This window comes from Thalia democratica, chromosome 2 (assembly GCF_965202585.1).
Source record: "Thalia democratica chromosome 2, ktThaDemo2.hap1.1, whole genome shotgun sequence".
NCBI lineage: Eukaryota > Metazoa > Chordata > Thaliacea > Salpida > Salpidae > Thalia > Thalia democratica.
In genome coordinates, this window is record NC_139166.1 from 48,799,759 (window position 1) to 48,871,847 (window position 72,089).

The 72,089-nt window shown below is 26.1% G+C and overlaps 3 protein-coding genes across 4 annotated transcripts; 2 read left to right on the forward strand and 1 right to left on the reverse strand.

Moving 5' to 3' along the window:
- Nucleotides 1-16,617: 16,617 nt before the first annotated feature.
- LOC145849958 (gem-associated protein 5-like) lies at nt 16,618-34,537 on the reverse strand. Its single transcript, XM_082955085.1, has 17 exons — nt 34,406-34,537; nt 31,857-32,051; nt 30,581-30,786; nt 29,522-29,742; nt 29,217-29,347; nt 28,193-28,338; nt 27,525-27,720; nt 26,505-27,201; nt 25,451-26,347; nt 25,031-25,149; nt 21,028-21,197; nt 19,355-19,484; nt 18,542-18,677; nt 18,196-18,369; nt 17,966-18,087; nt 17,607-17,770; nt 16,618-17,293 (listed from the first exon to the last, which is right to left on the reverse strand). Coding segments are annotated over exons 1-17 (4,248 nt in total). The 5' UTR covers nt 34,407-34,537; the 3' UTR covers nt 16,618-16,750.
- Nucleotides 34,538-55,751: 21,214 nt separating this feature from the next.
- On the forward strand, nt 55,752-61,124 carry LOC145830020 (nuclear cap-binding protein subunit 1-like). The gene is made up of 2 exons (XM_082937912.1): nt 55,752-57,823; nt 60,266-61,124. The coding sequence occupies exons 1-2, from the start codon at nt 55,784-55,786 to the stop codon at nt 60,584-60,586; spliced, it is 2,361 nt and encodes a 786-aa protein (XP_082794038.1). The 5' UTR covers nt 55,752-55,783; the 3' UTR covers nt 60,587-61,124.
- On the forward strand, nt 60,557-64,179 carry LOC145830021 (oligoribonuclease, mitochondrial-like). 2 transcript variants are annotated; one of them, XM_082937916.1, is made up of 7 exons: nt 60,557-60,582; nt 61,172-61,281; nt 61,918-62,001; nt 62,569-62,646; nt 63,368-63,448; nt 63,546-63,685; nt 63,807-64,179. In XM_082937916.1, exons 2-7 carry the CDS (start codon nt 61,213-61,215, stop codon nt 63,943-63,945), a joined length of 591 nt encoding a protein of 196 aa, XP_082794042.1. In that variant the 5' UTR covers nt 60,557-60,582; nt 61,172-61,212; the 3' UTR covers nt 63,946-64,179. The 2 variants fall into 2 exon arrangements, with proteins under 2 accessions (XP_082794042.1, XP_082794041.1); XM_082937915.1 differs by lacking the exon at nt 60,557-60,582 and having other exon boundaries at nt 61,142-61,281.
- The last annotated feature ends 7,910 nt before the right edge of the window (nt 64,180-72,089 follow it).

Below are 72,089 nucleotides of genomic sequence, written 5' to 3' on the forward strand. Positions count from 1 at the left end.
TCTTATAAGCAAATTAAAAATTATAAATACAATCAATTTTTTGCCTTATATGGCTCTTCAGTTTAAAAACATTTCAAAGTTTTAGAGCTTTCAAAGAATTAATCTTACTTTTCAAGAGCTCTATATCATATCTAAGAAAAAAAATCAATATAGTTTTTATTTATCATAAAAAAACCTTGGTAAAAGTTTACAAAGCCCAATCCTAAACTACGAGGGTTACTTTGGCTCGAAAAGCTTTTATTGCAATTTTTATCAAATATCCAAACTTTAGATGCATTTATTTTCCTTATCTTTAAGCTAACTTAGAAACTTTTTTTTCTATAGAATGTTTTTTTGCGTTTAGTTAAAAAAAATCAATTTGATTGGGGTTTGAATTTTTGAGTGAGGCCCCTTTAAAAAATTTATGTTTTTTCAGTTTTTTACTTATTTTAACTTTTCTCCAAAAATAAAATAATATTATTTTTCAACTTACTTATTAAACTAGGTTTATTATTAAAGAAATATTTTTTACCTTTAAATTTTTCTTTTATAAGATATGACATTTTTCCTTTAAATGTTTTGTTATCAAAATGTTCAAATATATCATGGCTTTACTGCAAATATAGATAATTTTTGTAAAAAAAAATTCAATATGCTTAGTTAATAATTTTATATTAAGGATATAGTAATTATTCCAATTATTTTTTTTATTATGTGACCTATGAAAGTTTTACATAAATTTATAGCATAGTTTACATTAATCGAGAGACTTATTGCTCAAGTACTATGAATTTATGTAAAACTTGCATAAAACATATAACAAAAAAATTTAAAAATTAATATTTCCTTAATATAAAACTTAAATAATTAAGCATATTGAAAATACTTTTTGTTCGAAAGTTATATATATTTGCAGTAAAACCATGATAAATTTGAACATTTTGGAAACAAAAAGTTTTAAGGAAAAATGTCATATCATATTAAAAAAAAAATTTTTTTTAAATCTTTAATAACAAACCTAGTTTAATAAGTAAGTAAAAAAAAAGTTTTTATTTTATTTTTAAGAAAAGCTAAAATAAGTAAAAAACTGAAAAAACATAATTTTTTTAAATGGTCCTCACTCAAAAATTCAAACCCCAATCAGATGGATGAATTTTTGATTGAAGGCAAATAAATGTTTTTTAATATAAAAAAAGAGTTTCAAGTTAGCTTAAAGATAAAGAAAATAATTGGATCTAAATTTTGGACATTTTGTAAAAATTGCAAAAAAGTTATTCGAGCCAAAGTAACCCTCGTGTCTAGACTTAAGTATGAAGTGATTAAAATTCAAATTTCATAAAGGTTGATCATACCAATTTTGTCGTCAGACCACAAGCCGTCAGTAGACTGAGACACCGGTTTAGCTCTTATTGAAACTTGTCAGTCAGTTTTAATGAAAAATTTGCAGCAATTTTATTTTTAGCGGATAAAATGTATTTCAAAAAGTTAACGTTGATTTTTTGTTTTATTACCTTTTATAGCTATTCCATTAGCTCAAGCTATTTTATTTCTAAACTCAAAGTTTAGTACCATACTGGTATTATGTATATTTTTTTATTTTCTAATAACTCACGCTAATTGTAAATGGTTTTTAAATATTTAGACTTGCTAGTTTTATATATTAAAATTTACCGTTTTATATTAAACCTTTAAGACCTTGCGATTATAAAATTCCTTAACTAAAATTTACTTTCTAACTATAAACTCAAGTTTTAACTTTTTGTACAAATGTACCCTTTTGAAAACCTGTTATAAAAATAGTTTTCAAATAAAAATACCAGTAAAGATACTATCAATGAAATAGGTTTAAAAGTAACGCAATTTAAACTTTTTTTTTTCAATTAAGTTATTTAAAAAGGTTGTGTGGTTTGAAGTAAATAGCAAGTTCTTGATTATCTTAGCATGGATGAATATGAGATACTTGGTTTTTATACTAACAGTTACCAAATCTAGACATTGTAACCAGTTTAAATTTTACTTTCAGAAGTAGGCTATGAAAATATTTCATAACTAAAAGATGAATAAATCTCGTTATTATTTTATTGAACGACAAAAATAACGCTCAAAGTATTTGGTTCTAGGACCTGGTGCACGAAGAACCTTTCGGTATTGACCACGGATACCTTTTAACTTCTTGTCTCAGAAAGACATTAAATAAATGATGTTAAATAAACGTTATAAATTTAAAAGAATCGTTATTGAGTTAAGTTTGTTTAAAAAACAGCTTATAAGTTTTTAAAGACATTCTTCTGGTTTGCCACTTTATTTTGAGATAGGTCAATCATTTGATGATATATTTTTATTCGTTCATGTAGCTATAGTTTGAATTTTAGATCTATGACAACAATGATCAGATAAGTTTTTGTATAGCATAACATTTTTATAACTAAAAAGGTATCATGTCTAGTTTATCTAAAATAATCTCATAATGCATAACATTAGATAACATGATGTTTATATGCTGTTTTAAAACTTACGAACTAAAGTAAGGTTTTAAGTGTTTTTTTTATTAAATAGTAATACATTGGTCAAAGTTTTTGATGACATGTTACGTCTAATTTATTGTCAGAAAAACATTTTTTATGCTTTTAAACTTGAATGAAACGTTTTAATAAAGCAAGTTAGTTGTTTAAATGAAATACAAATAACAACGATTAACTAGTAAAGTAACGATCCGTATTAGCTAAAAAATATTGATATGATTACCGTGCTATTTAATAAACATAAATACTGTTAGGTTAATTTTGTATAATTTTTTTTTTCAATATAGTATAGTACAAACAATAACAAAAATTTTTAACCCACAAGTTTACAAAATAATAGGATAAATATAAGTAAACCAGTTTGTATTTTTATATTATTAATTTTTTTTTTGTAAAGTTTTCATAAGTACTATCTGACAAAATATTATTAAAAAAAATTTGTTTGTCATTTATCTGATACCAACTTTAAAACTTTTCTCTTTTGTTTCTTAAGTAATTTTTTAGATTTTTTTAACTTTATCTTCAAATCCAGTTTCTTAAATGTTTACAAATAACTTTTTAACGATGTAATTTACACACTTCTTTTAAAGTTGGGAAACACTGGGGTAAAGAAAAACTTTTGTGGTTTATGACAAAATTTTAATACTTAAATAAATTATACAGTAAAAGTATTTCTTATAAATTCATTTTACATGTCTTTTTTTTTCTTCCTGGATAAGACGTTAAAAAGAATACGTGTTGTGCAACTCGATAACCAATTCTGACACCAGGTCCTAGGATCAAATATTTTGAGCGCTTTTTTGTCGTTCAATAAACAATACTATCTACGTTTTTTTTTTATAAAATAATTAAAATACTTTTATCAAAGATTAGTAATCGTTTACTTATAAAAAATAAAAATTAAGGTGTACGGTTTGTTCTGACCGGGTTATCTTTTTCGGGAGTACACCCAGGTCCTTAACTCAAAAGCTTTTGAGAGTTTTCGTATTTTATTCAATTTTATTCAATAAACTTATTAATAAATAATTTTTCGTTTTACAATTTTTTGAACTTAGGTTTTTAAGTAGTAATCTTTTATGGTTTCAATTTTTTTTAAAGAATGCTACTGTATTGCAAATTAAAGATCTTCATACATTTTTAGCTGTTTAAGTTATAAATAATTACAAAGTACTAAAATGCGCTTCATTTTGAGTTTTGTTACCTAAATCAAACATCAAAAATGCTTTATTTATGTTTAATTTGTACTAGACTTTGTTAAGAAGCATACTTATTTGAAAGCGTAAAAGGATTTAATGAAGAGATATTTTAGCATTACAATTTTATTAACTAGATTATATGATGAAATTAAAGATACCTCAGGTTTTATTTTGTTACTATTAAAAATTAAAATCGTGTCGTACAAAATGGTATATTTAATCACTTGGAGCATTTTGCAACGAAAATAATGATTAAGTCAGTTTTAAGTAAATATTTATCAAGTACTTTTTATAGTTTTATCGTTCAGTATTAATTAAACAGTTTTTTAATTTGTTTTTGTAAAAAATTTTTTTTTTTTAATTTTACATAAAAATAATAATTGTAAGTTTAATGCAAAAAATCTAGTTTAAGTGACAAAAACTATTTTAAGTAACTTTTAATAATTTATAGTAACATTAAGCGATCAATATTATTTTTGCTATATAATTTAGACTAAATTTCTTACAAATTTTAATTAGATCTTCTAAAAAATAAGTTTTTGCAATTATAAAAGCTTAAAGTAGAAGTATGAATTAAATTAAACATTGATGTTTGCTTCATTTAACTATATTACACTTTGAAATACATTGTGTAGTACCGGCTACCGCTTAATTAAAAATAATTCTTAACAAACTAAGCGCCTCTTTTAAACTGATTTTTTTTTTCTCAAGCCTAAAAATATTCTATTTGATTGATTTTACATAGCTGTATAAAACAATGGTCGGAAGCCTTCTATTAGTTTACTAAATTTAATTCTGAAAATCGAATATATCTAGGAGCACATTAATAAACTGAAAAAAATACAAAAGAGTACAATATTAAACCTAAAAACTTCTTAGATGTTTCAGTTATTAAACTAAGAAATAAATATTAAGACGTTGTTACTCAAGTTTTAAATTCCGTCTGTTTACTTGATAAACTCAAAAATCTTTACTTAGATTTATGCAAACTGGATAAAATTTTAACAATTTAAAATTTGTAAGAGAAAAGAAATATTATTATAATTTTTTTGTTTTTACTCATAAAATAAAATAATTTATAAAAAAAACAATTTTTTTTATAAGGGGCCCCTCTCAAAAAACAAAACCCCAATCCAATGGATTTTTTTTTAGTTTTTAGACAAAGGACCGTTCTCTAGAAAAAAAAAATTGATTAGCTATTAAGATAAGGAAAATAACTAAATCCAAAGTTTGGACATTTAAAAAAAATTTATTCAAGCTAACTTCACACTTGTACATTAGTTATAGCATACAAAAGTTGTTACAATTCAGATATGATTCAAATAAACAAAATTATTTAGACTATATACAAAAAAAGTTATTATAAAAAACACGTTTTCTTTAGTTTAATAAAATTTATTTCGACTAATGAAACGAATTTAAAATATTTAAAAATCTCTGGCAGCACAACTTAAGTATTTTGTTTCTAATAAAACCTAAAAAGATAAAACTAAACAACCTTAAAAAAAACCTTTAAAAACCCAGTTTCACAACATGTTGATAACACTTACACATAATAAATTATTATAACAAAAAATTCTAATTATCACAAAAAAGCTTGTTCTGAATTTTAGACGTTTTTAAGAAAGTTTAATGGACAGAGTTTCCACCAGTTTTTGATAAATTAATTTCAAGTTTTTGAAAGTACACGTTTTTGGGTCAACTTTTAACCTTATTAAAGTTAAATCTAACGTTAAAAACTGTGTTTAGCAGTATAACAATATCGAAAAGATACTGTAATACTACTTTAAATGGGTTTTTGTAAATAAATAGAAATTTTGATGATGACAAAAAAAATTATCTACATGATAGATTTTTCGTCTCAAAACAAAGTTTTACTTTTAACATATAAAAACTGTTTAAAATTCTAGGCTTTTTTTTCTCAAATTCCAGGTTTTTCCAGGATTCAAGGTTTGTGGCTAACATTTATGAAGACACTTCTTGATTAAAAAAAAAAAATTATTCAACAAAATTACAAAAAGTAATAAAAATTACATAAAATCAAGAAGTTCCTCAATAAAACTTTCTTTGAATCGTCCAAAATTCTGCACAAAATATTTTTGTAATAATTACCACATGTAAAAAATTTCACTTGAAAAATAAAAGGTCGCATTTTAATTTTGAAGACTTACATTTTAGGTATACAGTATTTGAATTTATGTTGTCCACAAAGGCTTTTCTCGAATAGATTAGTCCATAAAAAAGTTTTTAAGTACATCAGGGCAATCGGCTAGAAAAGTTTCTTAGCCCACCTACACTCTAATACAAAGGTCGGCTAGCATTTGGTGGTTGCAAGGTTAATTTTGAAAACAAAATCTTCGCGGGCCGCACTTTTAAGTTCTATTTGATTTTTTTTACTATCATTGTAAACCAAATAAAAACTAAGGTAATTTCATTACTTCTAGACCCCAGAGTATCTAGTAAAAGTTTTATATCACCTACCAATTATGCTAAAAACCTTTTGCTACTCTTCATTACCAATCCCTTAATTTTTATTGTAAGTTTTGGTTTAGCAGGACAGATTTGCGGGCATCAGTTTTACTTTTCGCGGGCCGCATCTAATTGAAAATTGAAAAAAGTTTTCGCGTGTTCTAGTCTACTGACCTCTGCTCTAACACTTAAATTTATTTATTTTAAGGTATAAAAAACGCGTTATAAATTGAACTAAGTTTATAGAAGCATTTAATTTAAGTCTATTTTACCAATACGTTACATTACGAAACCTGAAACCATACAAGTACTTTAAAAACAAGAGAAAAATATTTAATTCACATTTGTGTACTGAGGTGTTTCTCAAAGTAAGAGTAATTAATTTTTGTGCAGTAAAAGTTTACAAATTTTTAAAAAAAGGTGAGGTATTTTTTATTTTGTAAAGTTATTTATAAATTGAATTGAGTTTACATATTTTTGATTATGAAGTTGCAGTTTATTTTTTTGTAATTAAGGGTCTATACATTATAAAATTATTTATTTACTGTTTGCCAGTATGTATTTAAAGCTTAATAATTTCAGTTTTATTTTTCATAAAGTAATCATAAATCTAGTAACATGATTTCCCTGATATTTATGTATCAATACCTAAATGCATACTAGTTCTAAAACTATACGTTTTTATAATTAAAAATAAGTTTTTACTAATGGTTTTACTTAAATTATTTTTATTAAATTTGATTATGTTAAAGATTCTTTGTCTCTTTTGATACTAAATGTTTCTAATGTCAGAAATTATCTGAAGAAAAAGAATAATACAAGCAGTATATTTTATTACTTAACTTTTTATGCACAAAAGAACGGTTTCTTAAAAGCGACTAACTTTTGGAGTCAATTCATTTATAAGCATTACGGTATTAGTTTGTTTTGCAAAGGTTATTGAATTCTTTGGAATAAGCCGAAAAGGATACAATTATTGTTTAAACTATATAAATCAGGTGTCGGCAGGCACTTGATGGTCGCATTCTAAATTTCGAAAACAAAAGTTTGCGATTTGTAGTATCAGTTTCTACTCGTCATAGCAGACCTAAATATATAGTGTAAGTTTCGAATTTCCCGCAAATTTTACTTAAGTCCTTTTATTTTTGCTTTGTAGTTAACACCACTCAAAATCCATTGTAAGTTTTAAAAATTTCTTTTGCTTGTTAAATGTGCATGCTTTTGTGGGGCGCATCCCATTTAAACAAAAAAAGCTCGCGAGCTGCAGTTTGCTGACTCCAGGCCTAGTGCATGAAACGTTGTGTATTTAATTAAATTCAGTCATAAATGTAAATCTTTATCTATTAGCTTCTATCAGTAGACATCTTGCTTAATTTTTTTTAGCAATATAGAAAAAGCGGTCTGCAAAAGTCTACGTCAAACTAATCCGGCCTGCTGAGTACTTAATGCTAGCGCTGATTACAAAAACTTACTAATCTTGTTTAATATTAAAATTTGTATATTGTATATATACAGAGACGAAATTGCTTGAAAATAAAAAAATATTTAAATTTAAATAGTTGACAAAAGAAACAAAAAGCAAAGTCTGACATTTTTATGTAAAGAAGGTAACCTAAATTAGATAAGTCAACGTGCTTTTTTATTTAAGTTTCATAAGCTAAACATATGCCAATAAACTGCAAGTAAAATATTAATATTTGGATTTAAAAAAATGTATCTTCTACAGCAATTGAAAGTGTATTTATAAATGTTAATAAACCCGCAGTAAATACTGTTACAATTTAAAAAAATACTACTTTGTGGATTTGTTTATGTTTAATAGTTTAGTTGTGATTTATAGGGTTTATTTAAAACATAGACGTGTTGCTTATAAGTCTTTTTAAGCAACAATTAAAAAAAAAAACTCTAAAACTTTGAGTTAAAAAAATATATTTGAAAAATAGCAATACTACAAGTTTGATCTACAAATCCAAGCCAACCGGAATAACATATAAAACAAAAAATGAGTACAACATGTATTTATGTATAAACAACATATATCAAATATACAATATACAGCTATGATAATTCACATCTATTTAATAAAATAACAATTAAAACATATAAAAATTAAAACGTTACCAAGCATAATTTAGTTTCCATAAATACCTATAGTCCAGATAGTTATTTACATTTAATTTTTGTGTGTAAATTTTTTATACATCAAAAATAAAACTAGTTTTCTGTTGTGAATGTCTGACGTATTTTTTTAAATATTAGTAATTTATGATAAATTAAAAAAAAAACAGCAATCTAGTATTTATTATGCTTAAACTTGAATAATAGTTAACAAATAATGTTAGCACATTTTAAGTTCCGTAATAAATTAAAAATAATATTTGTTTAACTTAATCTATTAGTGAATATAATATTTTTGAGTAAAATTTCTGTACGTAAAATATTAATAAAAGTGTACGTTAAACAAGTTTATAAAAGCTTAAAACTAAAAATAATAAAATAAGGTACCATATTTCAAAAGTACAACAAATATTGTTTTGGTTATCGACAGTTTTTTTTAGATCATAAAACAGGATCAACAAAATGCAGCACGAGGGCCAAATATAACCCGTGAAAGAAAGATGTGCGGTCCGTGAGCATGTAAATTTGGTACGCTCAAACAGTGATCAAATAAACTTGAAAAAAAATAAAAACTCTAAAACTTAACATGTTAGTTTAGTTATTAGAAAACTTGAACATTGAATATAAAGTAAGTAATCTTCATGTTGTGTAATTAAAATAAAGCTTAAACTTCAGTAAAAAATGGATATACACTAACTTTTTAGTTCAAAAAGCATACGAGTTTAAGTTTAGAATTACTGAAAACTTTTTTTTTTTTGTTTTTGCTTTTTACAAAGGCAGTTGCTTTTATTTACTTACACTAATAAGTTTACCCAGATAATAGTTGGTACAAAAACTTGTTTAATAACTTTAGTATCAAATTACACTTTTAAAACATAGTTGTTATACATTTATTAGACTTTTTTGTTTAATAAAACTTAAAACAAGTATAAATTACTATATTAAGAAACGAAGTCTACTTAAATTATCGTTTCGATTTGTACTAATTAAACTAATAGCTATTGTTTTTATCCACAAGAATTTTGTAAGATTCGTTGATCTAAATAGTAGACTTGCTAGTTTTTAGATAAAAACAAGTTTAATATAGTTATTTTATATAAGAAACTGTTAAAAAATAAGCAGTTTACATATTTTTCATGTTGTTTATGACTGTACTGTGCTAACTTTAGACTTATTTTTAATAAAATTGAACAAAACTAAAACTATTTGTGCTATTAAGACATATATAAAAAAAAATTAAGAAATATGTAGTTACACAAATGTTTGAGTTAGAGAAAAAAATCATTGCTTAAATCAGTAAAAATCTAAACTAAAGCATATTTCATTGAAAAATAAAACGACTAGCATCAAAATAACGTGGCTGTTGTAACACTAATAAGTAGGCGTTTCCGATTGAAAGAAATAAAAATTAGTTCTCCAGCGCAGAGTTGTCTTACACAAAACACGATGAGAGGTACACTTGTCGCATTTGCTGTCATGGTTGCTTTCTTTTAGAAATAAAGTAAAATAGACAAGGTCATTAGTATATAATCAAGTATAGCCTATTTAGAGAGTACGTTTAGAATTCAAGTATTTAAAAAAATACAGGTTTGAAATAACTTCTATATACATAATATAATTTTTTTAAACCTGCATTCATAATAAAACTTAATTACGCTGTATCGTTAAGTATCTATGAGATGAGAGTCATAGACAATTTTGAAAACTACAAAACATATGTAAAAATTAATATTGAATCAATGGTAAATAAGTCTTGTAATCTCTTTTTTTAATGACAAAAAACTGATGTAAACAACTTTTTTAAATTTTAGATTTTGCTAGCAACTTCAAGATACAAGATACAACCTACATGAATTCGGTTTTATATCGAGTTTTTTTATCTGTTTATGACATAATATCGCCACAAGTTAAAAAAATGGTCGCGGAAAACATCCGCAACTATGAAGAGAAAAAAGAATACATCAGCGACGAGAAGGCTATGAATTTCCTAGCAATTTATGAAGAACCGGTTGGAAACGTTTTAAATCAAGTTTATTCTCTTCTAGAGTGCACTGGTAACCTTTCAGATAAAAATACAACGCTCTTTTTTGATAAATTTCGTGATAGTTTCTTAAGACTTAAAAATAATGAAATTTGTGATATACACTCTGAAGCTTGTGTAAGAAAATTTATTAAATTAAGAATAACATCAGTTTTTCTTCAAACTTTTTATTCTCTTGATTGTCAACCTGAAATAATTTTAAAAGCGTTTGAAACTTTAAAATGGGTTGGCCACTGATTTTCTTAACTTTTTCTTAAAAAATTGTAATATATGTGTAACATATTTTATTGAACATTTAAAATGTTTTTATTGTGCTTTATGTTTCTAAATTCTATTAAAAGCTCATGGAGCTATAAATTCAAAATGTTATTGAAAAAACGACGTATCTTTATGATATAATATAATGGTATAATATATATCTCTTATGATATAATGTATAAATATGATATAAATGTGGTGTACGACTCGATAACCGAAAGGTTTCTTTGTACACCAGGTCTATAGACCAAACTTTTTGAGAGCTTGTTTTATCGTTCAATACACGATAAGTAGCACAGTTCCACAGAAATCTAAAATAAATGTAAAAACTTCAACGTATACAAGACAAACATGAGTATTTATTATTCCTTTTTTTTTTATTAAAAAAATGTTAACCAAAAAACTAAAAAAGTAGAACAAATCATTGACTTTAAGACAATTAAAATTTCAAATAAAAAGCAGTTTTTTTTTAATTAAGCAAGTAATAACACTAAACTAATAAATCTATTTATTGATAAAAGTAGTTTGTTTAACTGATAAAGACTTAAGCAAAGCTTTATAGTCATAATGTTAATTAAGCTTTTAAAATTAGATAGAGCTGTTTTTCGCTTTTGTTATAAAAGTCAGTTGTCTCTCTTTTTTTTTTTTATAATTCATGTGATAAATCTAAAAAGTTAAAACAACTTCATTTAAAAAACTAAAACTGATTATCACCGCTTTTTTACACCTACGCCTAAGTCTACAGGAAGTTAAAGTATAAGAAGTTATATACTGAACTTTAAGATACAAGCAATATATAAAAAGATTATTTTAGTTTAGTAATAAATAATGAACTTCATACGACCAACAACGAAATAGATACTAATTTAGTAAGAAATTAATTTGAGTATTGTTGTTTTTTTTCTGTTGTATGTAAAACGTATAAAATAGATTTTATGCTTAACAATACTGAACAAAAGTATTTTTTCATATGAAACATCAACAATATTTATGATACTTGTTTGACTACAAAAATAAAACAGTTTTTTTTTATCCAAAGTTATAATATTTCTTTCAGTTTGAAAAAAAGTATAAAAATAATTAACGCTTCGATTTAAATCACTAAAATGTCTGACTAATTATTAAGAAACTCGTAGTAAACTTATTATACACTTTTAATTACACAGTTTAATGAATAAAATAACAGTCAATAAGAATAATCACTAGCTGGGAAATAGTTTTATTTTAAACTTCCTCAACTTAAAAGACAATGTTTTTTAAACGTAAAAAGTACTTACATAACTTTATCAGTTTTCAGTTAACAAGATTGGTTTGTGAAACTAAACGAAGAAAAAAAATATCACGTGACACTCTAAACTTTAAACTGTTGTATATACTAAAAACTACTACTTTAAAACTAAATTGAGTAAAATAACTTAATTTTTTTATCTACCAAACTATGCCTTATACTTTATTAAAGTTAAGTTTAATATTTTGCATAGGCATTTAAAAATCAAAACTTTCATCAATAAACAATTATATTTTGCATGGTTTAACATTCTAAAAAAAAAAATAATAAAATTCGAAATATTGATAAAACAATCGTATCAAATATAGTTTAAGTTAACACAAAAAGACTTTAACTAGTAATATTGCAAAACTATACTATTTTGTGAAGCTTTTTTTTTTTTTAAATAGGTTAGACTTGCCTTAATCTATTTTAAATAGAAATTGTTTGAAAGTTGTTTCAAAATTTTTAAATCTTATATTTACCTGCACTACTATGATTTTTAGATATATTTTCTATTTAGGAAAATTATTTTATAAATTTTCTTACTGCTGTATTCATTAAGTATTAAAAAAAACATGGATTTTCGATTTATTTGAAAACACTTTTTTAAAGAACATTTTTTAAGTTACTTTTTAAAAGCAAAACCATATTTTGAAAATAACAATAGTTAAAATGAAATATCTGAGTATTAAAACAAAACAAAGATTAAACTTAATGATTAAATATTTTATAAAAGTTACTTACTACTGATCAAAAGTATACTTCTTCAGTAGCTTTTCGTTTTTATTCATTAAACTGTGTAATTAAAAGTGTATAATAAGTTTACTACGAGTTTTTTAATAATTCGTTTTGGTAAATTCAGTTTTCATTAACAATATTTATATAATGTGACAGTATTTTAGACTATATATATGTAATATTTTGATGTATTTTTCAGCAAAGGTTAGCTCATAGCAATGTTAAAGTAAATAACCTATACTTAGCTTTACTTAAAGATGCCGAGTGAAAATAATTAAAATTCAGTGTAAACTTCAAAAATATAAAATACAAATGGTTTTTTAATTGTCCTGGACAAGACGTTCAAAGGTATCCATATGGTGTGCCACTCGATAACCGGAAATTTCTTGGTGCACCAGGTCCTATGACCAAATATTTTGAGAGTTTTTTGTCATTCAATAAACACTATTAATATTTATTATGACATTACTAGTAATATACCATATCTATAACCCGACTTTTTTTTTACCAAGATCCGGATCTGGCTGTATGTAAATTTTCTAAACAGACCCGGATATTGTTATCAAAAATAGATCCGTATCAATTAATTGAAAAGTCTCAGATTTTTACAGAAATTATAAGTTTTCAATAAAAAAGAAAAACTACTAAATTTATAACAAAAAGTTACCTAAATAGACAAAAGAAAACGACCAAGTATAAGCAAATCACAGATAGTCTCTATTAATTAAAACTATTTTATTTTTGAACTCATCTTACTTTTTGATGAAAATAAGATAAGAATATGGCAGCAAAGTGCAAGTAAAGTTTTCCTTAGAATTTTCTTCAACTTTTTTTGTAAGTTGTGTACGATATAAATGTTTGTATAATATAACTACACACACCGAAAATTCTCATAAATTGTTTAACTATTTTGTTTTAACGTCATCAAATAGTATTTCTGTTCTTTAAAAGTTATATAAGGTATATATCCTATATGTATTTTAACAATGTCATATAGGATCTCCAATTAGTATGAAAAATTAGAAAAAGCGTTTGCTAACGTTAGAAAACCACTTAATTTGAGATCATAATTAATCAGTTGATGCAGACACATCAAACTTTTCTGAAAATGTACTCATAATTTGTTTTAATCTTTTACTTTATATGTCGTTTGAATCTTACGGCTACTTTTTGCGCTACTTTTATTTCGTTATAAAAATTATTATTTTAGTATACAGTTATATTTTGTTTTTAATGTTGTACACTAACATAAATTTAATCTCACAAATGAATAAATGATAATCATAGTAACATACTTGCACTAATCATGGTTTCGTTTTTATTAATAATCCTATTACAACGAACTTTTTGCCCATTTTGTCCTCTAGACTTTATTATTTTTAATTGTATTCTAGTATATGAAACATTGTGAACTTAAAAAACTTTACGTGTAAAATATAATTTGGTTATTTTAATGTAAAACTATACTGCAAAAGAGTTTTAACTTGTCGTTGCGTCAAGTTTATTACAATTTAACAATGAAGTTATATAAACATTTTGTTCTCAACTTTACTTGTATTATACTTCTAAAACGTTGTTCGAACATTTTTTGCATATCTTTGTTTTTTACAAACTATAATCATTAAAAATTTATTTGCAAGCTGGATTCAACTAGCCGGCTGTATGTTGTTTAACCCTGTCCTAAGAAAAAGTTGGTCGGAGTAACTAATAAGCCAGAAGTTGATTTTTTTTTATGCTAGAACGTAATCACAGATTAGAGGTCTGTAAAATACAGCCTGTTCCAAAAAGTAGAAACCTATCCCGTGCAAAAAAGTTTGTTTCAAAACAACTTATGCAGACGACAAAAATTATTCTTGATTATAATAATTCTGCACTTGATAAATGCGCTGTTAACTTTATATTCTGTTAATAGAAGTACATACAAAATGGTTATTTTAAGTTTAACAATAGGGTTGATCATACCTATTTCGATCATCAGACCAGAACCCTTCGGTAAAGTAGATCAGTTTCGTCACTAGCAAATACAATGTAATTAATTTACCCTTTGTTATTGATTGTATAATAGTTTTCGGTCTTTTACGTTATGTGTTGGCGGTTAATGTTTTTTTTTGTTTATAGTTGTTGTTGGTGTAAGCAGTAATTTTTTACAAATTCTTATAAACTGCTCTTTCATTGCTGTTAATAATTAAAAATAAAAGAGTAAAAATAAAAACTACTTGTCACTTGTATTTAATTCTATAAAAAATAACTAAGCTTTTTTATATAAATGTAATCCCTTATACATGCCTAGGGTTACAACAATACTAAACTTCATAAACCACGATTATTAATGACAACTTAACTTATATTTTTAAACAAAAAATAATAATCTTTTAGAACGGGGGTCGTCAAACTGCGGCACGTAGGCCAACTACAGCCCACAAAGGGAAACTCTGTGGCCCGCGAGCATTAACAATGGAATATGGCCTGTAAAATAACAACCTGCATCCAGAAAAAAATAATCTTCTCGAACTTTTATTAATCAAATAAATTTGTTCTAAATAATGTTTTTTATTCCAAAAAAAACTAAATTCAATGATTTTAATTTAACGTTTCCCGAAATGTTTTATTTCGTTCATTCTAGTTCAAATGGCTACCCTGCTTCACTTTCTTCTGATTATTATCATTAATCGTTCTATGGAAATATTCCTTGAAAACGTTTAAGTATTCAGAGATTTGCTCAACGTAAGTATTTGCACAGTAGTTGTATTTGTATACAACAAACTTTTTTCTTGAGATACCAAATGATATTTTAAAACTTTTAAAGGAAAATTAGATTGGAACATAAATTTAGGGTTTTATGAAATTATGTCAGTTTCGTGAGTTTTTTTTTATAATTACTTTGATGCAAAAGTATAAGAGTTTTAATGGTGAGATTATAAAGTTTTATTTTATCAGTTTTAAAGACTAACTCGATCTTTAAGTTCTTTAGAAAATTCAACAGTTAATTAACTTAGTTTTTTTTTTCATTTAGTCTGACCTAGGAGCTTATTTATTTATTAAATTAATCTTTAATAAGATTATGTTTCGTAATTATGGTTAATTTGAACCTAAATATATTAAATCTCAACTTTTAAATCATTGGTTCAACTTCCACATTTAAGTTATTCTTTTTATATAAAAATTCAAGGCTTAAATACAGATCAACTATCAAAAATTATTTTCTGATATAATGTAAAAAAAAAGTTAACTAGGCACTAAATAAAAAGTTTAGCTGACTCAGCGCAGTTATGTCAAAAATTTGATTGTAAGGTTTTTCTTAATTTCTTCATTAACAAAACTAATTTGTAAGATTTATTTCAGATTTTAATCTTTTCATTTCTTTATTGCCCCAGTTTTGTAAGTTATGAATAATAACATTTAATTAATTTTATTTCCACTATATTTAGGTTTTCTTTGATACTTACTTATTTTTTGTACATTACTTTTTGGAAAACATTCAAATATTGCAAAATTGTTTAGATTTAAGCCGAAAAAAGCTTATGAGTAATGATTTGTAAAGAATTAGTCAAGAACTTTTCAGTTAAAAAAAATTATCAAACAGGTGAAAACCGTCTGTGTTTAAAAATAAATTTATTTGATAAACTAACTGTACTTAGTATCTGCAACCAGTCAGAGATCTTTAAAACAGATAGAAAATTACATTAATATTTAAAATAGTAGTGTGTATACATTGCATTGTATGCTCTAAAACGACATTTAAAACCTACTCAAGTATACGGTTTAGTTATTTTTGTAAGATGATTGAGTAATTTTTATCATAAAGACTAATTACATAATTTAAAACGTTTACAACAATTAAAATATTGACTTATGCAATAACAAAAATCATAAAGTTGTTAATTAGATTGACAAAAAACTTCAAATTAAACAAAAAATGAATTTCTAAAACATGTGTAAAGAGTTTCAAAAAGTTAAACTAATGAAATAAAATGAAACTGGACTTCAGTTTTCATAAGTAACATGATAAGTATTCAACTAAAATATGTTAACCTAAATTTTATTTTCTATGTTAAACTAAAACTTAATACTTTTCATTTACCGAGCCATGATTAAATGCAAAGCTCAAAAAAATAAAAGTTCTACTTTTGGAAACTCTCTGATTTATAAAAATACTCATTTAGGTGTCGCTAATCTGCTTTGATGATTGTGAAGGTTCAGTTTGATCTTTGAAGTTACCATGATTTTCGTTCACAATTAAACTACCACTACAACCATTTACATTACGAACATCATTGTTCTCAGTTTTGTTGTCAATGTTTTTTATATTTTTACTTTCACAACGTTCATTTTCAATAATTTCAAGTTCTTGCTTCACACAATTTTCATTTGAGTCTGATTCTACATTAGAAACCGCTTCTGCATTACTGCCATCTTTAATTTTTTCAGTGTCAATAACTTCTTCTTTTTGAGTTAGTTTATTTACAATATGGGAATCACCTTGTGCGTCCATAGAACTGTCAATTGGGTTCGAATAGTATTTCACACCACTCTCACTTTTTTCTTTACCTTCTAAGATGTCTAGCAAGTTGTCTTTTAGATGTGCAGATAAACTTGATTGGTTGTTAACCAAGTGTTTACTTGCACTTTCTACTTTACTTAAAAATTCATCGTCAAAGTTCAAATGTTCCCTTAATTGCATCGCAGCTAAGCAAGCTGACATCTGAAAGAAAACTGGTGAATAAAAATGTGGAAATAGATACAAATATATCTTCCAACTGATAGTAAATATTTAAAGCAGTAGCAGTATTGAAATGCTTTTTTTTTTTTTACTTTTTCCAGTCTTATATTTAGTATTATACATTTTTAATAATAAGGTAGCATTATAAATTTAAACCAGAAAAAATTTAGAACTGTCGATAAGTTTGTTCAAATGACGTGATTGGAGTTAGCATATAATGCAAAAGAAAATATTTTATCACAAAAATTTTGACAAAACTATACAATCATACTTTTTTTTAACAAGTTAAACTAACGTGCATGACACAACTACTGGTAGTAAGACTTGTTTGACCTTCGAGAACGTGTTCTAGGTACAATTTGAAATCCTCGCATACCGATTTTGGCAACAAAGTACCAACCAGATAACTAGCAGCCGCATCAGCAGTTATCTTTTTGCACTGCTCCAAAAACGTGAGATCTGCAAATTTCAAAATGAATAAATGCAAAAAATAGTGAAAAGGTTAAAAATTTAATTAATAATCACAATATTCTTTAAAACTTAAAACAATTTTATAAAAAACAAATAAAAATATTCATTAATTATTAATAATATAGGTTTAGTTTAAGTTTTTAAACCCAAAATAAAACAGGTTAAGATAGAACTAGGAGAAACTTGAATCGTTTATTGCTTTGACATCCATCGATGGGTACAGGTTAAAGTCGCTACCAAATTGCTTTTTCTTGTCTGATATCTTCAGGTTATGTATCAAAAGCTCGAAAACCGAAATAGTCATCCTGAAATAAATAAATTTTAAAATATCTTCAAGCAAATTTTTCATTTTTGTTGGTAGTTTATAAGTTTTATTCTAGACACTTTTAAAGTAAAACTACTGCTGCACAAACTTGTAAAACAAAGCGTGTTTTCCTATGTAATCATAAGCGTGTTTAGCGTCGACAAAGTTCGGATCGTAATTTTCACTGATTCCTCTGAACAGATTCTTCATGTGTTTCAACTCCTCCTTGCTGCCTCCTTCCTTCAACTTGCACATGATGCTGCTTATCATACCGAAGTAATATCTGCAAATATAAATAATAGAAACAGTTTGTGAACACTTTTTGTTTGTACTCCTTACATCTGTTCTAATTCTTATCAGTTAAAAAGATTAAAACTATGAAGTTTAAACATAAAACAAATAATGTTATTTTATTATAACAAAATGTAAATGTATTTGTGGAAAAACATAAATACTTTGAAGATTTCTGCTTGTCTTCATTACTAGTTATTTTATGGAACTTTTCAGAGCAGTGATTCGCAGCTTCCGATATATTGCCCATCAACAGACTGAGAAGACTTTTAAGTTCCACGTTGTTCAGTCCTGTTTTTACTGTTAGAAAGATATGAATTAGCTGATATTAAAATAAACCTATAATTGAGTTCTAGTTAAAAAAATCCGTAGATGTAGATTCGTTTTTATAGGTTTGTACTTTTAGATATAAAACTTTTTTTTGCAACAAAACTTGTAAAGCTAGAGTTAATTCGCTAACACATTATTGGTTTTAATAATATACAATTCACTTAAATATGCCAATTCATAAATATAAGAGTATTAAAATTATTTACGGAAGATTCACTGCAATGTTAACAAAAAGTGCTAATGTACTTTAAACACATTGTTTTTTTTTTTACTCAGAAAACTTTCAAAATAACAGAAGTATTTGTAAAACAGACAAATGCTGTATACCATGTTTATTTGTATTTATAGTAACCTTATTAGTCCCAATAAATAACAATACTTTTTATCATTAAAAATAGTTAAACTACTACAAATATTTTCTATAACTAAACATATAATTAACAGGACAGTGTAATATTGTAACAATCTTAAAGTAATAAGTAAAACTATGAATACTTTCTTTAAACATCCACTGAATGTTTTTTTTATTTTAAATAGTTAACAAACATCTCTAGTACTGGTTCTGATTCCTTTAATTTTAATTTATTAAAAGATTATCATATTATTATAAAATAAAACATCCTAGTACAAAATAAAACTTAACTTACCAAACCAATTCTTAAAAACTTTGATTTGACCATGAGTTTTTTCACAATCATCACCGTAGGCGTAACGAGCAAAAACGTAAGCTTCTCTGTGGTAATTACCTTCAACTAATGACTTTATTGCAAGCTCGACCTAACAAAAACTTCACTTGGTTACTAAAACTTTTATATGTTTACATTTACTTATAAATTGTTTTTTTACAATAAAGATATAAAAAGTTACGTAAAAAATTTATTAAATTAAAGAACTGTAACGATTAAGCGATGCTAGTTCTTTAAATTGAAAAGTATTTTATTTTAGGCAGTAGTAAAATTATGTGTTTCGTTTATGTCAGGTTTGCCAAATGTTTTTGGCAAACTTTCTCCAGTTTTTTTAAAATTACACCTTTTAGGGTTATTTTTTAGTTTGAAATTAAGTTTAAAATAAAAAACTATGACATGTTTAATAATATAACAACATTAAAAATATACTGTAAAAGTGTAAAGCTATTTGATAAAAATTTTTTTGATGATGACTAAAAATTTTCATCTATACTATATAATACATTTTTTGTTTCAAATCGAAATTTTAAAATTTAACATGTAAAAGTTGTTTAGAATTCCAGATCTTTCCAGGGTTTTTGTTCAAAATTTCAGGTTTTTCCAAAATTTCTCAAATTCCAAGTTTTCCTGTTTTTTTTGCCTTAATTGTCAAATTCCAGGTTTTTTGGCAACCCTGCAACTTATTTGCTTTAAACTTTCGTAAAAGGAATATAAGCTACTGTTAAAAAAATAAACATATTTGAAAGGAAGAAAAAAAAAATCTATATAAAATAGACAACATTTTGAAAGCTTTGACATTCGGTATTCAGATAGTGAGCTTACAATTTTGAAATAACAATTAACAATTTTGAAATACTTCAAAACGTTTATTTATAAGATAAAGTCCGTTTGTTCTTAAGGTTTAAATATGTGCTTTATTGAACTGTATATCTGTGTTCATTTATGCTGTTATTAGTTTTTAGTCTAGCTTCTGTTGTGTGCATTTATCTTTCCGTGTTGTTTAGTTTGTAAATAAAAAACGATGAGTCTTCGACTTGTATGTAAATCTAATTTTTTATAACCAATACCCATAAAAATCCCCATTTATTTAACCCGTAAGTACTAGTATACGTTATAGATTAATGATTTAAGGGATGTCATGTTCACAAAAAATCTTTGCTGTATAAAAATACTACAGTTCTCAACAAATGTTCTTACACATTACTAGACAAATGTGAAAAAAATTATACTTACAAAACGCTTGTATTAAACAAGTTATTAAAAATGAATTTATTTAAATTTTTTAGTTTACTTTTTATTAAAAACTGTTGATAACTCAGTCTATACAGATATAAATTAGAAATTACTCTACCTAACTTATCGAAAACCCTGCATCTCTTAACTAAAAAAAAAACGTACTTTTTCACCATTAAAAATAGGACTACTGTTACATTTACATAGAATCTGTTGAATAAAAACTGTAGGCCTTTATAATTCTAAATTAGATGAATGCAAACATAAAAGGTAAGGTTTATAACCTTTATAGGTAATTCTAAAATATTTTCAAATTAACAGCTAAAACAGGCATAGTTAAAGAAAGTTAAATTTATAAAAAAAAAATGAATTCTGTTTAAAGCAATCAGTATAAAAAAAACCTCGCCACAACTGTTATAATACGTGAATGCCTTCAGATGGTTTTTATCTTGGAAACACTGATCAGCATACAGCTTGCATGTCTTCATCCAGAATCTGCTGGAAACTCCCGCGGACATTGCAACTATGTGGTCGTTTAAAATTCCGGCGTCCGCGCTTTCTCGCACTAAACCTGAAATAATTTGTACGTACTTGTATTACACTACGTTTTGATAGTTGTTAAAAAATATTAATAAAATATAGAGGAACAAATATTCTTGTTTAGTGTAAGAAGATATTTTCAATAAAGTTTGTGCCTTTAAAATTTCTAGGCTTATACTAAAAGTTTAATTTATTTTCGAAAAATAACTAGTTACACTAGTATTAATGACTTATGTTTTTAATGTAAATGGCCTTAAAATTTATTTTTTATACACTTTTCTTAAATAAAAATACTATAATCAGAATAACTATAGACAAAGCTAAATTTAGGCCATACAGGGTTCATCCTTTTTTTACAAACATTAATAAAATCCCTTATATGAAAGCTATAACTATATACTATGATCTACTTTTCAAATAATAAAAATAATAATTAACTTTTAAGATATAGTTAGTTGAGTAAAAAGTTTCCGATACAAACATATGAATGAAAAATTTTATAGCTGATTTCCTCAAAATTTGGAAAAATCTACTAAAAATCTATCTTCTTCTTAATTTTTTGGTCAATCAACCTTAAATTTTTAGTAAATGTTCCTGGTATTGATAAAATGTTGTAAGAATTTTGTTAAAGAAATTTATAAGAAAAAAAATTAAGAATTTATGACTATTGTAATGATATTAACCTTTCATTTTCTTATTTTAAAGCGGATGTTGTAAACTGATTTACGCAATTTTTGTGACGTTCTTCCAGTATTAAAAACAAACAATTTTAAGGAGTTAATTTCATTTCAATGCGCATATATTTGCGTTTGTCTTTCAAATACGCGTTAGTCGCTTAGTAAATGAATTAGTTATTCCGCGTTACGATCAAGTTACGATTAAAGTCAACGTTTTACTTCTAGTTTCGAGAATAAAGAAAACGTCTACATCGCGGAGTTAATTTAGTATTTATATAACTTTACGATTGTTGATACTTTTTATAGACTTTATTTGTGTCGTGATTTAATAGTTTCTTGGCTCAGAACTAAGAATTTTTATTGAAAATAAAGTAAATTTCATTTGTTCAAAGTGTGTTTTATTCATAACTTAGGAAATATTTTTGTAACTTATACTGTTAGTATATTATTTACTTCTCGTAAGTATATCAGTCAGTAAGTTACTGGAGACCACGTAGTTAAAACATAAACACCATTAATAAGTCCTATTTGGTTAAACTATCATTGAAAAAAAGTTTTTTTAATTAAAACATTCTCGTACTTAAAATAAAAAAATCTGCAGTTGTATTGTTTATTATTTAGTTAAGATTAAATTGAGAAGTTTCAGAATGATTGCTTAAAAACTGTAGAAAATATATTTTCAATGAAATAGTCTTTTTTGCCTTTTTACTTTGGTCCTTCCATTGGAACCTATGGAACGCTCCGACTTTGTGCCCTCATATCTTAAAAACTAATTTGAATTTTACAAAACAGTAAAAAGAAATGCTAACAAAGTTAAAGATCTTTAAAATAAGATCAACATGTAAAAAAATTGTCTTATCCCCTTTACAGCCTTAACTTTTAAGTCAGATATGAGAATTTCAACTATATAAACTTCAAAATAAAATATACTGCACAGATTTAAAAAAATTATAATAATTTGCTTACTAAGTTATTTTCAAAGCCAAGTTCAAAAATTAGAAATAAAATTTTCTCCCTTGATCAAATATACTTATAGTTGAACACTTCAAACGCAATTATATTTTGTACAGATTTCAATTATAAATGGCATTAGTAGTTTTGTAAAGAAATGCAAAGTTTTTATTAATACAGGGTTGCCACAGATCAAGCTGAGAAAAATTTCTTGACTTTTTCCTGACTTTTCTTAATTAAATTGTTAACCTAAACTTATTCTAAAATACATAATCAAACACTTATAACTTTGTAAAGTATTCAATCTTATATTTCCGCTTATCATTTAGTATAAAACTTGTAAGAATCATATATACTCTTATTTAATTAAAAATTTCAGTTATTCTATAAAAATATACAAATAAGTAAACTCAACCATGGCATATACATCTCTTACAACTTATTTTTCAAATTTAAACAGCTTTAAAAAAAACTATAAAGAGGTTAAGTATACACATAAATTTGCTGTTACATAAAATACTTAACTTAGTGCCTGATTAAAAAGAACTTAATTATTTACTTAAACAAAAAACACTTTGATTCAAAAATTCTGCGAGATATTCTTTTTCTTTTGCCACAGATCATCAATACTAAAAAGCATAGAAAAAGTGCTTGTTCAAGTAGGGTATCCGTTCATTGGGTAGGAGGACTTTTCCACGTGTTGATTTTTTTTTATTGTTTACTAATTTTAACTTTTAAATTTGTATAATTTTTTATTTTTACTAGCACGGTTAACCCTAACCCTTACCCTCGGTCGATCACTTTTTTTTTTTTTTAACTAATTTTATTTAATTTTTTCTATATCTTTATTAGTAATTTTAATTAGTTATTACTTGTTTTTTAATTTTACTGTCACTGTTACTCGTTACCCTTATTACCCTTTGAAGATATTTATGTTTTCTTTAATTTTTTTTTTAAGTGTTTTTATACTTTAATTTTTACTCTTGTGCAAGAATGACCCTTTGTGCAAAAGTGTCTTTTCGTACATATTTGACCGTTCCTCTGATCAATACATTAATAGAAAACCTTAACAGTTTTATCAAGGATACTTTACTAATTTTTAACAGATGAAGGCATTGGAAAATTTGCAATTTTAGTCTGACTTTAGAGGATTTTTAATTATTTTTTTACCATTTGAAAGCTTTAAAAAATAAGGAATTTTGTAAGTTTTATATAAAGAGACAAAATCTGACTTTTTTTTTTTAATTTAGTCAAATTTACTGACTTATGTCATTTTTATAGTTTTTCCTGATATTTCATGATTCTCCTGACCTTGTAGCAACCCTGTTAACAGGCTAATGTAAAACAGTACATTTTTGAAATAAAATAGTATACTAAAAATGATTGAAAAAACAAACTTTGAGACAAAAAATAGACATACTTTTATTTTGTTATGAATATTTTTTTGAGCACAGAAAAATAATAGTTTATGCAAAATAGTTTCTACATTAGGCTGTTTGGTCAGCATACCAGAGTGGCAAAATAAACAAATATTTTATTGGTTAGATAAGTAATATTTTAACATTTTAATTACTATTAAAAAAAACACACATTTAATTGTAACTTTATTTAAATAGATTACAATAATCGACTCTTCAAAAGTCATCTCAAATTCAAATTAGTAAACATATAATTATTTATAGTAAATAATAGCCTTTCAGTATCAATTAACATAACTATGTACTATGCTAACAAACTTAAAATATTGATTAAACCACATTACTTTGGTTTTTTTATCGTACTGGATACTTTTTTACCTCGGAATTAAAATCGAATATAAAGCTTTATCTCTTACAACATAAAACCCAAAACATAAACTTCCCACTAATTTTATATCATTCATTTTCTGACCACTTACAGTTTACTGATTTTACAAAATTGCTCACTTTAAAGCATTAATAATAAATATGATTTACAAGCTAAACTTGTCTTACTATTTCGTTTTTTACCTACCACATTTGAAAATATAAAAATTGACAACTATAACCTCAGTTATCATTATTGAAAGCGTTTCCAATTGAATCTTAGGTTTTTACAACAGTTTTTTAAAGTGAAAGCTCTTTTAGATGTAAAATTTTACACCAACAAGTACAAAAACTAAGTAATTGGTACAAAAGAAACTTACTTAAAAATTCTACGTTTACTGACTATTCTAAATCTAATTCTATCTTGACTTTAAACAGTATGTTTAACAAACCTGAAATATCTCCATTCATACTTTTTATGGCGGAAAACCCAAGCATCACCATACTTTTACTGTAACCTCCAGATTCCAACTCAGTTTCCATTAGATGATTCGTCTCACGTAACAAAGATCTAAAAAATACTATTAGTTCTACAAATAATAAATACAACACTTTATCTTTTTTTAGCAGGTGTTTTGCAAAGTTCATGAGATAAAAACATACTGATACTTTAAGAAATGTTTTCTCACTAGATTCTTAAGCTCTTTAATGTGGACAAAAAGTATTTAATTAGTCGTTGAGAATACCTTCTGCCAACGTGGTCTTTAAAAAAAAATATTTTTAGAAGCCGTATAAAAAAATTATGGACAAAATGGTTTTTCACAAATACAAACAGAACGTACAAATAAAACATAATAAATAAAGTAACTTACTTATTCAGTTGATCTCTGCTTCCGTAAAGAGTCGTAAAACCTTCCTTATTCATGTCATGATCAGAAAACTGCTTTGATCTGATATTTGAGTTACACTCTTTTTGATCGATTTTAAAAAGCACATCATCGACTAAAGTACGCCTACGTGCTTCGATCTTACTACATTCATTGCTTGCTTTTCTAAATATAGTTTTCATGCTTTTGGTTTCTTTCTGCTTGGGTTGATCACAAGAAGGCTTTGGCGAAAGTTCCTTTTTGTCTTTTTTATCTTGATACAGAGAATTTATATAGCATCGATAAATTTTATTTTTTAGAACTTCAAAGCTTTCGTCACTGTTTTGTGTCATTAATTCGCTAGCAACTTCTTCTGCAGCTTTATAAATTTGAGGGTCGTGAGTTGCATTTTCAAAACGCTTATTTATTTTTCTGTTTTTGTTCGACTTAACAATATTTTTCTCCCAAAACGGTTTCGTGGTCGGAGGCGACACGTTTTCCACTTTGCTGGGTCGCCACGAATGAATAGAGTAGTCCTCGCCGCCCGAGTAAACCTGCTCCTCCTTACGACCCTTGATCGCGCAGCTCGACCAGCAAACGGACAGCACTCGGCTTATGTGGCCCTGGTAGTTTTTCAGCGGCGCGCTGTTGACCACGTCCCAGATTTGCACCGAGCCGTCGTAGCTGCTCGAGGCGAGAAGTCCGAACTTGCTCTTGCTCCAAGACAGCCCGGTGACTCGGTTGGTGTGACCGGACAGCGTCCTCGTGCTCTCGTTGACCGTCACAGGCTCTGCTGGTTTGATTTCAGCCGTCAAGTGGTCTTTCAGATCGAAAACGGGCACAAAAGAAACGTTGCCTCCGATGGCCAGCCAAAATGAAGGCTTATTGTCGATTGTTGGCGACCTTTGTAAAAATGTTTACTTTAGTTATATTGTAAGTACGAAAAAAAAGTGAGTTGGTACTAAATTAAAAATAATTGAAATAGTATGAGTTTTCACATTAAAATATAAATAATTATTTCTTACAAACACTACAACTCTAAATCAATTTAAAAACATACCAAGCAAGCGTGTTGATGGAATCAGCTGAAGCTTGTAACGTTAGCAACAAGTTCATGTGAGGCACAGCAAAAATATGTATGTCTCCCTTGTAAACCCCAACGGCCAAATACTTCATGTCCGAACTCCACCTCATATCGGTAGCGTTGCGCAGCTCGAAACCTTCAGCCTCGGTAAGCGTTCCCACATCATCACCCGGCACGGAATTCACAAACGTCCTTCCCCTGACGTTTTCCAGCTTGCAAGCCATCTTGTAGCTGTGCATCAGTATCTTGCGCTTCATTCCGTCCGTCGAACCCAAGCTGTACAAGTAAAACTTATCTTTATCAGCCATAACTTCGCTTGCGTCTTCGGAATCCTCCTCTGCTTCCTCCTCTGCTACCTCATTCTCAGCGCTCTCGCCTCTTCTGTAGCATCTGGGTCCCCACGCTAGCGAGTAAACCGCCTTGGTGTGCTTTTTCGACGAGACTATTGCCCATCCGCCTCGCTCGTCGTTGAAAACGCCCACGTCACCGTTCTCCGTTCCGAACGCGATGACCCCGGGGAGGGTCGGGTGCCACGATATGGAGGTTATTTTGTCTTTGAAGTTGAAGATGTGCTGCTGAATGTCGTAGTTGTCGTGGGGGTTGCAAGGGCGCCACACCTTGATGGTGCCGTCGCCGCAGCTCAGCGCGATCAAGCTGCAGTCGATCGGCGACTCTGAAACAATTTTTTTTTGTATTATCACGTGAACAGTTTACACAAAAGTTTTTCATAAAATCTTTTCAATAAATAAGACTTTAAAGTATACTGTTACAAAAAAATATTACTTAAGTAGATAAAGCTAAGTGAAAAATAAAGCTACTTTTTAGTCTTACTATTGAACAGTAAAAGTTCCAAAACTTTGTATATAACTTCTTTTTCAAAATAAATCATGATATTGAATGATTTAATTTTTTAAACTTATTGATAAATTAAAAATATGAATTGATAAGGTGTAAACACATAATGCACTCTTTTAATTTCAAAAACTTAAACTGTACCTTGAATGTCGTAGCAAAATCCGCCAAGAGATGGAAGATTCCACAAAGGCTTCTTTTCCGGGCTGTCAAAAACGTTGGCCCAGCACTTGTATACTCTGTCCATGCCAGTTGTAATGACATTACCAGTTGGTTTGTGTAGGGAAATAGTAAAAACTTGTCGTTTATGGTTGGTGTCTGGATCGATACTTCCTAAAAGCTGTAAGTTTTTTGTTTATTACAAATGATGAAAATATTGTTATTGGTTAGATAATACTCGTTCGGGCTTCAATTAGCCCCCCAATACGTTTTTAAATTGAGAAAATATTTTAAGATAGAGGTTTAAGCCTTTAAAAAGCTTACTTTAGTTTAGAAATAAAAAATGTAAGGCTCTTTTCAGTAAGTTTTTTAGATGTTTTAGATTTCATGGCTTGTTTTTATATAATTATATATATATATATATATATTAAGCGTTCGCTTTTTAAGAGAAACAATTAGAAGTTTTAATAAAAAAAAGTATTAAAAGGTAATATACAAAAAAAAAAAAAAAACTTTACAATTTTTTTCTAAAAAAGCTCAATAGTAATATACTCTCTTAACGAAAGAGAAAAAGTAGTTTATTGTTATAATAAATAGCAAGTTATTGTTTTAATTACTTAATATAATTTTTTTGTTATATGCAACTAGATTACTTTGACAGCATCATTTCTGTTAGAGTTGGTTAGGTCCCACAACAGCAGTTCCCCATTAAAACCAGTTGAAACTATTTTAAACTTATGTTGAGGATCCCAAAGGGCGTTAAGATAAAGTTTTCCATATTCATCATTTCCACGTCGCCCTTAAGAAAATAAGTATTTTTTTGATGAAAAAAAGAATTAATACAGGGTTGCCACTTTTAAATTCAAAAAACTTATCCTAAGTGACCTTAAACTATCATGAGTTATTTTGAGTTTTTTAAATCCGTTAAAGTTTTTTGCCTCTGGCACAAACTACTTTTACCTCATTTCCAATTTTCTTCTAAATAATAAAAAAGAAAGGCCATATATATATATATAATTTATTGAAATGACGATTTTAAAAATACTGGAACATATGTTTCATAAAGACAAAAAAGATTGTCTTTAATCTTCAGCCAGTTCAAATTTAAAATTAATTTAAAATTAATTAAAAAAAGATTTTAAATTCGAACTGGCTGACTATTAAAGACAATCTTTTTTGTCTTTATGAAACATATGTTCCAGTATTTTTAAAATCGTCCTTTCAATAAATTATTTAAAAGCCCTTCAAGTGGGCTCAGTAGAAGGTGTTCAAGTTTGAATATTAACCTTATTATATATATATGCTTCTACATTTATTGTTTAATAAATACAATTAAATTAAACAACAAAATATTAAAACTAGATCTACTAAATCTCATTAAAGATTAGAAAACAATCAGTTCTTAGAGTTTTTACAAATCTTTTTACTATTCTGATATTTTATAAAAACAAAACAAAACTCTCCTGATTCAGCCTGAGTTTTAAAAAATCATAATAACCTGAGTTATACTGATTTATCATGAGTTTTCTTGAGATTTTAAACAATTTCAAATTATCCCAAGTTATCCTGAGTAACTAAGTGTGTAGATACCCTAGTAATAGCTTTACTCAAAATATTTTATCTAAAAATAGTGTAATATAATATATGAACTAAATAGTCAACCAAATAAAATAGTACCTTTGTACAACTTTGATGGAATTCTTAGCTTTCGTACATATTTTGCTTTGTCAACAACCCAAAGTCTTATGTTTTTGTCTTTGCAGCAAGTCATAACGACTTCAGATAAGTTTTCACTTGATACTTCTTCTCTGTATAAAATTATTTGTAAATATTACTTAAAACAGTACACTGTTATAAAAAAAATACACATTTGTTATGCTGAAAAATATATTTCTATATTTAATAGAAAAGTTAAACATTTAAAAATTAAAGTTTAATTTTCAAGTCTATAATTTAATTTGTGCTATAACTTTTTAAACTACTTTAGGTTATTTTTCATCTGCTCAAAGTCGTGTTTTGGTTTTCTCCAGTTTGTTTCTTGACTTCTTTCGGGATTGTTTCTATTTCTATATCCACTTTGAAAACTTTCACTGGGAGGAAACATTCCATCAATCATTTTGTATAAATCATCTTTAGATAATTTTATAGATGGCCATATAACTGATTGGATGTCTTGTTTGTGGTCTTGAAACTTCTTAAGTATCTGAAGGAAACAAATAACAAAAGTTTGACAGTTATTCGTACATTATGTTTTGATACAAAAGTATACAAAATATTATTCAAGTAGAAAGTCATTTCCTATTGTTTAAAGTTTTATTGAAAAATTTACAAGTAAACAAATAGACTTAAAAGACACTTAAACAAAAACAGCATAAATATGGCAACATAACTAGCTAAATATTCGTTTTATATTGTTTATAAATACTAAAAGGAAAAGTTAAGACGTTTTTATCTTTTCAATTAATTTTTTAATAAATATAAGATACTTCCACAAATTATTTAACTACAAAATATTATTCAAACTTTAAGAAATTTATTTGTAAGTTGTGAATAAAAATAAGAGAAACAAAAAATTCTGTAAAATTTAATTATAATTATATAGCTTATTAGCAATCATTTTTGGTGTTATAAATACTTTTTAACTTATTTCGTAAATAGTTTACATTTATTTGTATACAAATCGGTGAAATATAGATTAAAAAAAATAAGAATGTTTTTTTATAAAGGAGTTTATTTAATTGAAATAACTTTTGCACCAATGTTTTGTTAAATAGCTTAAAAATTTCACTCTTCTTTAAAATTATTTCAGAATCATTACTTTTGATATTTAATATCTATAACTTGTATACTTGTATTATACACTTATTTCTATTTTATTCTAATTTAAGGGAAGTGATAAAACGTTTATTCTTTACAAACTACAGATTATTTTTTATAATTGAAAGTTTTAATTTCATAACAAAAATTTGAACAACATCAGATAAAAAGTCTACTTGGTTTCAAGTTAAAGCTTTATCAATCTAATAATCAACTCATCTTACCCCTCTTTGTTTCTCAGCCACACTCGCTATGACGACATTACCATTCTTGTATCCGACACAAACGTGATCAGCGTTGAAAGGAGAGCAGGCGAGAGCTGTGATTGTGTTTGTGCTGTCCGGGTAGAACTTGGCTTGAACTTTTGCAGACTTGCCCGCAGCCACCAGACAACCTTTTTCATCGCCGGAAACTATCAGCATTGGGTCGACTGAAAATAAAAATCTAACTTAATTTGATACTTTTTCCTAACGTCAAAAAAAATTAGCACACTTTATTGGATGTGTTCATAAATGAGTTTGTAATTTTTATAAATATAAATCCGTGTATTATGATTTTTTTAAATGTACTAGCTTTAATTAGAATGTTCTATAAAAAGTTTCATGGGGATTAATCACATTTAGTACTACTTTTTACATAAATAAATGGACTACCAGTTACTTTTTGTCGTTTGTTAAAATTTAAAAAAGAGATAAAAGTGATCAATATTTGAGTTTTATAGATTCTTTATTTATGAAAGGCGCAAACTAAAAAAAAAATATACCATTTCACTAAAATTTTAGTTCCTCCTACAATTTTTGAGCAATGAAATTAAAACTTTGCATAAATTTTATAAAGTTTAAAATAATATTTTTGAAAATTTTTAACTTCTAACAGAAACTTTTTCTTAAAAAATTAAAATAATTATTTCTAAAAAATTAAAAAGTTCTCAGAAGGGCATAGGTGGGTCCACCTTTATTTTACAAGTTTGTCTTATTGTATAGAGTTTTATTTGAGCTATCAGACTTTTTTAACCGCTTAAGAAAATTTAAAGTAACTTTTGAGATATAAGCAATCAAGTTTGTCAGTTTGCTTAATAGATTTGTAATGGAAGGCGCAAACCAAAAACTCAACAAAAGACTACTATTTCTGAAAATCTATCTTCTCCTTTATTTTTTTAACAATCTTCTTCAAACTTTCATAAAAAGTCCATTACTAAATCTCAAATAAATTTATCCCATATAGGCCCTCTTAAAACTTACCAAACAAAATTTAACTGAACTTTTTGTAAAATCAGTATAACTTTTTTTTCCTCACAAGTTTTGTCTTGAACTTTAAATTTTCTTTCTTTAAACTTAACATTTTTTATTTACTAATACTATTTTATATTGAAAGTATTTAGAATTAAATAACACCATTAGTTAAAATCAAAAAATATTTTAAAAATACTAGCGTATTAAGTATAACTTAAGTATAACTAGCTTCAACTAAAATCAAAATGCATAATAAAACCCGAAAAACCTTGTGACCAATCAATTGCATTGACTTTTGAAGAGCCATGACCAAAATGTTCTTTTACTTTTTTACCCTGCTCAATGTCCCACGTATAAACCCTGCAGTCTTCTGAGCAGCTAGCCAGTAAAGTTGAACTATCCTCACTTTTATTAGGATTGAACTTGCATGAGTTTACTTTACCTTGATGGCCTTGAAGAGTCACTGTTTCAAAAAGAGCAGTTGTTAAGAATTTATTCTAAACCAACATTACCTTACATTGTAAGCATATAAATATATACAACAATCTGATCATCTGGTGAGAACTTGTTGCATAATCAAGCAACAAGATTGAAACAATTGTTAAGTAGTGTATGTTTTTATAATATTTGTACACAATTATATAAATTATGCCTTTACGTTCATTATATTTTAATATTAAAACATTTATAGACCATAGTATTTCATCCTCTATTTATAAACAAAAATTATTCTTATATGAAAGCTAAAAAGTATACACGTATTTTTACAGGGTTCCCATTTCCCTTTCCCCTATAAACTTGCAATATTCTGAAAAATCCCTAGAAATCCCTAGAATAATTGAAAAATATGTGAAAATCCCTAAAAATTACGTCATTTTGTTTAATGATTGAGATTTGAAAGCCAAAACAGCAACACCGCGTAGTGTAAAAATATGTTTTTTTTAATCAAAATCTTTGCAATCTCAATAAAAACTGTGACTATTGGCGCCACCTAGTAGATAAAAAATTATTTTTTCTATATTTTGTACAACTTATCTTAAGTTTGCTTATTTAACTAAAATTAGAGCTCAAAAACCCTTGAACTTTGGTAAATTTCTTATTTAAACTATGCTTATAAACGGTTAATGACATATTTTACTTTATGTACTTTGAAATTACGCTAGTTCAACTAAAATTTATTGTTTTTTTTTGACAATTTTCCTACAAGTTTGCTATATTTTATGGATTTTCCTATAAATTTTTTTTGAAACTTTAGTGGGAACCTTGTTTTTATATTATGTAAATACTTATTTAATTATTAGAATACAGCAAGCTTTGTAAAATTTTTAAATGCAAGCATATATATGTTAACTAGCAAATACATACTATAAACCAAACGATATCATCTATAAGAAGAAATCTTAATAAATAGACTTCTAAGATTATAATTTAGAACCATTTATTTATATTAAACATAAATTGTATACAGCAATTCATTTTACAATACAAGGAGGTAAAAAATATACATGAAAAATAAATTAGTAATGTAGTAGATATTTTGCAAAATTTAATGGATAAAAGACAGCCTAAATATTTGTTTAGAGAGACATAAAATATTTTTTTAATTGAGTCTTGTTTTCATATTATTAACAAAAAAAATCATTTGCTTGTATATATTTTTTTTTAATTTTAAGTAACTTAAACCCTAAAATTAGTAGAATGTAATATTTTTCTATAAAGTGCAACAACTGAGTGGTAAAAAAGGATTATTTTATTTAGAATCTTTCTTCTTCTACAGTTTTGAACAGCCAGTTTTAAACATTTGCTATACAATCCTTATAAAATGAACGTATTAGGAAAAACTTCTTCAACTTTTTAATAACTTTTTTTTTATCTCAAACACTTGACTGGTTTTATTTTTCAATTCTTGCTTTTTGTAACACTTTTAAAAAATAAAAATTCTATTAATGTTTATAATATTGAAAAGTTTATTTCTTAGCACTTGCTTAAAATCTAGAACTGGTTAAAAAGCATAAAAAAAAAAAAACTTAGTCAGTCTTTTTAATTTTGAAAAAAATAAAATATGAAAAAATTCTCCTCTACACACTTGTATCCGAAACACTTTAAAAAACTGACTATTACTCAAAAACAATATTGTAGGTGTTTTATTCTATACTAAATTCTATAGAGCAGGGTTTCCCAAAGTGGGCCAAGTGGCCCCCTAGGGGGGCCATGACAGATACTCAGGGGGCCACGAGCAGCAAAGGGGGAAGAGGGGGAGGGGGGCATGAGGCCATGACCTGAAACTTACACTAGATATTCTTGAGTTGCAGATGAAGAGCAAAAAAAAAAGGTCTTATGTATATTTTATGGTAGTTTAGAAATTTACCTAGATATTCTTGAGTTGCAGATGAAGAGCAAAAAAAAAAGAGTAATCTTGTTGAAGGGGGCCATTGCTTTTTAAAATTCTTTAAAGGGGGCCATTTGCAAAAAAAGTTTGGGAAACCCTGCTATAGAGTATATCGTTTAAGCTAGGGGTCAAAAGCCTCTAAAATAGCTTTAAACTCTTAAAATGGGCCAAATTTTTTTGTTAAAAAAGTCTTTGATGAAATAGGTTAGTTTAAAATATTCAAACTATAAAATTAATTGATTAAAATTTAATAAAAAAATTTATGCGGACCATAATTCACTGTTTACTAACCTCTACTTTAAGCTTTTATATAAGAGTCAAATTAATTTTAGAACAATAAAATATTGGATCATCTACCTTACAGCCATTTACGATTTGTTTAAGTATACTATCTAAAAAAATAAATAAAACTAATGATTTAAACTTACTATGATACTTAGGATGGTTTTCCTCTACATTCTTGTAAATATGAATAAAATTTCTGCTTGCAATTGCTGTGTACTTTTCACAAACATCAGCAGCATTTTGATTAAACCAAGTGGAGTTTGAAACTATTGCTGTATCCATATAGTTTTAGTATCTCACTTTCATAAAATACTCGTTAAATTACATTTAAAGTTGTAAAAAAATTTCAACATGTAAAATCTTTATAACTACATAGTTTTATAAACAACAGTTTTACTTTTTTGTTTCAAATTCAAATGTGTGCTAATATTGTTAATTACTACTTATTTGAATATATAAAAAATACTAACAAACAAAAACTTGAAAATTATAAAATTTTTGGGGTTTGCAATTGCTAGACAGTATATAAAGAATGTCAAACTAACAAAACCCACCAAGTTTTTGTTTTTTTTTTACAAAATACATTCTTTCAAGGTGCTTAAAACAAATAAAAAATAGTTAAAATATTTTTTTATAACAGCAGCCACCAATTGTATATGAATTTAAGTTTAAATAGTTCAACAAGTATCTTAAGTGCAGCGTTGCCACTCTAAATCAATAAAACTTTCTTGAGTGACCTTAAACTGTCCTGATTTATCCTGATTTTTTACAAGTCTTAAAAAAAATAACATTTTTAAATTAATAAAAATTTAGTTTTTGAACAAAATTGGCTGTAAATAAAAAATATTGAAACTAGATTAAATAAATCTCATTCAGAATCTTAATAAAAAAAAATTTACGAGGTTATTAAAATAAAATACTGAACCTATCCTGAGTTTTTTATTAAAATACAAAACAAACCTGAATTAGCCTGAGTGTAAACCAATCTTGAAAGAACATCTATTTTTTAGAAACGTTAATTCACAATAAATAAAACAACAGTTTGCTAATTTATACTATAACCGGACTATTTTTGTTCAAATATAAGTAAACGCATATACACAAAAAATTATTAATTCAAGAATTCTTTACAAAACTATGTTAATCTTCAGTTACAACTAAATGATGGAAATTAAAACAAACATATATGAATACATTAAGGATAAACTCAAGTTTACAAACTATAATAAAAAGATAACAAAAAACTAATGAACTTTAGTAAAATTGCTATTAAAGAATTAAACTATTAAACAAATTTGTTAACAATATATACTACAGTTTTTAAGGCTAGTTTAGGCTAGGATATTGTTTAGGTTGTTTAGAATTGAAATAAAAATTTAATCAAACAGTCTTACTAAACAGCCATTTAATGCTCTACTTTATTTTAAAACTGTTTGCCCTGTTATAGTGTGAAGTACAGTTTTATTATATTTTAAATAATTTATTATGTTTCTACACAATGTCTGTAAATATTTGCATGTATTGTACATACTGTTATAAATTTTAGTTATAATAATTTTTTGGTTGTTTACATATCAAAAAATAAAAATGATATGTGCAAAAGTTGCAGCTCATAAAAAATAGCAGCTTGTGCAAAAAATTACTTAATGCAAAACAAAAATCACCAGTCTCTATGGTGTGTTATTTAATTTAATTATGTAGCACTCAATGCTAAAAAAATAAAGCAGTGCAAATTTGTTTTAAAATAAAGACAATTGCTGTTCAATGTATGTTTCAAAATCCATATTTTACAAACAGGGTTCCCATACTTTGAGTAAAAAAAAAAGGGTCCTGAATAACCAAAACTAACCTGAGTAATTTAATACTGTCCTGAGGCATCCTAAGATTTTTAAGTATTTAAAAAGGCTAATGGGCATAGGGGGTTTCATCTTTTTTTTTAAACAAAAATTAACATTGGATGTGATATGAATGCTTGAGTTGTTAACTAAAAGTCAGTTTTTATATAATATAAAAATTTTATCCAGTTTTTGATATTTAGACGATTTTGTAAAATGTTTTTAAATACAAACCTATGGATTGAAAATTTTTCAACGTCTATTTTCTTGGTAGTTTGAAAAATCACTAAAAATCTATCTTCTTCATTTTTTGAACAGGAGACCTCAAATTTTCACAAAACATTCCTTTTATAACTCAAAAGCCTTTTAATGTTGCGTTTTTAAAAATATTTAAAAATAAATATTTTACATAATAAAAACATAAAATAAGGTGTATTTTTCTTAAATAAAATGTTTACTTTTCAAAATTAATTAAATTGCTGCATTAAATTAATTTAAATATCAGTAATAGACTTACTGTGAAAGTTTGAATAAGATTAGTTAAAAAATGAAGGAGATAGATTTTAAGGAAATAGTCTGTTTTTTAGGAACCTATTGATTGACTTTGATAGCTTATATGTTGAAAGTTTTTTTTTAATTTTTCAAGCGGTTGAAAATGTCTGGTAGTTAAGATTTAACTCTCAGAATAAGATCAACTTGTGAAAATAAAGGTAGATCACCTCCTTAAGTAATTAACTTCTCAGTATCAATTAAAAGAGGATTTTTTTCAAATTATTTATGGAATAACAAAACATAGGATTTGGATCAATTAAATAACACCCAAGGTCTATAAAAAACTGGCCTGAGACTTTAAAAAAATTAAAAAACGATCCTAAGTTTTTTATAATAAAAAAAAGGAAACTGTCATGAGGCAGCTTGAGTTTTTTTTTCAATCTGTACTGAGTTATCCTGACTATCCTGAGAGTGTAGCAACCCTTAAATATATTTTATTAAAGATTTTAAATATATTTAAATATAAGTTTTAGTATATATATAAACTTTTAAATACGTTAACTTATATTTAATATATCATAAATGAAAAGATATATGCAAGCTACTTAGCAGTTGACTAGGAAACTAGTTAAAAACATTGTTGTACGCATTTTTACAGTCATTTAAATGTAATTACAATGGGACAAAATTAGAATACTAAAATGGTGTCGTTTACCTGGCATCAAATGCTTAATACTGAAACAATATTAATTGTTTAACCAACAAACTAGTTTGTTTTGAAAAAATAGCAAAAGCTGGTGTAGAAGTAATGACTGAGCTATTAGTATATAAACTTCTTAGTAATGTTTATTAGTTTTTTTTTTTGTTTAGTTGGTTAACAATAGTTTTAATTTTTGTTATCAAAAAAATCATTCTAAAGTTAAACAAACTACAATTCCAAGAAAAGCATCATATTTATTTATATTAAACATCTTCAATTGACAGAACTTAATATATTCTCACTAAGTGCCTGTAAGCAGGGATGCAAGAGGTCTTTTCAACAAGTTAAAATTAGTTTCAAGTTCATGTTAAATTCATATTTGACTAATATAAAACAAGATTATACAACATACGTACCACAGTAGGCTGGTAATTGGCTAATAACTTTATTGGTGACTTGAAATTTAATCATTAGGTAGGACTGAATTTATTGTTTTCATAACTGTTTATCTTATTTTTTAAGTTTTTAGGAGTCAAGTTTATTGATACAGCCAATATTTGCTTACTTTAAAAGTTAAAATTAATTAAAATTATTGCAGTTTCACATTAAAAGTAGGACCCAATATTATTTATTCATTTATTTTTACCTCCAATTTTGCTGCCTCAATTATTTACTTAAACAAAAAATACTCTGATTCTAAAATTATTCTAGATAAACTTTTGTGTATATCACAGTTTCACTATGGAAGTGTCCTTGCTACAAACTATCGATACTAAAAAGCTTACAAAAACTGCTTGTTCAAGTAGGGTAGTTGTTAAATATGTTAATAGAAAAAATTTGCACTTTTATATAGGATATTTTATTAATCTATACCAGATGAAGGCATTAGAAATTAAATAATTATGTAATTTTCTAGAAAAGTTTTGCAACTTTAGTATGACTATTAAAGATTTTTAATAAATTTTTTACCATTTGAAAGCTTTGGAAAATAAGGAATTTCTTAAATTTAAACTAACAAAATCTGTTTTTTTTTGTCAAATTTCCTGACTTTTTTTCAAAAACACCCACTTTTTCCTGATTTCCCAACCTTGTGGCAACCCTGATATCTGTTTGGGGTGGTGCTGCTAGTTATCACTTGAAGCCAATTGTTTGTATGCAAAAAAGAATTGTAAGGTGTGTTTGTTGCTGCCTGCTCTGACTCCAACAAACTCCTTGTTTTTGAAAACTGGTATTCTGAAATTTAAAGAGGTGTTTAATGTTCAAGTTGATGCTGAATACTTTGAGATGATTTGAGGTTGAAAACAGTTGCTTTACTCCAGTAAATATGGTTCTTACACACAATACAAGACATTCAAAAAAACAATTATTATGCAGTTGAAAGACCTAGAACAGAGCTTGGCCTTAATTCCTTCAGGTATTTGCGTTTCAAGTTGGCCTCTAGTACTCCAGAAATTTTTAAAACCTAAAGATAGATCAATTTAATACAGTTACAAAAAATATTGTTGAGCCAGTACACAAAGTAAGTTTAGAATGTTATGAGTGAGTAATTTATTTTACATGCAGATATTACTTAATTGCTTTTAGATGGTATTTGTTATCTGTTTATCTTAATATATGGTCAGTTTTGTGTGTGCTCCTTCTAATTTATGGTTGGCTGGTTTTGGTCTGTTGATGGGGAAGAATGTTCATATGAGTATCCATGATTGTTTATTTGCTATTATCCAGTTTTGTTGTATTTTATTTGTTAGCTGTACATTTATAATTACTTTAACAGTAAATTAAGTATTTAAATAGTAGGGTGAGATAACTGTTCAAAGCAAACTTGTGTTTAGAAATTTATTTTTCCAAGAAAATCAAAGAAAAATATCCTTTTTTTATATTTACAAATACTGTTTGCTTTCTATTATTACAGTTTTAGAATTAGACAAGAATTCAAAACATAAAAAAGTATATTTTAAAATAGAAGGAAATTTGTTGTTGTTAATTTTTTTTTTCTTATTGAAAGCATAAATATTACTGTACTTATCTTTATATTTTCATTATATTTTTATATGAAAGTTAAGTTCAGTTATAGTAGAATTCACTTCTTTCAAACTATAAAAAAACTATGCAATAGTTTATTTATCTATTCGATTGCAAAATTATTTTTACTGTTCAAGTAAAACTATCAAATAAAATAAAAATAACACTTTTACCACAAAATACTGATAAAATTAAACGTAAAAATATTTTGACATAATACAATTTTACTTTCTTTATAAAGGTTGTAACCTATCATATAAGTATTCACATGTTTGCTATTAGTATTGTTCATCTCCTTTCATAAGTTAATTTAAAGTTATATCAATTTTTTAGTTCTTATGTAACTAAACAAGTTTTTAAGTAGATTTTAAAACACAAAATTCAGTCAATTTTTGTTTAGTTTTCTTTTCTTTCATTTCATTTAATTGGTTCTTTAATTACTATAGATTCAAATATTTAAACGATAAAAAATTAGGTGTAATAGCTCCAAAGAAATTTTATAGCATGTGGTTTACAACCGATAACCAAAGGTTCTTTCTACACCAGCAGGTCCTGAGACCAAACTTTTTAAGCGCTTTTTTTTATTCTTCAATAAACAATATTATGTTGCATAACTTTTTTTATTTCCTTTATTAGACTATAGCTAATTCAAATACATTTTTCTTAGTAGTTTTTTATTTTAGTTCATTTTTTTCATTTTTGACTAACATTTCAGTAAAATAGTTGCTTAATAGGTTTTAAGATAGTTAGTCAAGGTTAATGTATTCATTATAATACTAATTTAATGTATTTTCAACAACTGATTATGAGTTCACTCTGGTGACAGTGATCACATGGTTGGATTATTAATGTGATTTTTTTGTTGTAGCCGGTGAATTTTTACTTAGGACTTGAGCTATATAATTTTCCAACACTTTGTGGTTCTAGTGTTGAGATTTAAGCCTTGTGAGTGTTCTCCAAATGGCATGTCACCAAGAGTTTTTTTTATTTGTTTAAAGAAAGCTTTCTGTTTGTTCTATTTTTGGATAAATAAAAGTTAAATATTTATGAGGCAGGTAAAATTACACATGATGTAACACACTCACTTTTCTCAGGAAAATGTTTATCCTTGCAAGGGGTGTTTGAGACTGATGTTTTTCTACCATAAAAATAAACAGTTGATTCAGGTAATAAAACAAAAAAAACAATTCCAAAATTAATAAATCAAATTAAATTCAAGTATGTATAACAACAATTGGTCACCAAAAGGTCATTTGCTGCTTGACTTCTTTTTAAATCTTTTTGTAGATACTTACTAAATTGGATGTACAAATTTTTAAACTATGTTAACAAATTTTTTAATGTTTACTTTGTTAAGAGATGATAACAACAGATTTCCTGGACAAGACGTTAAACTGTATAGTGGTGTACAACTTGATAACCAAAGGGTTTTTTGTACAAAACGTCCTGGTACCTATTATTTTGAGTATTTTTTGTTGTTCAATAAACAATATATATGTATATAATCATACTTAAAATCAACAAACTAAAGCTACAAAAGAGAGATCATAGATCTTTTAATTTCACTTTGAAACTTAGCAATACACAAGAAAAAAAATTAAAAAAGTTTGTTGAGAGTTTAAACAGTATAAATCTAGCTAAAAATAAAACAATGTTATTCTTAAAATTTTGAGGTGTAATTTTTTGTAAACTAACTAAATATTATATTTAGTTCTTTGGTGAACATCTAAGTGTTTTACAGATTTTATTTCAAAGCAGTTGTATTTTAATAAAATATTTTTTGTAATATGTCATAAACTATGATATTGATCTTGCAACGTTCAACTCAGAGAGTTTTCAAAGAAGTCATTTGGACCCCAATGCCATCAAGGCACACAATAAAATTATTTTTAGCTTAGACATCTTTTTATAAGATCTTATATAGTTATTTATTTTATGACATAATCTTTAGTGTTCTTTGAAATTACATAAAATAGAAATGTGATGAGATGCTCAAGAATTTATAAAAACTAACTTTTATAATTTCAAGTTCTACAATGATTTCGTACCAAAAACAGTATATAAACTTATTGAGGAATATATGATTTGTAAATAAATGAAAGGGCTTCAAAATTTGACTGCCAACACCAACACCATATTATTATCATTTATTTTTTTTAAGGTAGAAAAACATCAGAAATACTCACTCTCCACTCTGCAACGATTTTATGAAGGTCAAACAAGTGAGTTTGAGCTCATCACGTGTTATTCCACCTGCATAACATAACAACCATAATCCATTTGTTTATATTTTGATTATTCAATTTGTTTTAAAAGAAAATGTATCTAAATCCATTATAAAATACTTCAATCTCTACTGGTCAAAACTTTTATTATTTGTAAGGGTTAGTTCAATTTTTCTGAAATTATTTTTTAAATTAGTGAAACACATTTTTGGTCTTTAAAAAAAGTGTCTTGATTTATCCCCCAAGTAGTTGTTTGATTTTTTTTTTTTTTTCTATTAACTAAACAAGTAAACAAAACAGCAAAATAATCATTTGGCAGCCATTATTTTGCATTTAAATTTCCTTTATTAAACTAATTAGCATGAACTTGGCTCAGTTAGTTTTTTTTGCAATTTTTAAAAGATGTCCAAACTTTAAATCTAATTATTTTCCTTATTTTTAAAGCTAACTATGATTTTTTTAAGAACGCTCTTGCCTTTATGAACTTAACTATATTTTTGAATTTTTAAGAAAAAATCATTAAAGTACAAATAAAAAATAAATATTAATTTTTAACGATTTATTTTGGTCAGACTACTACTATTTTGTAAACAGTTTGCACAACCTAATACTAAAAATAACACAAAAATATATACAGTTAGGTTTTTAAAGTAAAATATATTTGATTGTTAGAATAATTTAAAAAACATCAGACATTATTTCAAGACATTAAATTAAACCCACATTTCCTATTTCTAACAAACCATTGTAACCAGACATGGTAACAAGCGTCGCAAATTAAATATATAACTATCAAAAATCCCCGACAGTAGGACTTTTCAATCTCAATTGTAAACAAACTATTAGAAATAGTTATAATAGTTGATTTATATTCTTTAATAGGTTTTCTCATACTGAGGATATTAAAATTTATTTTAACTAAAGTATTTTGAGTTTCATTTTAAAACCTTTGATTTATTTTGTAGCCTCAAATTAAAACTATATAGTTATTTCTTTAGAACAATTCAACCTATAATTTACAACTCTCACTTGTGGACAAAGCATGCACAAAACAAAACTTATTTTTATATACTTTAAATATAACACTAAAGTATTTCTCTAAAAATGTTGTTTCTAACTTTTATTGATTGATAAATATATTAAAACATTCAAGTCTAATGTACCTTGAAGAACTTATGTAATAAACTTTATAAAAAATTTATACAAAAAAAATAGTTAATAAATAATTATGTTGTTTAAAAGATTAAGTTACAGATGAAAATTATTTTATATTTTAAAGTTTTTTTATTCTATTTAATTTTTTAAACTTGAAGCTATAAATAATTTGGGAAGAACTTTATTTTTTGATTTTGAAAAAAAATTAAGGTAGTATGTAAAAATATTAGTATAAACTGTTTTAGTTTTACAATCAAGTTGGCAAAAAATGTTTTAAAACATTGTAAATTGAAACTTAAGTAATTTAAAACTATATAAAGTTTATAATTACATAAGTAATAAAGGTTAACTTGAGAAGTTTTATCCAATGTAAGGTATAAGAGAAAAAAGTTAGCTTTATTTTGTTACTTAAGCATTCTAGTTACTATAGAGATAAAAACAGCTGTAATTAGTGGTTTTCAAATTTTACCATGCCTGGTTGTAACTGTTTTCGAAGCTACTTGTTTTTCTATAAAAGAATTTGATTAATTAATTAAAGTTTAGTAAAAGGATTATAACAAAATGTATAAACGTAACTTAAACCGATTTGAAATTAAATAAATTACAAAAACTTGCTTTACCGACCTGACATTGTTATTTGCGGTAACTTCAGCTTTTTAACTCTAAAATCAATTTAGCATTTATTTTTATTACAGTTAGTGCATTTTAAAACATTATCACTACTTTCAACAACAAACGCAGAGTAACGAAAAAATAGTTTTGACTAATCAACTAACTCATCTATAAATCATACAGAAAGTGTGACAAACGGTTTAGGTCAAAAATAAATTATGATCATCGATGTTATTTTGGTCTATAGTTTATTTTAAAAATTAAACCATTTTTAAAGGTTGTTCGTAAATATTTTGCTTCAAGCTAACAATAACAAGAGTAAAACCTGTTTTTAATAAATAGTAAGAATACTAGTTTTACTTAAGATTTTTGTTACATGTTTAAGTTAAGTTTTTTTGTTAAAAAAGTAAAAGTTAGCGTATTGAATTAGCCAAACATTTATTATAATTAGATTGAAATCTCTACATCATTACTATTTCTATACTTTCTGTAAAAGTTAAATACATTGGTACATAATTAAGATCTAAAGTTTGCAAAAATTTCAAACGATAGTATAACTGCAAAAAAAAGCAAACTATGTACCACGAGAATAAATAAAAAATACTTGTTTACTTTTATTGAATTGTTTGCATTTGGTAAAACTAGGTCAAGTGAATCATTTTATTACTGTTTGACTTGTATTTAATAAACTTAAGAAAATAAAAAGTTTAACTGAGTTTTTTTTTTTGTTTTTTAAGGTATTAGCTTCGCCTGCATTATAAATGTATACAAAAAGTTACAAACGTTCTTAAACAAAAAGTTACGCTTGTTTTATTATACAAAACAAATTTTTAAATATTTTTTCAAGTTCAATTTATTCTAAATTATCGTTACATCAAAACAAAAGACTAAAGTCAAGTTTGATCTTTTTCGACATAGTAAAAATGTAGATAAAAATTATAGTAAAAAACAATTGTAAAGTAATCTTCCTTTATTGTACCAACATTTGTTTCTGTGTGTTAACGAATCAACACAATTCAACTGGGTTCTGTAAAAAAATAATTACTGTAATGAAAGAATAGAAGCATATATGTAGGATATAGAAGAAAGTAGGTGTATACATATTTTCATTAAAATAAAATATTTTTTTTAGATAATAGTTAATAATAGGTAAAATACTTAATATTAAATCTGCTTGTTATAAAACTATATAACATTTGTAATTATTAAGTCTAAAATAAGTAAAGTAAACTAAAATACTCAACAAAACAACAAATCATAATACAAACAAACCACTCACAATAATAGAAAGATTAACTGATTCAAATTTTACTGTTGTCAATGAATGAACAAAATACATTCATTACATCTAATAATTACGTAACAATACAAACAAGGTTATTTCAACTGTTTAATTTGTATTAATTAATTTAGTTTTATGTTTATAATCTATTTTAAACAAAAATAAAACATCAACCATTAATTAGTGAATCAATAAAATATAATAAAACTTAACAACGGTAAAGACAATAAAATTCACTGAAACTAAATGTAACATGTATATTATATATTAAATGCTTGTAATGATTAAATCAAAGTTATATACAATTAGGAAGCAGATTTAGTTCAAATATAAAAATCAAAAATGAAAAATTTAAGAAAAACAAAACACAAAAAAAAACTTGTTATTCAGCTTACAAAGTACTGACCGATAATTAAGTTACAATGACATACATAAAATCACAATGACTTAAATTATATATTTGTTGTATTTAATAATTACTAAAATAATTGATTGATTAAATAGCAGTCGGATGTTTAAATTAAATATCCCATACAGATTTTTTAAATATTTAATAAGTAAACTGTGTTATGTATGAAAGTTAAAATGTAAAACAACAAGGTGGTCATAAGCTAAAAATAAACCCTCAGTAAAAAACCTACTAGCTCTCTTGGGCGTAGTAAGTAGGTAAAAAAACACGGCTTATCTGTGATTTGAATACAGGCTTCCAATTAAACTCAGAAATTAACACAAAAAGGTGTGAAGAATTATAGTCGTAGGGTAATTCTTACCACCTTTATGTGTTAAGTTCCGAGTTTAATTAAAACTTAACACATATATATATTTAATATATAACGCTATTGTCTTTTTAATACAATTGTTTCCCTAGTCTCTTAAAAACGCTATTTCATCAGTTATAATTATTATATGTATAGAAATATACAGCATAAGTGAAAATATACGTACACTAAGCTGTAATTTTTAAGCAATGTTTGTTACTTCATTAAATGAAAATAAAAATTATATATAGTAAAAGTTTTCAAATGTTAACAATTTCCAAAATGTTGTTTCTTTTAATTTTTTTTTATATATGTACGTTTATTTAGTATAAAATTAAATTATCTACAACTAGAAATTTTGGACATTTTTTTTTAATTAGTATGATTATTTTCATTTTGAAGATTAATAGTTTGCTAGTACTATATGTGTTTAGTTAAATTTTGTCTATAAAGCATCTTTACTAGATTTCTATGAGTAAATCGCTACAAAAATATTTTAGAATGATGTTTTAAGTTAAAACTGGTGAACATTTATTCAGTATACAGAAACATTTATTTTGGGGGAGCTCTGAAAACTGAGCAGAGTATTTTAGATTTTTAGTTGTGGTTTATACTTTTGTCTTTCATTTACTATTTTTAATTAAACAACTTTCCCGTATCCTTTTATCTGTAATTATAACATACCATACTATGTTTTAAAACTTACTGCACATTCTGTTAGTTTGAAGCTATTTCTTTTTTTTAGAAGTTGTTTTGGTCAGATTTTGCTGCTATGACTTTTTTTTTTATATAATGTAACTATGCAATGATTTGAACAACTAATGTTGTTGTATAATACAATTTTGAATTAGAATACTATTACTTTTTTGAACATCCGAAACCTAATATTGTTATGTAAACAGCAATTAAAACAATTTTGACAAATCTTAAAACAACTTTCTATAGCAATTAATGGTAGATTAAAAAAAACAATGAGTAGTGAGTACCTTCTAAGTTCTAGTAAAATACAGAAAGAATTCTAAAATCAAATTTCCGTAGCTCTTTAAATGTATTATCGACAATATTCACTTGGTTTTCTAAAAACAAACAGCGAACTTGAAAAAGTTAGTAAAAAAAGCTAATTTTACTAAAGGTAAAAGTAGTTTATTAACCTATCAAATAAAAGTTGGTCAAACCGTATCTGTCAATTTAAAATAGTTTAATTATTTAACACTGCACATTTTGAATAAAAAAAAGCAATTTTTAACAATGAAATACTTTTTGTTTATTTGAGTGTTGTCATAAAAACAAGAGTTTTTCTATAAAAAAATTATTTAAAAGTAAACTAAGAACTAGTTGTTATGGAAGACTTTTTAAACAAGCTAGTAATTCATAACAGTACATTTTGAAAATAACATTTTGAACATAACTTTAGACAAGTTACAAAAAAAAAACTTCTGTTCTTTTACATCAACGCAATGAAAAGACAATAAATTAAAAGTAAATACAGAATGTAGAAAACTAAGTTTTGATTTTAACTAATCGGATCAAAATTATTCAAGATATCAAAATTATGGAAAAAAAGATACTTGTATATTCAAATATCGGTAATTGATCAAATAATGTTAAAATAAAAAACTGTTTATAATAATGAACACTTAGCTTAATATAGTCTATGAGTTTATTAATTTGTGATCATTACGTTACTCATTTATTTTTTTAATATTTTTGATTATTTCCTGTGGAATTATTACCTATCGTGAAATTATTATCATAAATATAGTCTTTGAATTATAAAATAAATTGTATAATAACAAATGAAACAATAATTACTATCTAAAAGAAATAATATGCTAACTAAAATATGAACAGTTAGCTTTTATTTTCAAAAATTTATAAATTTCGTTCAAACAAAGTTAGTTTAACTAAACTAAAACTAAAAACTAAATTTTACAACAACATTTGAAATGTTTTTTTTTCGTGGTTAACTTAAGACTTGACATCATACTGTAGTAATAAAAAGTCCAAATTATTCTTTATATGATTTTGCTCATTTTATTTAAACATTTAGAACTACAACATAGCTAAAATTTTAGCTTAAACTTTTATCATTCTTAAAACTATAACATTAAAGTATAGTTCAAATCAGTTGTATTGGATTTGCTATGAACTTTTTTTGATTGGCCTGATCTTTTGTACACTTTGCCTGGAATCCTGGAAAAAACCTGGAATTTGGAAAATAAAAATAAAACCTGGAAGAAACCTGTAATTTTGAACAAAAACCCAGGGTTGCCACTTTACCTGGAATCCTGGAAAAACCTGGAATTTGACAATTTAGGCAAAAAACACCTGAAATTTAGATCAAAAAACCTGGAAAAACCTGGAATTTTTAAAAACTTTAACATCTTCAGTAGTAAAGTTTCGGTTTGACTCAAAAATTTATCATATATATAAAAATTTAGTTCATTACCAAAAATTTTTTATTAAAAAACACATTTTAAGTAGCTTTACAGTATCTTTTCAATCTTTTTATACTATTTAGCACAGTTTCTTACCTTAAATTTAACTTTAAACTAAAAATAGACCCAAAAATGTGTACTTTTAAAAACCTGGAAGAAATTTGAAAAACCTGAAAAAGTTTTTGAAAATACGAGTGGCAACCCTGAAAAACCACTAATAAAAACTGGAAAAACCTAGAATTTTAACAACAGGGTTGCCACTTTACCTGGAAACCAGGAAAAACCTGGAATAGGGGTAGGGAGTACACCACATTTTTTTGGTCATGTTGTAAAATTTATATTTTTCTTTTTGATTTAGATGTGTTTTAGCATCATTAAGAAGAATTTAATATTAAAAAAAAAAAATTGCCAAAAAAAAAAATTCCGAACCCAAAAATTGATTTTGACCCCAAAAATCACTTATTTTCATTATTTTTGACTTAAATAGTCATAAAGTCACTTATACATGTCCTATACTTATAGTTTTTATCTTAAATTAAAGTTTACAGTTATAGGCAAACATTTAAAGACATTTCAACTGTTTTTGTTACATTATGATGTCATAATCACACAAAATATGTAAATGTTTTCGATAAAATAGTACTTTTTAAAAATTTAATAAGCATAGCTCTATTTAAATTTTTTTATTCTAAAAGTAACAGTTACTTTAACATTTTAAACAAACTTCTTACTTACCTTTAAAAATTTAAATGATGTGGTACTGGTATGTATATTAGCGTGATGTTTGAAGTCATAATTCATTTAGTCATAAGTGTTTAAAAAACTCTTAGATAATTATTCAATTAGTATAACAACAAAATAAATAACCAAACATTAAAAAATTATAATGTATTATAGGCAAGATAATTTTTTATGGCATCATTAAGTTAATGATTGCAAATAATGATTATATTATTATAAAGAAATAAAGAATATTGCAAAATAAACGAACAATGAACTGTACCATTTAGTTATAATACTTGACTTTACTGGAAAATGACTGATACTTAAAAAAATAATTAAAAAAAAACTGTCACATGATGATAAAATCTTATGGAATATTTAAAAAAAGTTAGGTAGATATAATGCTGTTGAAGACACAAAAACTATCATTTAACTTTCTTTAAAAGACATCTGTTTTACTAAAAGTTCTATATGATTATGGTTTCTCAGTGAAAAAGTAATTGATCTTTCATTTGAAACATTCCATTCACCATCAATTTCACAGTCTAGTATAGATTCTGAATGCAAATTAAGCAAATCAGGTTTAGTTGGGCGTTTCCACTTTAAATTGCTTCCATCTTGAACTCTCATAAGGTGGTCCATCTTATAAGTTCCATCACCATTTCTACCTTCACATGTTGCAATGTACCATGTGTCTAACAACCCTTCTTTAATTAACGTGGCATAAAAATGCCCTACCTCAATGTCTGTATTTTTCTCCTTTTGCATATTGAAGGAAGAAGCCCCTACAACTAGTGCTGCATCAGCATTAGTTGTCTCGCTTCAGAGCTGCTTGTGCTAATTCTAACTCAGTTTGCTTTTCAGTTACATATTTCAAATCAACATCTTCACTTATACGGCCACAACGGGAACTTAGTTGATCAGTATAAAAACATGCCTCATCTCCAGTAAGAGTATCCATGTTTTTGCCTATGTCAAACAACTTGTCAACAACTAGAGGTACGTTTTTATGTCTACCTGTAAATATATTAGATTGTCTCCATTCTTTGTTGAGCTGCCTCAAACTCTTTTTGACACCTGATTTATCTCGGGTCTGCTCCTTATACACTTTACTAAAGTAATTATTTACTACAGTTAACAACTTTGATTGTACTTGTTTTATTTTCAGAACATATTCTTCACCAAATGCTTTGGTCCACTGTAAAATGAGAGCTGTTGCATACGCCTTAACACAATTTTTCATCTTTTGTGATTTTGGGTTAGAACAAATGTTAAAAATGTTAATTGCAACATCATAAGTTGTTGGTAGGCAATCTCCCAGAATTATACTTAAATTACTACTATTATTCATCTGTAAAAAAATTAACAAAAACTGTTTTTTTTATCTTTAACAGTATAGTGAACTTTATAAATCTTTAGTACAAAAGCAACTAAGAAGTAAGTAATCAAATTTTTTTGAGTAAACTATAAAACACTTGAAGATCTTGTAGATATCTAATACTTTTCAAACCACTTAAACAATAAACTAAAAATTAAATAAATTTCTATCTAGTGTGTAATAAAACTATAAAAAATTTAATAACTATTAAACTTTTAAAATAAATAAATTAAAGCAGATAACATATAATTTAACTTTAACTTTTTATCTAAAACTCAAAATTAATATATTGATGATTTGTTGCACTAGCCAGTTTTACTGCACTGATAAAATAAAACTGATAAAAAGTTGCATCATTGATTTTAAACTTCATTTCTCATAACTGCAACAAGCTCTAAATATTCTCTTGAGTTCAACAATGAATGATGCAAGCATTAGTTCATTACACTAATGTAAAAGCACAACAGCAGAATAAATTAGCTCTTTTTAATAAAATGTACCCTTACAGTCAACATTTACATATTTTGTGTGATTATGACGTCATAATGTTACAAAAACAGTTAAAATGTCTTTAAATGTTTGCCTATAACTGTAAACTTTAATTTAAGATAAAAATTATAAGTATAGGACATGTATAAGTGATTTTATTACTATTTAAGTCAAAAATCATGAAAATAAGTGATTTTTGGGGTCAAAATCAATTTTTGGGTTCGGAATTTTTTTTTTTGAAATTTTTTTTTTTTCAATATCAAATTCTTCTTAATAATGCTAAAACACATCTAAATCGAAAAGAAAAAAAAGTCTAGCAAACATCACCCAAGTACTCCCTACCCCTACCTGGAATTTGACAATTTAGGCTAAAATAACCTGGAAAAACCTGGAGTTTGAGAAATTTTGAAAAAACCTGGAAAAACCTGGAATTATTAATAATTGAAACATTTTCAGTTATAAAATTTTGATTTGACACCAAAAATCTATCGTATAATTAAGATTTTTTGTCATCATTAAAAATTTTTTATTAAAAACATATTTAAAGTAACTTTACAGTATCTTTTCATTAATTTTATACTGTTTAACACAGTTTCTTAAATAGAAATTAACTTAAAACTAAAAATAGACCCAAAAACATGAACTTTTTAAAACCTGGAAGAATTTTGGAAAACCTGTAAAAAAATTAAAAAAAACAAGTGGCAACCCTGTACAAACTTAAAAGGCAAAAAAAGACTATTTCACTAAAAATCTATCTTCTACGTTTTTTGATATAATTACCTCAAACTTTCAAGAAATGTTCCTTGCAATATTTTGCAAATTCTGTTTACAATGGTGCAGGTAAATAGGTTTAGGTAAATGAGAATATAGGTTTTTAGTAAGATAGTCTTTTTGCCCTCTTAGTTTGTGCCTCCCATAAGGAACCTATTGTAGTCTTCAACTTTCAAAATTTATTTTTAATTTTAAATACTTAAAGTGACTTGTAGATTAGTTGAAACTGAACAAAATAGAATACATTTGTAAAAAAAAGATTTACACCCCTATACCCTTAATTCAGGATAGCTCTAGCTTAGGGGTCGACAGCCTTTTGTGACTCACAGGCCAATTTTCCTAGAAAAAATTGCTTGCGTGCCGCACTTTTTTGAAAAAGGTCTTTGAGGGCCGCAGTTATTTTAAATTAGTTGAAGTAATCAGTTAAAAATATTATTTAAACCAAAGTTATGATAAAATAACAAATAATAAATCTAATAATAAGGACTATTTATTAATATAAATGCCTAAATGTACTTCTTTTACAAAACCTTTCATTTTTATGGTTAAATTTTTTTTTTCAGCAATAAAGTATCTCACAGGCTGCAGATTTTGGCTTTAGGGCAGCAGTTTGCCAACCCCTGCTCTAGCTAGTTTATAACTTTTTATAATGTTTGAAAAACTTGAGTGACTCATGCTTGATTAACCTTTTACAAAATTAAGGCTGGTTTGGATTTTCCTTAAATATCAAACTAGTATTATTTAAATAGAGTCTTTTTTCAATTATGCTTTTTTAATATTCAGTAATTTTAATTTTATAATATTTTTGGCGTATCTAAGTAGATATTAAGGGCATTGGGGTGGGTCCAACATCTTTTTTTTTTAAATTTACTCAAAAATAATATTCAATTTAATATGAAAGCTTTGATTACAAATTACAAGCATGTTTCAGGGTTGCCACTTGTTCAGGAAAAGTCAGGAAAAGTTTAAAAAAATGATAAAAGTCAAGAAAATTCAGGAAAAAATGGGGGGTTTTGAAAAAAATTCAGGAAAAGTCAGGAAATATGATAAAATTTAATAAAAAGTCAGATTTTGTCAGTTTAAATTTACAAAATTTCTTGTTTTCCAAAGCCTTCAAATGGTAAAAATAATAAAAAGTCCTTTAAAGTCAGAAACAAATTCCAAAATTTTCTTAGAAATTTACAAAAATATTAAATTTTATTTCCAATGCCTTCATCTGGTATAAATTAGTAAAATATCCTTCACAAAACTGCAAAAATTTTCTATTAACATATTGAACAAGTACCCTACTTAACAAGCAGATTTTGTAAGCTTTTTAGTATTGATGATCTGTAGCAAGGACACTTCCATAGTGAAACTGTGATATGTACACAAAAATTGTAAAAGTTACTTATATGTCATTTGTTTATCTAGATACATTTATGCTAGAAAATGCTAAAAAATTGTGTCTTTTTTCAGACAAGTTGTGTTTATATGGTGATAATACAAGTATTTTGCTGATAGAGCTGTTTATTACAAACATGAATCATACACAGATGGTTCAAGTAATGTACTGGAAGTTTGATAGAATTCAGCAAAAAACTGTTGTTTTTAACCTGTATTAAAATTAGATTGAAAGCTTTATATAGTTTCAAGTGTTAGATTATGTATTTTAGAATAAGTTTAATTTAAGAGTATGATTTAGAAAAGTCAGGAAAATTTTGGTAAAAAGTCAGGAAAAAGTCAGGAAAAAGTCAGGAAAAGTCAGGAAATTTTTCTCAGCTTGATCAGTGGCAAGCATGTAAAAGTTCCTTATATGTTGTTTGTTTATCTAGATACATTTATGCTAGGAAAAGCTAAAAAATGTGTCTTTTTTCAGACAAGCTGTGTTTATAAGGTAATAATACAAGTATTTTGCTAATAGAGCTGTTTAATACAAACATCAATCATACACAGATGGTTTAAGTAATGTACTGGAAGTTTGATTATAGAATTCAGCAAAAAACTGTTGTTTTTAACCTGTATTAAAATTAGATTGAAAGCTTTATATAGTTTAAAGTGTTAGATTATGTATTTAAGAATAAGTTTTATTTTAGAGTATGATTTAGATAAGTCAGGAAAATTTTGGTAAAAAGTCAGGAAAAAGTCGAGAAATTTTTCTCAGCTTGATCAGTGGCAACCATGATGTTTTTATAGAATTTTAAAATCTTATTTAACTTTTGAGATATTGTAATTTTTGTAAAAAGTTTCCAATACAAACATATAGACCTCAAATTTTTTGGGGTCAATTTTCTCAGAAATAAAAAAAACACTAAAAGTCTTTTCACTAAAAGTCATTAAAGGGTAAATTTAAAAAGGAAATTATTACTTTTTCAATTAAAAATAAATGGTTCACTATAAGTTCACTATAACGTTTAATATTTGTAATGGACTAAGTGTAAAAAATAAGAAACTAGAAAATTAAGATAATTATAAATTTATTGTGAACATTTTTTTAACCTTTTTGGTTTATGCCTACCATAAAGAACCTATTGCATTCACTAGTTTTATTCCCTCATCTGAAAAATTACTTTGAAATTTGTTTTTAGCAGTAAGTTGGCTGCCAGCTAATATACACTTATACAAAGTTTAAGCAAAATATAATAATTCATAGTTTAAATTATTATAGCTTTAGTTTCTTTTCTTTAAAAGTTTAAAGCATTAAATTTAAAAATTATTGAATCACTTAATACTTAAGTTAAATTATGACATTTTTTATAAACTAAAACCAGTTAACTCTACAAAAAATATTTTCTTACTTTGTACTCATCTATGTACTAGATAAATTCACTGTTTTTGTTTTAGGCATCCAAGTGTTCACCACCAAGATGCTGCAAACTCGGGCAGTTTGAATTGTTGTTTTAAACTTAGACTATATTTTAAAACTTGATGATAAAAACAATTAAATAAAATGCTAAGAAACTAACTAAGGTAGTTTACAGTATTTTTGTTTAAAATGTTATAACATACTAATTAGTAGTTTAAAATTATTTTATCAACCACTTAATTTTATTATATCATCTGGTATTTTGCAGTTCAAATAAAATTCATTTATGTATATAAACTCAACTTTTTTTATACTTATTTTATACTATGATGTCACAATATATTTTGTTAATGTTAGATTTAAATTTTTGCCAAAAAAATCTTTTTACTTATTGAAGAACAACAGAAAATCAAAATTATGTAATAAATTATACTACTTTTGTAACAAATAATACATAAAAATTTCAATTTCTAATACAAGAACTTATATTTGGTTGTGTAGTGATAAGATATTGTTTGAAATAAAAAAATAAAAAATGAAAATTATACGCAGCTAGTCTGTCAGTTTTCAGGGGGTCATAATATTCTTTTATTAAAGTTTTAAATTTAGACTAGTAAGGAAAAGTATAACAGCAATGAAAAAAAGATGATTTTTTTACTTAGTTTTCGACCAATTTTCAAATCTACTTACAATATTTTTTGATGGTTTTTATTAATTTTTGATTAAAAAGTTACACATAACTGACTCATTTTCGAAAAAAGTTTATTGATTAATTTCGTTTAGCTCTCTTCGGAATAAAATTGCTAAAAACTATGAATATTATAGAGTGATTTTAGTTATATATAATGAATTTGAAAAGTCTAACAAAAAATAGTTACATCATAAAGTATAAAAGTCTGTTTAGAAAAAGTTTGAAAAATAGAATAGAGTTGTACTTAACTAACTTGAAGTAATTTATAAGACAATATTGCTAAAACAAAAACATTTAAAATAGTAGAAATTTTTACCTGAAACTAAATTAAATAAAAGGCACATTAAACAATACGACAATAACAACAACAATAATACTACTGAAGACCCTATTTGTAAAGTTTTAAATTATAAAAATCTCTTTGTTTGCAAATTTTTGGCTCGCGAGTTCTAAACAAAATTAATCAATAAACTTTTTTCGAAAATGAGTCAGTTATGTTTAAACTTTTTAATTAAAACCAGTACCAAAACCAAACTATTCAATAAATTTTTGAGTGAAGAAAAATAAGAAAATCATATCAACAGCATTTCGAAATGGTATTACAACTTGCCCTTGAAAGCTGCTCCTGCTCATAAATCACTGTATTTTTAGTGAATGCTTTTCATTATACTATTAAATATTATAAACTGTAAAAAATGTTCATAAAAACTTGTTAAGAGCAAACTTTATTTTATAAAACTCTACTCATAAATGTATGGTCAACAAATTACAACAATTTTGTTTGAGGTTTAGTCTAAACAAAGCTGCAAACTTTTAATTATCTTATGAAATTGATGGTTTAATTTTTTTAAATTGATAGTTTGAGTTAACTAAAGTTACTTTAAATAAAAATATAAGTCAAAACTATTATTTTATGAAATTAAGTCCTTCATAACAATTATTTAACTTATAAAAAAGTAATTGAAAGATAATATGAATTCAAGCTGTTTTCTTTAACTATACAGTAATATTTTAAGGGGCTCCCACTAAAGTTATATTGTTAAAAAATAATTTTTTATCAGTTGAATTTTTTCTTAAAAATAAACTTGTACAACTTGTCAGATTAATTAAATTTTTAATTAGGACTTCTTTATTGTAAATTTTCTTTCAGAGTATAAATAATAGAATGAGTTATAACTATAAAAGACCAAGACCCAATTATCATCATGATTCTGGTGATGATTATTATCCAAAAAAGCGCAGATACGTTGACTCAGCTGAAAGTACTGAAAAGAGATTAGAAACAATCATCTGCAAACTTGGTGAAAAGGTTGGTACTTCAGTGGAAACTAGTTTGGAATCTGTAGTTGGTGTTATCCTCCAAGATTTTGCAAACTATAAAAATCAAGTGATAAATATTCTTATATTTTGTGCATATTCTATTCCAGACAAAATTACTATATACTCAACTTTAGCTGGTTTATTAAATCAAAAAAACAGCGAATTTGGATCAGATCTTCTTGATGCTAGTATGGTTGAATTAAAAAGATTGATTAGTACTAATCAATTTGACTATGCTCAGTATGTTATCAGACTTTTTGCTGATCTTTGTAACACTTACTTAGTGAAACCACTTTCATTTCTATCTCTTCTTAACTCTTTAGTTACAGTCACAAAACAAGAGGAAACACCCCAAAAACGAAAAGACTGGTATCTATATGCTGCACTATCCTCTTTACCTTGGGCTGGAGCAATTCTTCAAAGGGATTGCCCTGAAGAACTTGAAGCTTTACTGTTTAAAATTGATAGTTATATGAAGAAACGAGACAAAACACACCATGAATATTTAAGAGTTTGGAGTGTTGATGAACCCCATGCCCAAGAAGAATATTTAGAATGCTTATATTCACAGATCCTTAAGTTTAAAAATGATAATTGGACTGAAAGTGTGATTCTTAAACCTTATCAAGCATTTGATATTGTTTTAAAACAGTCTTTTCCTCATAATATTTCTGAATTTATAGTTCCTCCTCATGTAGAAGGTAAGTCTACTTACCCTATGCCCAGTGTGATTTTTCGTATGTTTGACTATACTGATATAGCTGAAGATCTTCCTCTACCAGGAAATCATGCTATAGAACGTTGGCTAATTGAAGAAAATATAAAGAATATCATAAACACATATAAAAACGATAGGAAAGATTGTGCATGTCGCATGCTTAATTGCTATGACTTCAATAAAATTCCAGTTAACTATATTCTTGCTGAAGTTGTTTTTGGAGATTTATTTTGTTTACCATCTTCTTCTGCACCTGTTGTTTTTCATACAGCTATTTTTATCGAATTATGTAGATTGCAGCCTTCAAAAATGCCTCAAATTTTAGCTTTAGCTACTGACATGCTGTTTGAGCGACTTAGTTCAATGAATATTACATGTTTTGACAGATTTGTGAATTGGTTTTCTGCTCATCTTAGTAACTTTCAATTTACTTGGAGCTGGGATGATTGGGAGCCTTGTTTAAAGTTGAATCCCTCAAATCCTCAACCTAAGTTTGTCAAAGAGTCACTAGAAAAAGCTATCAAACTTTCTTATTATCAAAAAATAACTGGTACAGTACCATCTAGTTTCAGCTCTCTTTTACCTGCTAAACCAGTGTGTAATTTTAAGTATAAAGATGAACTTGAATCTGTAACTGGAGACTTGAGATATACTGCTGCTCAAAAGATGGATTTGGTTGTTAAAAGAAGACCAAGTCACGAAGACATTTTTCTTTCTCTTGAAGAAATTATTCCAAGCACTGAACAAGAAGATAGTCCTGTTTTTGAACGCATTGAACTATTCTTACAATGTATACTTAATTTAGCTAAAAAGTCATTTAGCCATTCATTTAGTGCCCTTGCAAGGTACCACAAAGTCATAAAGCAGTTAGCTCAAACCCCAGATAAAAAAATGTATGTACTTCAAGTTTTAGGAGACTTCTGGAAAAATAACACATCTATGATTTCTGTTTTGGTTGACAAAATGCTGCGGTTACAAATAGTAACCTGTCAAGTTGTAATCAACTGGATATTTTCTGACAGCATGGCATCTGAGTTTACTCGTATCTATGTATGGGAAATTGTGCACTCTACAATTGTAAGAATGAACAAGAATGTTCAGAGGAAGATGAAAGAACACAATGAAATTCAAGAAAAAATAAAAGTGGAAGACCAAGATATCAAACAGGTTGGTTTTGTTTTTAACTTAATAGGTTAATTTAATAATTTTATACAACATAGTTGTTTTTTATTGAACATTAAAAGAACACAAAAAAGATAAAATTAGTTCTAAAATAATTTCTTCTTTACTAAAAAATTAGGATAAGAAAGTTTTTTAGACTCAATTCTATCTTAATAAATTCATTTTTAGGTATCCAGGGTTACCAAAAAACCTGGAATCCTGAAAAACCTAGAATTTGACAATTTAGGCTAGAAAAACCTGGAATTTGAAAAATTAAAAAAAAAGCTAGAACTTAGGACAAAAATAACTAAAAAACCTGGAATTTAAACAATTTTAACATATTAAGTAGGAAAATTTTGATTTGACACAAAAAATTATCATATAGATAAAAAAATTTGTGATCATCAAAATTTTGTTTTATTTAAAAACATGTTATAAAGAAGCTTTAAGGTATCTTTTCAATGTTTTTATACTATTGAACATAATTTTTTTACCTACTTAATTTTAAACTAAAAATAGACCCTAAAACATGTAACTTTAAAAACTTGGAAGAAAATTTGAAAACCTGGAGAAAATTGACCAAAAAAAATTGGCAACCCTGGGTATCGGTTTGATAACAATTTTTTAACAAAAACTTTAAATTTTCTAAAAGTATTCCTTTAGTTCTTTAAAGTCCTTGAATATTAAAATAAAAAATAATATGAAATCATGTCTACAATTATTAAAAAAAAATGTTTCCCAAAATAAAAATAAATACTAAATCTAGCTAATTAAAAAGTAAGTTAAGATTAAGTTATATAGTTTAAATGAAGTTGTATAAATACTATATGTAAAAGTATATTTTAACAAAAAATTATGTCCCCTTTTTTGTTTTCGTTTTATAAAGGGTTTTATGTAGTTTTTTAGCTTAGATATACAGTACACTACCGCTTAAGTACGCAAATTGAACCCGACTAAAAAGTGCGTACTTTTTGACGATGTAGTATAATATGAAATTTAGTTGTTTGTTTTCTTTCTTACAACTAGCCACCAAATAATTAAGCCAAATAAACAAGTCATTTATTTTAAATAACATTTAAAACATAATTCTAATTTGCAAATTTTTTAATAGATTTTAAAATGATTTATTTTTTCTATAAAAAGCTTCTACATAATTAATACATACATTTAATATAGAAAGTCAATGTCAGTCAATGATTTTAAAAAAATATTAAGCTACATTTTGTTTTATTAGAGGGAAAGTACAAAACTACTTTGTGTTTACCAAACATTTTCAAAACATCAATGTATGTACATTTAAATTAAATTATGACTTAACTATTTTGTATATGTAGGTTTTTTTAACTTTGTCATCTAGATTTATTTATTTTATAGCATTACAGCTCAAATATCATTATTCTTTTTACTTTTCTGCAACCACTACATAAGTATTTAGTTTATTAACATTTAATAACAGGACTGTCTCAATCTCAGGCCACTTGGCCTACTCAGGATTACTCACCCTAGTTTAAAAGTTAACAAAGTATCAGGCTAACTCAGCAGGTTGGCCATTCTACCTGGAAACATAAAATAATCTGGAGAAACTTGATGATTGAAAATTTAGGCAAAAAAACTGGAATTTCTTGAAGTTCTAGTATAACATCCTTTACTTTGTCTTTCTGGATAAGTGCGTACTTAAGGCGTGATGCGTACCAAAAAAAGTGCGTACTTAAGCGGTAGTATACTTTTTTTGATCTCCAAAACTGTTTTAAATTTTTAAGATGTAAAAAGTATCTAAAAGTACATTTATTAAATTTAAATGTTTAATGTTATAAATTTTAGTTTTATTATAAATGGCTGCAAAAACATAAATTTGTAATCATGTAAATTGTTATGTATAAATAAATATTTGTTTTATCTTTACTACAACATTATAATTTTTTTGTTATCATAGTTGAAGCTTTATTGTTCATGTCATATAACATAAGTTAATCCAGACCTAACTGTGAGATTTTGAACTTAAATATAATCATTAAATTTAGGGTCTTTAATTAAAATAAAATTTATCATATATGTTTGGAAATTAATTTGAACTTATGTTTGTATTATCAATTTGTTTTGTTTTTAGCGCAAACTAGATTAGTCTTTATTACTTTTATTTTATACTAGGTTCAGATTTGTGTAATGAACTATCTATGGTATTATATATTATGTCAAAGTTGCCGATGGTTACCAATTTAGTAAAATTATTTTGAAGTTGACTAATTTTATAAAATTATATTATTTTGTTCCATGATAGATAAATATAAACTTCATCTTGAAACTACATGGGTATTTTAATGACATACATGTTTTTTATTTATTATTTTTCAGACACTAAAGTACAAAAGTATAAGCTAGAACTTTTTAAATGTAAATACTAACAATACTGTCAAAATTAGACATGTTTACCGAACGAATTAACAACAGGAGGAAGGCATGGAAAGCGAAGCGGTGCAACTCAACAAGCAGGTCGTCGAAGCGGAGGAACAGCAGAAGAAGCTCCTCCTCACCATATTTCACAATTTCCTCGAAGTTCTCAGCCTTCACATCGAAACGTGCGAGAAGAACGGCACTGACGTGAGCACCATGTGGTACGTAAGCACCATGGGCAGGCTGAAGGAGATGTTCATCGTGCACGGTCAAATGGTGCTTAAGTACAAGCCTACCCTCGAAACTCTTCTGTTCAACGAGGAGAGGAGGCCCGAATTGCGCAAAGCCTTCGAACAATACATCACCGTTCAAATGTAACTTCAAGACGATTGAAATTTATAACTGATAGTGTAGTATGTAGAGACAGTGTGGTTTATTGTATTGTTTAACATTATATGATCGCTGAAAGTTTTTTTTGTAAATGCGTTGAAAATGTTTTTCTTTGCTTAAATTTTTCTAGCAGTTTCATTTTTATATTATAAAAGAACAAACTATGATAGTTTATTAAATTTACCTCTGGTGAGGTCGCTTCTATGTAAAAATAAAAATGTTAAACAAAATGTGTATTTAGGGTTTTTTTTGCAGAATTAAACATTAAAAAATATTATTTGATTCTTATATTTATTTATAATGTAACACCATTTTAAACTTAGCACTTGAATGTAGACTGAAAACAAATCTAGTTATTAAAATTTTTTAAATATATTTGTAATAAAATACAACTCTTTTTCAAATTAAATTTCTTAAGGTATTTTTCTTAAACAACTGCAACCATTATTATATGATTCAGTTAGTTATTAAAAGAATAATGTCTTTGACGTGTATGAGTATTGTATTTCTTTTATTTAATTATTCTGTATTGATTTTAGGAGTTTCTACCTTAATGTATGTTAAATTTTAAAGGTTTTACAAGATTATTTGTTCGAAATTTATTGCCAAAAACAATGATGACTTCTAAAAATGTAAGTATGAAACACAAAGATTACCTGAGAATCGTGTGGGTAGATCTTGAGGTAATTTAATATTTTGTTCCATATCATTTACAGGGTTTTCACTTTACCTGGAAACCTGGAAAAACCTAGAATTTGACAATTTAGGCAAAAAAAAACGTGGAAAAACCTGGAATTTGAGAAATTTTGTAAAAAATTTGGAAAAACCTGCAATTTTAACAATTTTCTCATGTTCAGTAGTAAAATTTCGACTTGACTCAAAATATTTATCATATAAATCAAAAAATTAGGTCATCATCAAAATTTTTTTTTAGTAAAAAACATATTTTTAGTAGCTTTACAGTATCTTTTCGATGTTTTTGTATTATTTAAAACAGTTTCTTACCTTAAACTTAAACTAAAAATAGACTCAAGAATGTGTACTTTTAAAAACCTGGAATTTTTATTGAAAAAACAAGTGGCAACCTTCCATTTACTCAAAACTCTGAAGTTCCAGTAAGTTTAGCATCATCTTTTGGCACAAATAATCAAATAGTTGAAAACAGTTTACTTCAAAGCAAAAATGCACATTGTCTTGTTGTTAATTGTGTTATATTTTATTTTCGAGTTAGTGAAAATAAACAACTAAGTAAAGATGTAGTAATAATAAAAATATATAATGTGGTATAGCAAACTATAGTAATCACTTTCTAATCATAGATGACGGGACTGGATGTGGAAAATGATAGCATTTTGGAAATGGCTTGCATTATCACTGACTCTGATCTAAATATTGTTGCAGAGGTAAGTTTTAATTGAAGGTTCATAAACAGTATGGATTTAGTTGCGCTTATAAGTTAATTATTACTTGATAAAACTATCTTTTGTTTTAATAAACATTTAGTCTAAGCACTTTTTTTTCACTCTAACTTTAGTTAAATTTTACTTACAAGTTTATTTTTGAAACAAAAAGCGCACCAGAACTACCTTCCTGTTATAAATAAAAGTGTATATTCTTTTTTTTATTTTACTTGAACTTTGTAATATATTGTACGTTATCAAAATGTTAGCATATTAAGTAGTAACAATTCTGATTTGTATCTGTTTGAGTGCTAATTATTATACAGCTTTATTATAAGTATTTTGCTTGTTTGTATCAAAGCATTGGGTTCGCACTGTTTTTGCTTTTTTGTTAGAGCTTTCAAGGTTGTTAGGCTTCAGTTAGCAAATATACTGTTGTTTTTGGGTATAGATTAAAGCAAAGGTTTTTAGTACTGTGTTATTATTTTTGAGTGATTAAATTCTATGTTTAGGTTTTCTTACATAAAGTTATATACATACAAGTAATATTGCTATTTTTGTAATAAACAGGGTCCAAATTTAGTTGTGAATCACCCAGAAACTGTTCTTAACAATATGAACCCCTGGAGTCAAGATCATCATGGGAAGGTTTGACTATAATGTTTTTTTTAAGCGTCTATAGTAACTTAGCTGTTCAAACTTATATATACCATTTGTAATCTTAACATTTATGTTTATGGTATTGTTTATTTAGTTATTCTCAAATTAACTTTTAGATAATAGGTGATCTGAATAAACTTGAAAAAATTGTAGTTCATTAAAGGATTAAAGACTAGAGTAATATAACAAATGCAGCCGATTTAATTAGTGTGTTTTGCTATCAACACTTTATTTTCAATAATATGCTTGTAAATGTGTACTCGCAGCTACCTGTAATTATCTGTTAGCTTTTAAGTCCAAGAACTGTCCCAATATTTATTATTTTTACACAATATGCGAAATAATTATTCACCTTAATAGTTGAGAAAAATTTGTTTTCCGCTAAATACTAGTACTTAATCAATTAAAACATGGGTACTCAAACATAAAATAGTTATAAATTGATATGCATTCTAAGCTGTGCATAAAACAAAACTAAAAATTGAAATTAGTTAAGTTTTTTGAATCTTATTTTATTAATAGTTTAATAATCATAGTAGTTTTAGTCTCATGCACAAACAAATGTATAATTGTTTTTAATTTTTGAATAATTTTAAAGTGACCGTAGTACAAAGTAGCTTTCTTTTCATTTGGTAAGTTGAAATCAATAGTTAAGTAAACAAATTTAGTTTTAGCTATTAGTTAAAAAACATGGATATTTTATTAACAGTCTGGTTTAACCGAAGCGTGTAGAAAAAGTGAAATTTCTCTTCAAGAAGCTGAGTATAAAATGTTGTCGTTTGTAAGAAAAGTAAGTCACTATCTATAAAGCAGTGTTTAATATCTTTTATTTTTATTAGAATGTTGGTAATTAAAATTAACCAGCCTTTTCACTGAACAAATTTTAGTATGTTCCGGCAAACACGTGTCCGCTAGGTGGCAACAGCGTGCATGCGGACAAGAAATTCCTGGACAAATACATGCCACAGTTTATGAAGCATCTGCACTACAGAATCGTCGATACCAGCACCGTGAAAGAACTGTGCAAGTATGTTGAGTTGTTGTGGTTTTAACAGTGTTCAGAAGCGTTTCGTTTATACTTTTCGACGCAGCTTGGTATGTGTCTTGAGATTAAACGGCTTTGTTTATTTTAACGCAATTTTCTACAGACGTTGGTATCCACTTTTGATGCCGCCAAGAAAAAAGCTCAACCACCGCGCCCTCGACGACATCAAGGAGTCGATTGAGGAGCTGAAGTTTTACAAGCAAACCATTTTCAAAAATCAGCAAGACGTGTTTCTGAAATAAGCGATTTTTTTTAAAATTAGATTCCGTGCCTGAGAATGTTTCAATTAATTTTTCGTTTGTTCTCATTTGTTATGTGTACGTGTTATCAACATGTTGTGAAACTGAGTTTTTAAACTAAAAATTTTAAGGTTGTTTAATTTTATCTTTTTAAATTTCATTAGAAACAAAATACTTAAGTTGTGCTGCCATAGATTTTTAAATATTTCAAATTCGTTTCATTAGTCGAAATAAATGTTATAAAACTAATAAAATTGTAGTTTTCTAGTAAGTTTAAATTTTTCTTTCGAATCATACCTGAAATGAACAATTTTATATGCTACTGATAATGTTATGTATACATATTTAGATAGAAATTATAATTCTTTATAATATTTTTTACTCTGCATCTTCAGGTACTTTCATAATGGTTTATTAATAGACATGATTTAGTTATAAAAAATGTTATAAAGAGTTATAAAATTATTTTGATTCTTTAACACGTTTTTCTTCATACAGCTACTTGAAATACTTTTTAATAGCTTTTGGATTTATGACTGAAGGCAAATTTTTTAGTCACACAATTGATTTTCATAACTGTTAAAAATATGATAAAGTTCGCATAAACCTAAAACACTGATTTTTGAGTTTTAGTGAACAAATTAAATTCAAAACGGTTGAAGAAACTTTAGTAAAAGCAACTTAAAGTTTATTCTTAGTTTAATAGTCGAAACAAAGTTTTAACTATGTATCAATAATATTGTGTCAATTTATTTACGTACTGATAAATGTTTTCGGTACTTAGCATTATTTATCAGTAAACAACTATATTTGTTTGGTGAAGAATCAAAACAAAAAACTCGAACAGTTCATTACATCTATTAAATATTTAAACGAATGTTAAAAAGTAATAAAAATATATCAATTAAAGTTAAAAAAGTTATAGTTTTAATGAGTAAGAGAACTTTAGTTGTTAGATTATTACTCGCTCGTCGAAAACGTACAAATCAATCATAAATTAAAGAATAAAATATCATTACCACTACTTTAAACTTGTAATTCCATTTAAATACAAGTTTTTTAGTTTACAAGGAAAAAAAAGTATAAATAGTCAAGTGTTATCATACTCAATTTGCTGTATACAGTTCACACGTTTGCTAAAATTCTTGACTAGTGTTTGGCAATCTGAGAACCGAAAGCAAAAATATATTGCCCGTCAAGTAATTTTTACCTGAAAACATACTTTCTTTTTAAATAGATTATGTTTTTTGTGGCAAGAACATACAATTAGGCTCCTATTTACTTATGCTTTATTGTTTGTTTTTTGGTTTTAAATTTAGCAATAGTTACTATTGTTTTAATTAAATGCAGCCCGCGACTAATTTAAGGCTGCCGACTCCTGCTATAGACACTTATGCAATTTCAATCATATAGTACTTCATTTCAACTTGAAGCCAGAATGAAAAAAACAATTAACATTAAAGGCGCTTGGCTAATTACAGACCTGTAAAAATTAAACGTACCCCGGTACAATAATTTTGTTATACAGTATAGTTGAAAGAAGCTAATAACAGTGCTTAAAATAGTAACAACAAAATTATTGTAAAAAAAACAATATTGATTCTACTGTCTTAAAAAAATGAACACATACACGCTTTTGTTTTACTAGTACTTTTGTTTATTAAAACACTTTAAAGGGATAAACGGCTTTTTCATTATAAATTGATGCTTAAAATAGTTTGCTTTATTAAAGTTTACTTTTTTTAATTGTAGTTTCTACTAAAAAAAAAGATCCAACTAAAAGTTCTAGAAAAGTATAAGCTATACTTTAAAACAAGTTCAAAAACTTTGAATTTTAAAATAAACAACATTGATCATTGTTTTTTTTATTGAAACTGTTTGTAACAAAAGGTCAGGTACATTATAAGAAAAAGATAATTCTAGTCACTGAAGTTTGAACTACGTTTTGAAAAAATAACTTTTAATATACAATTTATAAAAACTAAAAACTTGGTTATACTAAGAAGTCAGACGTAAATCTTTAAGCAAACTTAAATGCCAGTAGTTTTAACTTCCTTAACGATGTTTTATAATTATTTTATAGCAGAGCAGTACTTATAATAATAAAGTTTTTTATTTTTGAAAATGTAGCTATAACTAGTAAGCAAAAGTTGATTACAACAATTTTTTTTCATGTAACTGATGCATTGTAATTAATATTAAAAGCTGCGTGATAATTATTCTATTACAAGTTTAGATAGAAATTAAAAAGACGTTTATATCTCAGACCGTGAGTAGTGAGTAACACGCAAAGTAAGACTTTTTGAATTTTTTTTCTTTAAAGTTTAGGCTTTTTAAGCTTTCTGCGTACAATATTAAAAATAAGGAGTTAGGTAATAAAGTAAAAAATTAAGTCGAGGTAATAAAACTAAGATTTACTTAAACATGCTTATTAGTTGGTTATACTGAAAGATTACCGACCACTAACTATGCAATATAGACAGACACTTTTACCAACTGAATATATATCTAGCAATTCTAAATAGTAGAGTACAAAGCTAGCAAGCGATTATAATATTAACACTTAAATAGTAAAAGTAACTGGAAGAGAAATAAAAGACAAAAACATTTAGCAATAATTAAGACCATTTGAACTTACTTAAAAATAATTTAATCTTTAATAAACCTATACATGAACATAATAAAAAATACACTTTAACTTTATCAACTTACTAATAAAACTTAGTTGTTTTTACATTAAAGCTAAAGAGGTAAACTTTTTAGAACAGTTTATTCACTTCAGTAGTCAAGTATGAGAATATCTAGTAGTAGAGATATTTGATAAATTTCCGAAGTGCCTGCCTCGGATCGAACCTGAAGATTTGTTTTTTTAATAGATTAATCGTTGTCAAAATTGTTTTAGCTCGTAATTAATAAACAAATTGCTAAGTAAAGCCGATTTAGATCCTTAAAAAATGCTGCCGATTGTAATGCAAGCTGGTTTCGTAGTTACTTAAAGAAAGCAGTTATAAGATTTATCTATTTTTTGCATGTATTTTGTTAGGAACAAATACTTTATTTTTCAAGTTTACCAAACAAAAGCAATTACTACCGCTTGTTTTGCAAAAACTAAAATTATTGAAGATAATGGAACCTGCTGTAAACAAAAGTATCTTTTTTTTAAAACCTGTAAAATAACTATTGTTATACAAACTATAAGTTTATAGAATATTGATGATATAAAAATAGCAAGGATGAAACCGTGTTATTAATCTGAAAGATCTAAGATCTTTGTATTTGTGAAGTTAAAATACCTTAAAATAAAACCTTAAAATTTTACTACAACATAATGTTTAAGTCTTTAATACTTATACATACCTTCTAGTGTTGTATTCAATAAAAACTATTTTCTACGGAAAAAAAAACTAAAAAACAGCATTTAACTTTTAAGAAAAATAAAACAAATAAAAATCTGTTTGCAGAAGTATAAATGATGTATGTTTTTTAACTTGACCTAAATCTAACATAAAACTTGCATTTTGATATAAAAACTTAGCCAGAGTCATGAATAACTAGGCTGACTATGTGTTGGGTGTATTGAATGGATTCTTATTATGTCGTTCTATAACACAAAAAATAGGTCTTTAAATTATTATTAATAAAAATTATTTACATAAAAACAGTTTATTAAAGAACTTCGTAAAACTTTAACTTTTGGTTTTTCTCACTACTATTAATTTTAAAAGAAGCTGTAAATGTAACAATACCTTAACTTAAGTTATCTTTAGTTATAGAACCTAGTGTTTTTTTAAACTACAGTTTATTAAAAAGAAAGTATAACATTTTTTTTCTCTTAATGCACTTAGTAGTACATTTTTAATTCTTTTATCTTAAATTTTTTTTGAGTCAGAGACAAAAACTTGTTTTTTTTTGTACAAAGAAAGTAGTTTGATTTAAAAAATTTTAAATTAAAACATAAAATTTAGAAATTCGAAAAGTATAACTTTTTGTCTATTATTTAAGATTTTTTAAATAGTTTATAAGAAACGTTTTTTTTAAGTAGTTTAAAAGAAGTTTGTAATAACTCGTATTTTGTAAATGGAGAAAATAAACTATTTAATCTATTTAAGTTTTTTCACAGTAAGTGTTTTTTGGTATTTTACAAGTTAATCTTTAGAGGTCTAACACTGAAATAATAAACTGAACTAGTAGTTCAAGTAGTTAAAAAAGAATTTTCTTATGAAACTAAGCAAATTTGTATAAAAGGAGTAGCTATTTAAACACCGTTTTTTTAAATTTTATTTACTGCTAAAAAATATGCAACAATGCATTACATATAATTTAAACTAATTTAGAACAGCATTCAAACTTATGTTTTCGCTGTTTTTTTAACTTATATCAGTGCACAGTTGCTATGCGCACTACTTTTAATATTAGGCCGCTTGAACAACTAGAGCAGGGTTTCCCAAACTCATTTACTAAATCGCCCCCTTTTCAGTAATTTGAAAAAAAATCGCCCCCCACAATTTAAAAAGTAGTTTTTCTTTTGAGTACAAACTTTTGAGCTAAAAAAAAGTTGTGTTCGAAATGTAACTTAGCCTGGTACTTCTTATACACGCACTTTTGTGTTTAAAGTAGTTTACAAGGCTTGAGAAAATAATTTACAGTTATTTTCTTAGAAGCCCAGTAAAGTGTATTAAAGTACTTAATTATTAAAAAGCCTTGTGTAATCTGTAACCAATCTTGTTTAAATATGAACTGTTGTGAAACTGGTGAAACTTTAAGGCCAGTGGTGGACAACTTTTGTAGTCAGCAATTCATATTTACTAAAATATCTTTTCTAGTTTCAACTCGTTAAAAAAAGGTAAATGCGGGCTGCATGATTTAAAAAAATTACATATAAGAAAATTAAAAAACTCGAGCAAAATTGTTATAAAATGATTTACATTATTGTGATCTAGAAAATACTATTGTGAACTGAAAGCGAAATGAAAGCGTATTTCAAAATGTTAAGTATCAAAAAACTAAATTTTATTTATTTTGCACAAGTAGTTTTCAATTTACTTAGCGGGTCGAAATTCAACTGGATCTGCGACTCGATCTGAGCCGTTACCCATCTGAAATTTTAACTGAAACCTGACATTATAATAATATCACATATAACAAATTTCGGACATTTAGAAGTTAATACTAAGTAACTTATTTAAGCCGCACAAAATACTTAAATTATTTTATAAATAGGCATATTTTAAAATAACTATACCAGAGATTAAAAAACTATAAAATAATGAACACATGGTTGCCACTCGTCAAGCTGAAAAAAAATTCCTGACTTTTCCTGACTTTTTCCTGACTTTTTACCAAAATTTTCCTGACTTTTATAAACCAAACTCTTAAATTAAACTTATTCTAAAATACATAATCTAACACTTGAAATTATATAAAGCTTTCAATCTAATTTTTATACAGGTTAAAAACAACAGTTTTTTGCTGAATTCTATCATCAAACTTCCAGTACTTTAGTGAAGTAATTTAAAAAAAAAGACATAAAAAAGTAAACTATACATCTGTTGTATAAAATATTTCCTCTAATCATTTAGTATAAAATTTGTAACAAATAAATATACTCTTATTTACTTTAAAAACTTAAGTTACTCTACAAAAAATACAAATAATGTGTAAACTTAATCTTGGCATATACCTCTCTTAAAACTTATTTCATAAATTTAAACAACTTTAAAAAATTATAAAGAGATAAAGTATACACATCAACTTGATCCATAAAATACTAAACTAACTGCTTAACTATAAAGAACTTAGCTATTTACTTAAACAAAAAACACTTAGATTCTAAAATTATGCTAGATAAACTTTTGTGTATATATCAGTTTCACTATGGAAGTGTCCTTGCTACATATTATCAATACTAAAAAGCTTACAAAATCTGCTTGTTAAAGTAGGGTACTTGTTCAATATGTTAAAAGAAATTTTTTGCAGTTTTATAAAGGATATTTTATTTCGAAAGCAAAATTATTGGATTCTATTAACAAATTTCTATCGTGACGTAACTATAGTAGTAGGATGGAGCTGATTTTCATTTCTACTGATACTGACGTCGTTCCAAGGACGCATACAAATTTTCATCAACAAAAATCGAGTTACTTTGCTGAAATCGTGTTCAAATTTTATTTTTACAATTTCCACTGTGAGGAGTTTTTTATCTTAACTTATACCAGGTGAAGGCATTGGAAATAAAATTAAATATTTTTGTAAATTTCTAGGAAAATTTTGGAATTTTTTCTGACTTCAAAGGACTTTTAATTAATTTTTACCGTTTGAAGGCTTTGGAAAACAAGGAATTTTGTAAAATTAAAATGACATAATCTGACTTTTTTTTAGTTTTATCAAATTTCCTGACTTTTCCTGATTTCCTGACTTTCCCTGACCGAGTGGCAACCCTGTGAACAGTTTATTTTACACATAATAAAATAAAAATTAAAAAATAATTTCTGATCTAGTTTGAGGAAGTTTGACCGACTGGTTGATTATCTTACATGAAAAGTGGTTTCATCAACAGCTTCAATTAATGCAGTAAATTTATTAATTTCAATGCTAAGATATATTGTAAGCAAGTTAGTTGTAAAATTAAAAATTTAATTTCAAACTTTTTAAACTATTTGTTTTGTAGTACAACACCATGTAATAGTATTTGACTTGGAATAATCTTTAGGAAACTAAACCTTAATTCTAACAATTTTTTTTCTTTATTAAAATTTAAAAATAAAAAATCCAATGTTTTACAGTTAATTCTGAGAACAGAAAGTAATCAATTAAAAAAAACTTTTAACTAGGTTAAATTTTTTTTTGTAACTGTAGCAGTCTTTCTGATGGCTTATTTAGTTCTGTTTAATTTTTTTTTCTAGCTATTAGCCTCTAATAATTTAAGAGAGGAAAACAGTGAAAAACTAAAAGCTAGTGTTGAAGTATTAAAATAAACTAAGTATGTTCTAATTGCTAATATATGTTGAATTAAGATAATACAAAAAACAGTTGTATTAATAATTAAAAACTCCTTATATAATAATATTTTTTTTAACAATAATAAATAAAGTTAGAAAATAAAATTGAGTTTAAGAAACTTTTAAATGAAAACGTAGAAGTCATTTGAAATAGAGACCTCAAATTTATACTCTTTTAAAACCGAAAAATTCTTTATAGACATAAAAACTTTAATGGTTACCAGAATTTTACAATCAGATAATAGTTATATAGTGATATAAGTTATATACAGATTAAACAAGTAATAACAAAAACCTGTCTTTCAAACAAATATTTTAATCACTATGCTATAAAAACTTTTAGTGTAATGTAAAACGACGAATATGAACTACAAAATTAACAAGGTCAAATCAAAATAAAACTATTAACAACTTTAAAACATAAACCATTTAATAAATATAGTAGACTTCCGCTTGAGTTCGCACTTTGAAAAAAATCAAAAAGTGCAAACTCAGAAAATTATTACAATTTTTTTTTACAAAATGACAAATTTCAATATGTTATATGCAATAATGTTAAGGTTAAACATGAAATCCACTTCAATATAAAACAAACTTTCATTAAAAAAAAGATCTATACAAGCTATTAAATATTATATATATTTTGTTTTATAAATATTTAGTTAGTAATAGACTTTACTTAAGTTAAATTTAAGAAAATATAAATTTGCACTTTTTTTGGGTAAAAAAGACGAACTCAAGAGGAAGTCTACCATAGTTAATATTTATTAGGCATTATGCAAACCTGTTGTAGAATAAATAGCTTAATAAAGTTATTATTTTAAAAAGACTATTTAAATACAATACAAACCGGGCTAAATAAGAAATATTTCAAAAGATCAAATAAAATTAAAAAACTTTCAAAAAATAATGTCTGCTACTGAAGTCTAATATTATGTGAAGGATAAGGTTCATGACTGCTTGCAAGTTTTTCTAATCTGATTCTTAATCAGTAAAATAGAGCCTTAAGTCACCTCTTTTATAAATATCTAGATTAGAGATTTTGCTCAAGATGCTGATAACTGAACTGAAAGCTTTCTCAACAACATAGCTAGAAGGAAAAGCTATAAACAACAGTCTAAATTTCTCTCAAATGATTGGATACTTTTG

Excerpts from the sequence above, each read along its gene's own strand:
- LOC145830021 (XM_082937915.1), top strand. The coding sequence starts at position 61,156 with ATGTTAAATTTTAAAGGTTTTACAAGATTATTTGTTCGAAATTTATTG. Across the intron at positions 61,282-61,917 it reads TCGTGTGGGTAGATCTTGAG|ATGACGGGACTGGATGTGGA; the intron begins GTAATTTAATAT and ends TTCTAATCATAG. Across the intron at positions 63,686-63,806 it reads ACCGTGAAAGAACTGTGCAA|ACGTTGGTATCCACTTTTGA; the intron begins GTATGTTGAGTT and ends AATTTTCTACAG.
- LOC145849958 (XM_082955085.1), bottom strand. Across the intron at positions 28,339-29,216 it reads TCCATCAAAGTTGTACAAAG|GGCGACGTGGAAATGATGAA; the intron begins GTACTATTTTAT and ends TATTTTCTTAAG. Across the intron at positions 17,771-17,965 it reads CAAAGCAATAAACGATTCAA|ATCTCACGTTTTTGGAGCAG; the intron begins GTTTCTCCTAGT and ends TGAAATTTGCAG.
- LOC145830020 (XM_082937912.1), top strand. The coding sequence starts at position 55,784 with ATGAGTTATAACTATAAAAGACCAAGACCCAATTATCATCATGATTCT. Across the intron at positions 57,824-60,265 it reads AAGACCAAGATATCAAACAG|GAGGAAGGCATGGAAAGCGA; the intron begins GTTGGTTTTGTT and ends AATTAACAACAG.